At 38.5% G+C, this 72,089-nt stretch overlaps 2 protein-coding genes across 2 annotated transcripts; one reads left to right on the top strand and one right to left on the bottom strand.

Annotated features, from left to right (window-relative positions):
- The first annotated feature begins 37,781 nt into the window (after window positions 1–37,781).
- Window positions 37,782–57,401, top strand: LOC107758906 (exocyst complex component SEC8). Its single transcript, XM_016577057.2, has 27 exons — window positions 37,782–38,076; window positions 38,197–38,254; window positions 39,103–39,315; window positions 40,526–40,699; window positions 42,822–42,926; window positions 43,304–43,413; window positions 43,786–43,965; window positions 44,213–44,375; window positions 44,483–44,589; window positions 46,220–46,518; window positions 46,657–46,820; window positions 46,968–47,083; window positions 49,486–49,556; window positions 49,746–49,876; window positions 49,960–50,009; window positions 51,090–51,190; window positions 52,159–52,271; window positions 52,470–52,577; window positions 53,292–53,489; window positions 54,139–54,224; window positions 54,936–55,131; window positions 55,209–55,286; window positions 56,084–56,185; window positions 56,279–56,353; window positions 56,579–56,674; window positions 56,770–56,819; window positions 56,908–57,401. Exons 2-27 carry the CDS (start codon window positions 38,213–38,215, stop codon window positions 56,993–56,995), a joined length of 3,216 nt encoding a protein of 1,071 aa, XP_016432543.2. The 5' UTR covers window positions 37,782–38,076; window positions 38,197–38,212; the 3' UTR covers window positions 56,996–57,401.
- A 1,996-nt stretch (window positions 57,402–59,397) lies between these two features.
- LOC107759712 (anamorsin homolog) lies at window positions 59,398–66,344 on the bottom strand. Its single transcript, XM_016578009.2, has 8 exons — window positions 66,141–66,344; window positions 65,913–66,060; window positions 64,483–64,637; window positions 64,319–64,399; window positions 63,552–63,711; window positions 63,327–63,460; window positions 60,718–60,792; window positions 59,398–59,662 (listed from the first exon to the last, which is right to left on the bottom strand). The coding sequence occupies exons 1-8, from the start codon at window positions 66,141–66,143 to the stop codon at window positions 59,624–59,626; spliced, it is 795 nt and encodes a 264-aa protein (XP_016433495.1). The 5' UTR covers window positions 66,144–66,344; the 3' UTR covers window positions 59,398–59,623.
- Between the last annotated feature and the right edge of the window lie 5,745 nt (window positions 66,345–72,089).

Below are 72,089 nucleotides of genomic sequence, written 5' to 3'. Positions count from 1 at the left end.
CACAGTCAAACTAAGTCTAAGATACAACTTATTGCAATGGGAATATTTTCATCTAACAGCATACATATATGAGCTAGCATTCACTAACCTACATTGATATACTAAGCATGCAGGCTACTTCTATTGCCCAAACGAAAATGCAACTATTATATACTACACGACATTTAATACAACAATCCATGTATATATAAAAACAATCTGCAGGTCTTCTCTTTGGCATTCATGCTCAAATTTTCAAGTTACATTGGTGGTATTAATCATGTACCTGGTAAGGAAAGGAAAGGAAGAAGGAGAGTAATCAGTTGAGTAGTATGCAACAAGCAACAACAACAACAACCAAACAGCAACAACACAGCAGCAAACCAACAACCACAAATGTTCTCCACAGTCCACAGACAAACAACAACAGTTTCCAGAACAAAGAAAACCAACAGATGGTCGAGCCCCAAACAAACAATCCCAGAAAAGAGTAGTGAAGCAACAGAAATAACAGAGTATTCAATGCAGCAACACCAGCAGTTCGACAATCACAAGCAGCTCCACCAGGGCAAACAAACAGAACTTGGCCAAGACAGCTTGACCAATGTGAATTCCTCTGTAGTTTTCAGACAGTGTTGGGTTACAGTATTTCTGGGAATTTCCTTATATTTTCAGTTTCCTTTAACTCACAAGACCTCTCCTAAGACTAAATTTTTTCCAGCCCCTCTTAAGTTCTGAAATGGCCTATTTATAAGCCAAACAACCAGTGCAGTTTGATTGCCTGGATTCTGCCAATTTGCAGACTGCCCACACCTCTTAAATCCCATGCCTAAGCATCTTTTTGATGCCAGCCATTTGTTCCTCACGCCTGGCTTATTCTTTAATCAAAAGTTATGGGCTCATTTTAGTATTCATTTTAAACCACATACTCTTGTGCCTTGTTCCCCATTGGCATTAGTTTAATCCCAAATTAGTACCCTATTTGTCAGCTCATTTAAACTAATCATTTTTGTTCTTTTTAAACAGCCAAATTACCCCTGTTAATCCCTGGTTATTACTGTCTTGACCCTCTGCAGTAATGGGTCATTTTGAACTTTTCAAAAATTTAAAATCGAAGCTGCCCTAGACTGAATCTTTCAGTTGTTTTGTAATGCAGTTTATAGGCTAATTTCAGGCAATGTCGAGCATTCAGTCAGTGACATGATTCATTTAGTCATGTGAAATTATTAGCTTATTTGATCCATTAGTTATAGAGAACTAATCGACGACGTTTATCGAGTCGACTACACTGATTATAACAGGTAATAATCAGTCGTTCAAATAAACTGATACATACAGGGACCTAAAGGGCATCGGACAACTTTTGTTCAATTACTGGGAGCCTATATGAATTAAATCATTTGACGACTAATCTAATTGACGATCATGTATACCACAGAATACATTCAAAACACAAACAGAAAACAATTAGCCAAATAAAAGGGTCTTTGACAGAGATGGAAGAAATTAGAAAAAATAACAGATAATAACAAACAACCACAACAAAGCATGCTAACAATTCACTCAAAACTAAAACAAAGAAAAGAGAAAACTTACTGGAAAGGTTTAAAACCAACTGACCCAAGTCTGACTCAACTTCGACCATTTGAAGCCGAACAAACTTTAATCAGGGTGTTCTCACATGAGAACACCTTGATTAAGGTCTATTAGACCTCAAACTCCTGTCAAGACTGGCCGGATTCCAAGGCTACTCGTGTTCTAGGTTTTGGAACTTCAGATCTGGTTTTTTAGGAGTTGTGGGTAGATTCGGACCAAACCAAGCTTGGTTTGGTCACGAGGGAGGTCAGTGGGTTGTCTAATGTGAATCTGGGGTGGTTTGGCATAGATCGAGTTTTGTCTCGAATCTTCAAATCCAGATTCGAGACGATGGGAGGTGATTCGAGGTACATGGCTGGGGGATTCGTGCTCAGGGTGGTTGGATGTATCGGTGGTGTGAAGTGGGTGGTCACCGGCGTTCATGCCGCCGGGTTCTGGTGTTAGGGTTTGGGGGTTTCAGGGCTTGGGGAAGGAGATGACTGAAGGGGGGGTTCGGATAGGGGGCGTGGGGTGAAGGGCCAAGTTTATATACGGAAGGGGAAGAGAGATTGGAGCCGTTAGATCAAGTGATCTGAACGGCTTGGATCTATTGGTGGGTAACAGGACGGGGTCGTTTGGTATGGGAACGGGGTCGTTTTGGTTTAGGTGAGGGGTTGGGTTGAACCGGCTAAATAGGTCGGGTCATGAGGGAAGCCAGGGACCGTTGGATCAATGTAGACGAACGGCTCGGATCGACTTCGCCTACAACGACGTCGTTTGAGTCAGTGATTGGGCAGGCCTGGTTTGGACCGGATTTGTGCTGGTTTGGGCCTGTTTTTTTGTTTTATTTCCTGGGCCCAACCCGATTTTCATTCACTCTTTTCTTTTGTTTTTCTATTTTTTTTTAACAACAATGAAATAATAATAATAATAATAAAACAATGAAATTAAAACAAACAACAATGTAACATTTTAACACAATTATCACAAAAATATTTAAGTAAGTTAAATCACAACCTAGAACGAACGACGCACATATATATATATATATTTGAATTTCTTTTAATGACACATATTTTTTTGTATTTTGTTTGATAATGATTAAATGCAAAATGGACAGACCCACAAATGACTAACAACACCTGTCACGGAAAAATCGAAAAATTGTACAGCGAAGTCATTTGTCCCTATTTTTATTTTCTTTTGGAGCGATTGTTCGTGAAGCAAAAATCACGTGCTTACAGCTGCCCCTCTTTGCACGAAGACACGAAGGGTTTTCGCGCAAAGATAAAGCGATCGATTTTTTTCCAGTCCGAATACTCCGTGTGAAGCATTTATTTTTTTTTGAAAAAGATTTGACCGAACCTTTGCTTCAAAGGTTTCCTACATATCCTGGACTGAACAGGAATCAGGTCAATGTAGTTCGGGAAACTTTGGTAGTTGGGACTACCGTGTGACTGTAGTGCTTGCTGTTGTCGTGCGCTGTTGCCTGCCGCTGTAGGATGCTACCGCTCAACCGATCTCCTTGTTACATTGTTCTGAAAGGAAAACAAGAAGCTAAGCTAGACTATGGATCATGCGGTCTCATCTATCCTCAACTTGTTCTTGTTGCCTTGCTCTCCTGTCGGCTAACGCTTTCCTCCGATGCATTTATTTTGTGAACTTGGGGGATGATACTGGTCCTTCGCCTTTTCTGAGTTCCAGTTTTCACCACTTCGTTTGATCTGCTGGGAACATAGCCCTCTTCTTTAAGCCTTTCAATGGTTTCTTCAGTGGTATGGCTTTCCTCATCAAAATTGTTATGTTGGGCATGCTATAATGCTCCCAAACTGCTTCTTTTGAGGCGCGTACTTTCTTCTTTTTGAGTCGCGCGCTTGCCTTTGCAGCCTTCTGCTTCTTGGTGCTGGGGATTTTTGTTTCCTTCTTGGGGGTCTCTGTTGTAACCTTCCGCCTTCAGGTGGGGTTACTGATTCCAAAATCTATAGCTGAAATGTATTCCCGCATTATACTGGTGGGCGACCTAGAACTTAAATGTATTCCCGCATTATACTGGTGGGCGACCTAGAACTTAAATGTATTCCCGCATTATACTGGTGGGCGACCTAGAACTTAAATGTATTCTCGCATTATACTGGTGGGCGACCTAGAACTTACATGTATTCCCGCATTATACGGGTGGGCGACCTAGAACTTAAAAGTATTCCCGCATTATACTGGTGGGCGACCTAGAACTTAAAAGTATTCCCGCATTATACTGGTGGGCGACCTAGAACTTAAATGTATTCCCGCATTTTACTGGTGGGCGACCTAGAACTTAAATGTATTCCCGCATTATACTGGTGGGCGACCTAGAACTTAAATGTATTCCCGCATTATACTGGTGGGCGACCTAGAACTTAAAAGTATTCCCGCATTATACTGGTGGGCGACCTAGAACTTAAATGTATTCCCGCATTATACTGGTGGGCAACCTAGAACTTAAAAGTATTCCCGCATTATACTGGTGGGCGACCTAGAACTTAAAAGTATTCCCGCATTATACTGGTGGGCGACCTAGAACTTAAATGTATTCCCGCATTTTACTGGTGGGCGACCTAGAACTTAAAAGTATTCCCGCATTATACTGGTGGGCGACCTAGAACTTAAATGTATTCCCGCATTTTACTGGTGGGCGACCTAGAACTTAAATGTATTCCCGCATTATACTGGTGGGCGACCTAGAACTTAAAAGTATTCCCGCATTATACTGGTGGGCGACCTAGAACTTAAATGTATTCCCGCATTATACTGGTGGGAGACCTAGAACTTAAAAGTATTCCCGCATTATACTGGTGGGCGACCTAGAACTTAAATGTATTCCCGCATTATACTGGTGGGCGACCTAGAACTTAAATGTATTCCCGCATTATATTGGTGGGCGACCTAGAACTTAAATGTATTCCCGCATTATACTGGTGGGCGACCTAGAACTTAAAAGTATTCCCGCATTATACTGGTGGGCGACCTAGAACTTAAATGTATTCCCGCATTATACTGGTGGGCGACCTAGAACTTAAAAGTATTCCCGCATTATACTGGTGGGCGACCTAGAACTTAAATGTATTCCCGCATTATACTGGTGGGCGACCTAGAACTTAAATGTATTCCCGCATTATACTGGTGGGCGACCTAGAACTTAAATGTATTCCCGCATTATACTGGTGGGCGACCTAGAACTTAAATGTATTCCCGCATTATACAGGTGGGCGACCTAGAACTTAAATGTATTGAAATTGTTTCCCCGTTCTTCTGAGAAAATTTTCGACAATTGGCAGAAAATTTTCTGCCTCGGTTTTTTTGTGATTTCCCTGGCGTTGCGTCTTGCTGCCATCATCAATCCTTTGTTTTCCTGCAACAGACAAAAGGATTTAGTTAGTTTTAATCGTGGTGGTAGAAGGTGCCTTTCCGGCGGATGATTTTTCCTCTCTTCCCCTTTTCTTGCTCCATGTCCCCATAATTGGTTGGTGGACAAAATCGCTTGCTGAGGGTTTCTAGCCTGCTGGGGGCTGGTTTTCAATTTATCCCCTTTTCTGCTTTCTCTTTAAGCACATGCTGTGGAAGTCTGCTTCTACTCCCGAAACCACTCCCTTTAGGAGCTTACTTCCTTCAAAACTGCAAGGCCCGATCATTGCATTGCCTGGGGCCGGCCTTTAAGACTGTTTGGGTTATCCTGCATTGGATGAATTCCCCCTCGGTCTCTGGTAGTAAGCTTTGAAAAATCTTTTTCAAGACAAATTCTTAGGAAGAGAAATAAAAGATAGAAAAAGGAGAAATCTTTCTGGACCAATATTTGGTGGGAGAGAAAAAAAAACTCAGAAGAACTTATCTGGAGGACATGACTGGTCCCCGTGATCATGACGTGCACCATAGATTCCCGACCCAGTCTATTTGTATCAATCGATTTGCCCGATGGTCTGACTTGCTGGGGATGATAAATGAGTGTCCATTTCGTTGCGAATGTGGTAGCTTTTGTTGATCTGTCCTGTCGCCTCATAGTGCCCTTCGAGGGGTTTTCACTAATGAGACTCTCTCTTTTCTCTCATCTCCCGGCGCCTTATGGTGCCTGTGAAGGTTTTCACCAATAAGACTCTCTCATTTCATATCCCTCATCTTACATCGCCTCTCGGTGCCTGTGAAGGTTTTCACTGATAAGACTCTCTCATTTTATTTCTTTCGAGGAATCGGGGTGTTGTAGATACGACCCTCTCTTCTGGAGATTCCTTTGACCACCAATTCATTCCCAGTCTTACGGTCCTCTTCTTTGTTGGGGATCGGTGTATTATTCTCGGCCTTATTTGCCTGACTTGGCATCTCTTAGATATTGATCGGGAGGTCTTTTTGACGTCGATGTTGGTTTTGGTGTGGGGCTAAAGAAAGGCTATAAAAATGAAAAGTAATTTGATGGGTGATGTGCTACAACTTTTGGAATTAAACCTTTGTTGCAACTTAAAACATAACCTCTGCCCCAGTTTTCTTACTTGGGGAATTTATTTTTTTACACTTATGTCGAGCTACGTGCGTTACGCACACTGTGCCTATTATGCACACTATGTACATTATGCATCCTATATTCACTATGATGCACATCATGACCGAGCCGTGAGGCGCCTACGTATCCTCTTTGAGGAATCAGGTCAAACGTAGTTCCCAACGATTTTGTATTTCTTATGATTTTATCTTCTTTTTCTTTTCTTTTTTTCTTTTCTTTTTCTTTTCTTTTCTCTTTTTTTTCCTTCTTTTTTTTTCTTTTCATATCTTTTCCATTAGTGATTCCAAAGAGGGGTATGAAAGAATAACTTAAGGCTCAAAGGGGGAAGCAAGGGTTAAAAGTGTTTGGATAGAAGAAAGAATTGCCTCCGTCATCTCATTATCCAATAAATGCCAAATACAAACAAATGAACCAAAAATTGCCATAATTAAAGAAATTACGCATAATATCTCTTGACTGCATCTGAATTGATAGCCATGTCGACACATCTACCCTCGACATCTGTCAAACACAAAGCACCGTTGGACAATACTCTGGTCACGATATAAGGCCCTTGCCAATTTGGGGCGAATTTGCCTTTTGCCTCGACCTGATGTGGGAGGATCTTCTTCAATACCTGCTGCCCTACTTCAAACTTCCTGGGGCGCACCTTCTTATTATATGTTCTTGCCATTCTCTTCTGGTATAGCTGACCATGGCACACTGCTGCCAATCTTTTCTCATCTATCAGGCTCAACTGTTCCAATCGAGCTTTGACCCATTCTTCATCATCAATCCCGGCTTCAGCGACAATCCGGAGGGACGGAATTTCGACCTCTGCTGGTATTATGGCCTCGGTTCTGTACACCAACAAATAAGGAGTTGTGCCTATGGAAGTTCGGACGGTAGTGCGGTAACCCAACAAAGCAAAGGGTAATCTCTCGTGCCATTGTCTGGACCCTTCCACTATCTTTCGCAATATCTTCTTGATATTTTTATTGGCTGCTTCGACCGCTCCATTCGTCTTGGGACGATATGGGGTGGAATTGCGGTGTGTAATCTTGAATTGTTGGCATACCTCTCTCATCAGGCTGCTATTAAGATTCGCACCGTTATCCGTGATGATCACTTTTGGGATCCCAAATCTGCAGATGATATGGGAATGCACAAAATCCACCACTGCCTTTTTAGTTACTGACTTGAAGGTTTTAGCCTCAACCCATTTGGTGAAGTAATCAATGGTCACTAGAATGAATCTATGGCCGTTGGATGCTGCTGGTTCGATAGGTCCAATGACATCCATGCCCCATGCTATAAACGGCCAGGGTGCTGTCATCGTATGTAACTCTGTTGGCGGAGAATGGATCAGATCTCCATGTATCTGGCACTGATGGCATTTCCTTACGAAAGTGATACAGTCGTGTTCCATGGTGAGCCAATAACACCCTGTTCGAAGGATTTTCCTTGCCAATACATATCCGCTCATGTGTGGCCCACAAACTCCAGCATGTACCTCTGCCATAACCGTCGTGTCTTGACCGGCATCTATACATCTCAACAATCCTAAATCCGGGGTTCTTTTGTACAACACTCCTCCGCTGAGGAAGAAACCATTTGACAAACGCCGAAGGGTTCTTTTTTGGTCTCCAGTGGCCTGTTCTGGATATGTCCCCATTCTGAGGTATTCCTTGATATCATGAAACCAGGGTTCGCCATCTGGTTCCTCTTCTACGACGTTGCAATAAGCGTGTTGATCACGGACTTGGATGTGCAGAGGATCAACATACATTTTGTCAGGGTGGTGCAGCATTGATGCTAAGGTGGCCAAGGCATCCGCAACCTCATTGTGAACTCTCGGGATATGTTTGAACTTCACCGATCGAAATCGCTTGCTCAGATCATGCAAGCATTGTCGGTACGGTATGAGCTTTAAATCTCGTGTTTCCCATTCACCCTGAATTTGATGTACCAAGAGGCCCAAGTTTCCAAAGACCAAAATGTCTTGGATATCCATGTCTGCAGCTAAGCGCAGACCCAGAATGCAAGCTTCATACTCGGCCATATTATTGGTGCAATAGAAGCGTAGTTGAGCCGTAACAGGATAATGGCGTCCTGTTTCAGAAATGAGTACTGCTCCTATTCCAACCCCTTTTGCGTTTGCAGCTCCATCGAAGAAAAGCTTCCAACCCGGCTCCTCCGGTAATTCCAACTCATTTGTATGCATTACCTCTTCGTCGGGAAAATACGTTCTTAAAGGCTCGTATTTTTCATCAACAGGATTCTCTGCCAGATGATCGGCCAGCGCCTGGGCTTTCATGGCTGTCCTCGTCACATAGACGATATCAAACTCTGTGAGCAGAATTTGCCATTTTGCCAACCTTCCCGTGGGCATAGGTTTCTGAAAGATATACTTCAATGGGTCCAAACGGGATATGAGATAAGTAGTATACGAAGACAGGTAGTGCTTCAACTTCTGAGCTACCCAAGTTAGGGCGCAACATGTTTTCTCGAGTTGAGTGTACTTGACCTCATGTACTGTGAATTTCTTGCTAAGATAGTAGATGGCCTGCTCCTTCCTTCCTGTCTCATCATGTTGCCCCAACACACAACCAAATGAATTTTCCAGGACCGTCAGATAAAGAATTAAGGGCTTCCCTGGCTTAGGCGGGACCAATACGGGTGGACTAGACAGATACCTTTTGATTTGGTCGAAGGCCTCCTGACACTCTGCCGTCCAACCTACCGTAGCATCCTTTCTCAGCAGCCGGAATATGGGCTCGCAAGTTGTGGTGAGTTGAGCGATGAACCTGCTGATGTAATTGAGTCTACCCAGCAAACTCATTACCTCTGTTTTGTTCCTTGGCGGTGGTAAATCTCGGATAGATTCAATTTTGGATGGGTCTAACTCAATCCCCCGTCAACTGACGATGAATCCTAGCAGCTTTCCTGATGGAACCCCGAATGCGCATTTGGCTGGGTTAAGCTTGATATCATACCTCCGGAGTCTTTGGAAAAATCTCCTTAGGTCTGCTACATGGTCCTCCTGACGCCAAGATTTGATGATCACATCATCGACGTACACCTCGATTTATTTGTGTATCATGTCATGAAACACAGCAGTCATTGCTCGCATGTACGTTGCCTCGGCGTTCTTTAACCCGAATGGCATTACCCGATAACAGTAGGTTCCCCATGGCATAATAAACGATGTCTTTTCCGCATCCTCCTCGTCCATTAGGATCTGATGATAACCCGCATAGCAATCTACAAAGGATCCGATCTCGCACCCAGCGCAATTATCAATCAAGATATGGATGTTGGGCAATGGAAAATTGTCCTTGGGACTTGCTTTGTTGAGGTTGCGGTAGTCGACGCACACCCTGATTTTTCCATCCTTCTTTGGGACTGGTACCACATTGGCCAACCACTCGGGATATCGAGTGACCCGAATGACCTTCGCTTGCAACTACTTAATCACTTCTTCTTTGATCTTTACACTCATATCTGTTTTAAATTTCCTTAGTTTTTGCTTGACGGGAGGGTATGCCAGGTCAGTGGGCAATTTGTGAACCACTAAATTGGTGCTTAATCCAGGCATATCATCATATGACCATGCAAAAACATCTTTGAATTCCACGAGGGTTTTGACCAATTCTTCTCTGACATTCGGCTCAATGTGGATGCTAATTTTGGTCTCTTGGACATTATCAGCGTCTCCTAGATTCACAGCCTCAGTGTCATTTAGGTTAGGCTTGGGTTTCTCTTCAAATTGGCACAGTTCTCGGTTTATCTCTCCGAAGGCTTCACCTTCGTCACATTCAGATTCATCGTCACAAACGACCTCTTGCATCATTGAGTCGGATTCAGATTGATTTATTAGACTAGGTCGAAGATCCGCTGTGCATGCCATGTCATTAGAACCAGTAAAAAGAGAACTGTTCAGAAAGAAAAAGAACAAAACAAAATTAAAATGGGACAAAAGAAAAGAACTTAATTAAACTTGCGGGATAAAAGGGTTCACACTTTTACAAAAACGAAAGTAAAATTTGGATTACACCCTTGAATAATCCGAACAAACAAACAAAACATAAATCAAAGCCTACTACCAAGACTCCCCTCGGACAGGAAGAGGAGTAACTGTCCAATTGTTGGTCTTGGCCTCAGGCCCCACGCACTGTATCTCTGTTCCGCTAGAACCTTCTCCAGCTTCCACCATACTGACATCCGCGAACAGCCTTTCAAAATTCTGATTCAGGTCCTCATTGATACCGATCAATGGTCCTAGAATCTTTGGGACCGGTGACCCCTTGGCACTTGCTTTAACGAAAGACCTTGAGAGACGTGGCACCGGCTTAGGCAGAAACCAGACCCTCTTCTTCATTTTTCGCGCTTGCTTCCTATCTGCTGCGGTTGGTTTGAACCCCAATCCGAAAGTTTCCAGATTTTTAGGAAGGGAGACAGGTTGGACAATCCTTTGAAGCTCGACTCCCAGGCCTTTTCCTGGCACAAATCCATTACCCAGCATTTCTGAGACCATCATGACTGTCGCGGCAGCTACCCTAGGGTGCGGGATGATTTCTCCTTCAGAAATTTTGTTGGTCGACCCTGTATCGAAAATCTGGTAGATCCAAGGACCTTTGTCATCAGCGGTCTCTATGAAAGGTACAATGGCTCCGCCCGTGGTGCACGTTGTATCCTCGCCGTGTAACACGACCTCTTGTCTTTCCCACTCGAACTTCACCATCTGATGTAGGGTGGAGGGCACTGCTTTGGCTGCATGAATCCATGGTCGTCCTAACAGCAGGTTGTAAGATACTGTGGCGTCTAACACCTGGAATTCCATGGTAAACAGGACTGGACCAATGGTCAGTTCAAGTACAACATCCCCTACAGTGGCTGTTCTGTTTCCCTCAAACCCTCGGACACAGATCCTGTTCTTGTGGATCCTTCCGTGGTCGATCTTTAACTGGTTCAAGGTAGATAGTGGATAAATATTGGCACTTGAGCCGTTATCCACCAGTATCGAGTTACCACCGAGTCTTCACAATTTACAGCTAGCTACAAAGCTTTATTATGCTCCGTACCTTCCATTGGCAGGTCATCATCTGAGAACGTTACCCTGTTCACCTCGAAAATCTTGTTGGCAATGGTTTCTAGGTGGTTTACAGAAATCTCATTGGGTACATGAGCTTCGTTCAATATCTTCATCAGGGCCCGCCGATGCTCCTCGGAATGGATCAGTAATGACAACAGTGAGATCTGGGCCGGTGTTTTTCTCAGCTGTTCGACCACAGAATAGTCCTGTACTTTCATCTTCCTCAGGAACTCCTCAGCCTCTTCTTCGGACACAGGTTTCTTGGTTGTAGCTGGGTTGGTTCTGCTTAGTTCCATCGGAGCGAAACATCGACCTGATCGAGTCAGCCCTTGCGCTTCACAACTAACTTCTTCCACCTGTTTTCCTTTATACATCACCACCGCCTTTTCATATTTCCAAGGCACAGCCTTGCTATCAATCATCGGCAGCTGGACTACAGGCTTTATGGTGACCGGTTCTCAACATACCCCTTTCAACACAACTGCAGGTGTGGGCGGAATCCCTGATATTACCAACTTGTTTGGCTTGGGTTTGCTTGTAATGGCGGACGGGCTCTTTCCCAATATCACTACTGGCTTGACGTCTTCTCCCTGCGACTGTACCCTCGTTCCTCCACTGGTTGAGACTTCTTTCGGGGCGGCCTGGATCATCATCACTGTTTGTGAGGGTTTTCTCAACTCTCCTCCCTCATACACTAACTCAATCATGTGAGTCTCGTGGTGCACTGGCAGTGGGTTCTGGTTGATGTTAGGAGCCTCCGGTGTCTGGACCTCGATCTTATTGGTGTCAATAAGATCCTGTATGGCATGCCTCAATTTCCAGCACTTCTCGGTATCATGTCCGAGCATCCCTGAGCAGTATTCACAACTGATTGATCGATCCAAATTCTGAGGTGGGGGATTTGGTTCTCGAGTCTGGACAGGACTAACCAAACCCAATTGCCTCAGTTTGTGGAACAAAGTGGTGTAGGTTTCTCCCAACTCCGTGAAAGTTCTTTGTTTCCGCAACCTGTCATTCCTAGCATCTGGATTTCCCCGAAAGCCTGCCCCTGAAGGGTTTCTATATGCTCTCGGTGGAGGATAGGTGTTTTGTGGGGGTGCATATATGTTCTGGGGAGTCGGCGCGCGCCATTGCGGGCGAACCGGAGGCTGAGTGTATGCTTGAGCCTGGTGTACGGAACAATGTGGTTCTCGAGGTGGATAGAAATTTTGTGGTGGGTTGTATGGGTAGTTTGTCCTGTGAGGTTTGGGTTGGTTGTAGTGTGGCCTGCCAGCCCTGGACCAACTGCCTGCCTCGATCGTGGCAACCTCTTCTTTCTTTCTTCTCAGCGCACCTCCCGTGCCGTTCTGAATAGCCTGGGTTGTGGCCCTGAGTGCCGAGTAGTTCAAGATTTTGTCAGACCTCAGACCCTCTTCTATCATGACCCCTATCTTGACCACCTCGTTGAAAGATTTTCCAACTGTTGTCACCAAGTGACCAAAGTAGGTTGGATCCAATGTTTGCAAGAAATAGTCCACCATCTCTCCCTCTCTCATGGGAGGATCGACTCTAGCTGCTTGTTCTCTCCAGCGGAACCCGAACTCGCGAAAACTTTCCCCGGGTTTCTTCCCAGTTCTTAATAATGTGAGACGGTCAGGGACTATCTCGAGATTGTACTGGAAATGACCTGCGAAAGCTTGTGCTAGATCGTCTCAAGTATACCACCTACTGGAATCCTGCCTGGTATACCATTCTAGCGTAGATCCGCTCAGGCTTTGGCCGAAATAAGCTATTAGCAGCTCATCCTTGCCGCCTGCCCCTCTCATTTTGCTACAGAATCCCCGTAAATGTGCCATGGGATCACCGTGCCCTTCATATAGATCAAATTTAGGCATCTTGAACCCAGCCGGGAGTTGGACGTCTGGGAAAGGGCATAGATCTTTGTACGCTACGCTGACTTGGTTGCCCAGCCCGTGCAAGTTCCTGAAGGACTGCTCCAGGCTTTTGAACTTTCTCAATACTTCATCCTGTTCAGGGGCCTTAGCCGGCTTTTCAATCTCTGCCGGCACTTCCAAATGTGGATTGTAAGCCTGTGGTTCGGGGGCATGAAATGTAGGCTTAGGGGGATAGTACTGTGTATCGTGAGCCTGAAACAATGGCTCACTGGTCGTTCTTTGCAAAGGGGCTGATGTTGGTCCCACAAAAATGGGAATATTGGGTGTTGGGAGAGGTTGATGGGGTGGTGGATCTTGGGAATCATGAGGGCTTCTTTCTTGATGATAAAAGGGATTTGGGCGGCTTGTGGAAGGGCCAGAGTGAGGGTATTCCGGCGTGTGTCCCAGTGTTTCAGGGCTTTTTTGTGTTTTGGCTAGGGCTAGCTGCATTGCATTCATCTCTAGTCCCATCCTTTCAATCTTTTCCATCGCTTCTTTTAACAATTGGCCCATCGGCCTTTCTTCCTCATTACTATTCTCTGAAGTAGTCATGCTTGTTGCTACCGGTCCTTTGGATCTGGTTTGGTAAGAGTGTGTTGCCAGAATTCTTTAACAACTAACTGTCTTAATCAGACAACAACAAACTTTGTTAGCGTTTAGTGTTAACAAATTTGAACATAACACATAGAGGATGCAATGCTCCTAGGCAGTTAACCGTTTCTACATGCTTTGTTTCAAACAACATGCGTCATTCCGGCTTGCTCATTTGTCCCTTTTTTAAAGTATTTTGGAAACCCTGTATTTTATTTGTATTTTCTTTTCTTTCTTTATTAAAAGCGGTCGAATCTTATGGGGATTGCCTACGTATCACGTCCCCGCGCGAACCAGAACAGGCGTAGTTCTGCCTTAAAGTAAAGAAATACAAAATTCTTGTGAAATCATTAAATTCATTCTCAAAATTTTGCTATTACAAATTTCTTCAAACAAGGAATAGCAACAATACAGACTCCACGGTTCTTTGACCCTATTTGATTGAAACAACATATGGGAAAACATCAAAGCCTAAATAAACAAGACTCGACCAAAGGTTAATTTTCCAACTTAGGGACCCGCGAGGCATTATTCGGCCTTTTCGCGGTTCTAGGTGCGAGATCCCTTTCGAGCTGCTCCAACTCGTGCATGGTCTGTTTGACATAACCAATCACTGCTGAGAGAATGGTAACGCAGGTCATGTTCTCACACCGCCGACACCGTCTGATGATGGCATGGGTAATGGCCCTGATATTATCTCTGGTTTGTTACTTCTCTATGAGTAGGTGTCTTATCTGATCACTGCACGTCTTGAATACCTGTGAGTCCTGTATATGCTGATTCTTCAGCTGCCGCACTTCTGTCTTCATTTGGGCCAACAAGTCGTAACAGTATCTACTCTCCAATTGGAAATCCCTGGCCTGCTTAACTGCTTTAAACTCAAGTGTAGCCATCTCTCTCTTTATTTTGGCAACAGTCTTCTCGTGGTCACGTTTCAATTGGTTCAAGCATCGGCGATGCTTATCTACTCTTGTTCCCCACTGTGCCTTGAACTCTGCCATGACCTTTTCGGATTCTTCTAACCCGTCTCGCCATTCCGTGATTTCTCTTTTCAAACCCTTTATCAACTGCTGGTCTGATCGACTTCTAGGCTGCTCATCAAGAGACAATCTCAATTTTTGGATTTGGGCCTTAAGTTCTTCATTCTCTTGGATCAATCTATTCTTTTCGCTTCGATCCGCCGCGATTTGTACGCTGTTATCGAATTTCAGACTGTCCATTTGTAGCTTCAAATCACCAATCTCTGCCCGATAACCCTTCTCTTTTGCTAACCAGTTCCATTGCCCTTGGGATGATTCTACGAAATCTTTGAGATGCGGTCTCTTAGCCGGTCTTTCATAGGACAGGCTACCTCTAAACCAAGCGTGATATCCAGGGGCGACTTCCCCTTTTGCCGTATCAATCACACAAGTGTTTGCTGTCAGATGTTGGCACTCACTCCAGATTTGGTGAACTTCTTCTTCAGGGAAATGACCGTTCGGACTGATTTCAATCACTTGGGTACTCAAATCTTCATCTTTCGGTACCACTTGGTACCTCCCAAGTTGCCTCAAAACCTGATACGGTGCATAGGGTTGGATACTTTTCAGTCCCATCAGTAGAAAGTGAGGCCGGGTTGCCGGCATGTATATGATTTCCTCAATAGGTGACCATCCGAGCGTCCATTGGATTTGGCTGGCAGTGAGAGTTCGGAGAAATGAGGTCCATGATGTGACTCCCTCAGGTAAATTGAGCCCTTTGATTCTCGTGTAGAATTCTCCAATACAAGTTTTCTCGGGCGAACCATAACCCAAAAGCGAGGAGCGATGGCATAAATGATCGGTCATCCACATTTGCAACAGTAGGTTACATCCTTCGAAAAAGTCGCCCCTGGCTCGACAAGCAGTGAGAGCCCGGAAAATGTCAGCCATAATCATAGGCGCCAGAGTACTTTTATCTTGGGTAAGCAAAGTATTGACGACCCCGGTTACCTTTAGATCAATGTTTCCATCTTTCCTAGGGAACACTATAAGACCCAGAAAGGCTGTCAAAAAAGCCACTAGCCTGTGTTCGTCCCACTTTTGTCGGTTGCCTCTACTGCATAGTTTGAAATCCGGCTTATTGAACCCGCCCACGTGGCCGTATCTAGCATATATGAGGTGGAGACTGCAGAACCCTTTGGCAAGATCTGGATGGTGGAACGTTTGAGGTATTTTTAGGAAATCCAGAAACCGGTGTACCGTGACAGCTCTAGGTGCAATCAAGTATTTGAACCTAAAAGGGGCTTCATCACTTCCGATGTACCCTGCTATTTCTTCCAACGTCGGGGTGAGCTCGAAGTCCGAAAAATGGAACACGTTGTGTGCGGAATCCCAACAAGTGACCAATGATCTGATAATATCACCCCGGGGCTGAACGTTTAGTAGGTCCGGGAGACCTTTCAGATATTTCCTTACTTTGTCTTGCCCTTCTTTGCCTATGTCGTTCCACCATAACCGCAACTCAAAAGGGATCTTGGTCATTACTGAAAAAGGTTCGTTTTGTATCGTGCTCATCCTGCACATTTATTAGGGTAATTATGCCAAGTGAATAAAAAAAAACTTTATTTAGATCTTCTTGATTTTTTTTTAAAAAATTAGGGGTCTAAAAACTTTTCAAGACTTTTTGGCAAGACAAATATTTTTGCAACAAATAAAGACATATATTTATATATATATATTTTATTATTATTACTCGGATTTTCATAAAAATAATAAAAATATATATATATATATATTATATAAATGAATAAAAAACATTTTAAAAAAAAAAATAAGACTCTTTTTCATCTTCATTTTTACGACAAGACACACTATATATTTTTGAAAAACAAAATAGAACAACGACCCTTTTTTTTCTTTTTTTTTTCTTTTTTCTTTGCTTTTAATAAAACAAACTAATAAGACGTTTTTTTTTTCTTTCTCAAAATTTCGGCAGAGTTTTGACAGTATTTTGGCATTGGTTTTTTTCCCCCAAAAATAAACAATTAGCTCCTTGACCGCTATTTCTTCTTCTTTTTGTTTCCAATTTCACATTGTTCATAATATTCAAACACCGGTCAGTATGCGGGCGCGAGACAAACAAATGCACGGAAAACAAACAGGATGCATTAGGATGGTCCTTTCATATCAGGTTGCTAGTCCTAGACGGACCCAACCCCTGTGTTGAGCCCCCTAAGTCAAATGCAACGTGATGCAAATAAGCGTTCCTACTAGGGATCCGGCATGGAGTTTCGTTATACTAGGTTTATAACCTGGGTATATGTTCTAGACTGTGTACCCGAGCGGACAACTCGAGTCGAGGAGGGGCAACTTACCGGGAACCAAAAGGCCGTCCGGCTTCGTAACTTATCCGTCCTCTTCCTTATTTTGGGTATTGACACTAACAGAATAGGGAGCCTCGACCAGCGAGCTTCTCCCCGAAGGTAAGAAGAGAGAGGTTTCGGCACAGTTTATATACAGTTCAAATAATATCGAAGCGGTAAAAGCGACATTTAGCACATTAGGCTTAAATATGTAAAAATCAGATAGAACCAAATATAACAATTTATCTAAGCTCGAATTCTAACCCTGAACCAGAGATTCTGGGTTTACTCCCCAGCAGAGTCGCCAGAGCTATCACACCTCCTTTTTCCGCACCCGGGGGGGCGCAAGGGAGTTTTTTCCAATTAAAGGACAATCAAAACGGGATTGGTTTATTTATTTCAGAGTCGCCACTTGGGAGATTTAGGGTGTCCCAAGTCACCAATTTAATCCCGAATCAAGGAAAAGAATGACTCTATATTACAGTCTGCGTACCAGAAATCTGGATAAGGAATTCTGTTAACTTGGGAGAAGGTGTTAGGCATTCCCGAGTTCCGTGGTTATAGCACGGTCGCTCAACTGTTATATTCGGCTTGATTATCTGATTTTATACAAATATGAACTTGTGTGCAATTTTTATCTTTTAACCGCTTTGATCATTTACTATTATTTTTATCAAGAATTGCAACGTTGTGAAAATGTATCTCTGACCGCGTTACAATCAATGTACCCGTGATCGTCGATACACTTTGACTTTGTTGAGATTTAGATTTGGGTCACATAAATGTGCACCGAGTTTAGGAAGATACAATTATTAAATACGTGCCTAAAACGACTAAACGTATTGTTATTTTGGGGAAGGACGTAAAATTTACTAAGCGGCCTGTCCCGGATTCTATGTATTTTAATATATATGCATTCAGAGGGCCCCGCAGCTTATACATTTTTGTTTGTCGAGGCTCGTCTCATTCTATTTTTAAAAGGAATTTGCGACGTCATGGACATGCACCTCGAGCCACGTCACAATCAATGTGCCCGTGATTAGAAATACATTTCGAATCCGCCGAGAATTGGATTTGGGTCACATAAATGCGCACCCGAATTTAAGAAGGTGAAATTATTAAATACGCGCTTAAAGAGGCTATTGCGTTATTATTCCGGGAGGTCGTGAGATTTGCTAAACGACCCACCTTAGGGACTGAGTGCTTCAATATATATATATACATTTAACGAGGGCCCCGCAACTTGTGCATTTTTTTTTTTCTTTATTTTTGTCGAGGCTCATCTCGTCCTTATTTTAAAAGGATATCCTATAGCAACTACGTTTCTTGTCGCGTTTGTCTCTACTAATTGAAAGCAGTAGATAGCCCTAGTTAATTACATACTTGCAGGCTTATTTATAGCAGGATTCAAAATGCTTTTACAGAATAATAAAAAACGTGATTACGCCCATGGACAACTAATCGAACATTATGGGCCCAAACCCAACTCATGCGAGATGGGCCAGACTTAGGCCATTGTTTACCCGATACGGGCCTGCTTGGTCTATTTCGATCTGGGCTCGACCTTCATGAGGTTGAGGCCCTGAACTGGTTCTTTGTTTTAAAATTGAGTTTATCAATTTATATGCGACAATTTGACAGAAGGGAAAGAACTTAACTAGTAGTGGATAGTTTTCATACTTGGCCTACATTAGAGAATATACTACACAGTCAAACTAAGTCTAAGATACAACTTATTGCAATGGGAATATTTTCATCTAACAGCATACATATATGAGCTAGCATTCACTAACCTACATTGATATACTAAGCATGCAGGCTACTTCTATTTCCCAAACGAAAATGTAACTATTATATACTACACGACATTTAATACAACAATCCATGTATATATAAAAACAATCTGCAGGTCTTCTCTTTGGCATTCATGCTCAAATTTTCAAGTTACATTGGTGGTATTAATCGTGTACCTGGTAAGGAAAGGAAAGGAAGAAGGAGAGTAATCAGTTGAGTAGTATGCAACAAGCAACAGCAACAACAACCAAACAGCAACAACACAGCAGCAAACCAACAACCACAAATGTTCTCCACAGTCCACAGACAAACAGCAACAGTTTCCAGAACAAAGAAAACCAACAGATGGTCGAGCCCCAAACAAACAATCCCAGAAAAGAGTAGTGAAGCAACAGAAATAACAGAGTATTCAATGCAGCAACACCAGCAGTTCGACAATCACAAGCAGCTCCACCAGGGCAAACAAACAGAACTTGGCCAAGACAGCTTGACCAATGTGAATTCCTCTGTAGTTTTCAGACAGTGTTGGGTTACAGTATTTCTGGGAATTTCCTTATATTTTCAGTTTCCTTTAACTCACAAGACCTCTCCTAAGACTAAATTTTTTCCAGCCCCTCTTAAGTTCTGAAATGGCCTATTTATAAGCCAAACAACCAGTGCAGTTTGATTGCCTGGATTCTGCCAATTTGCAGACTGCCTACACCTCTTAAATCCCATACCTAAGCATCTTTTTGATGCCAGCCATTTGTTCCCCACGCCTGGCTTATTCTTTAATCAAAAGTTATGGGCTCATTTAAGTATTCATTTTAAACCCCATACTCTTGTGTCTTGTTCCCCATTGGCATTAGTTTAATCCCAAATTAGTACCCTATTTGTCAGCTCATTTAAACTAATCATTTTTGTTCTTTTCAAACAGCCAAATTACCCCTGTTAATCCCTGGTTATTACTGTCTTGACCCTCTGCAGTAATGGGTCATTTTGAACTTTTGAAAAATTTAAAATCGAAGTTGCCCTAGACTGAATCTTTCAGTTGTTTTGTAATGCAGTTTATAGGCTAATTTCAGGCAATGTCGAGCATTCAGTCAGTGACATGGTTCATTTAGTCATGTGAAATTATTAGCTTATTTGATCCATTAGTTATAGAGAACTAATCGACGACGTTTATCGAGTCGACTATACTAATTATAACAGGTAATAATCAGTCGTTCAAATAAACAAACACATACAGGGACCTAAAGGGCATCGGACAACTTTTGTTCAATTACTGGGAGCCTATATGAATTAAATCATTTGACGACTAATCTAATTGACGATCATGTATACCACAGAATACATTCAGAACACAAACAGAAAACAATTAGCCAAATAAAAGGGTCTTTGACAGATATGGAAGAAATTAGAAAAAATAACAGATAATAACAAACAACCACAACAAAGCATGCTAACAATTCACTCAAAACTAAAACAAAGAAAAGAGAAAACTTACTGGAAAGGTTTAAAACCAACTGACCCAAGTCTGACTCAACTTCGACCATTTGAAGCCGAACAAACTTTAATCAGGGTGTTCTCACATGAGAACACCTTGATTAAGGTCTATTAGACCTCAAACCCCTGTCAAGACTGGCCGGATTCCAAGGATACTCGTGTTCTAGGTTTTGGAACTTCAGATCTGGTTTTTTAGGAGTTGTGGGTAGATTCGGACCAAACCAAGCTTGGTTTGGTCACGAGGGAGGTCAGTGGGTTGTCTAATGTGAATCTGGGGTGGTTTGGCATAGATCGAGTTTTGTCTCGAATCTTCAAATCCAGATTCGAGACGATGGGAGGTGATTTGAGGTACATGGCTGGTGGATTCGTGCTCAGGGTGGTTGGATGTATCGGTGGTGTGAAGTGGGTGGTCACCGGCGTTCATGCCACCGGGTTCTGGTGAAAGGGATATCAGGGCGGCGTTAGGGTTTGGGGAAGGAGATGAGTGAAGCGGGGGTTCGGATAGGGGGCGTGGGGTGAAGGGCCAAGTTTATATACGGAAGGGGAAGAGAGATTGGAGCCGTTAGATCAAGTGATCTGAACGGCTTGGATCTATTGGTGGGTAACAGGACGGGGTCGTTTGGTATGGGAACGGGGTCGTTTTGGTTTAGGTGAGGGGTTGGGTTGAACCGGCTAAATAGGTCGGGTCATGAGGGAAGCCAGGGACCGTTGGATCAATGTAGACGAACGGCTCGGATCGACTTCGCCTACAACGACGTCGTTTGAGTCAGTGATTGGGCAGGCCTGGTTTGGACCGGATTTGTGCTGGTTTGGGCCTATTTTTTTGTTTTATTTCCTGGGCCCAACCCGATTTTCATTCACTCTTTTCTTTTGTTTTTCTATTTTTTTTTTAACAACAATGAAATTATAATAATAAAACAATAAAATTAAAACAAACAACAATGTAACATTTTAACACAATTATCACAAAAATATTTAAGTAAGTTAAATCACAACCTAGAACGAACGATGCACATATATATATATATATTTGAATTTCTTTTAATGACACATATTTTTTTGTATTTTGTTTGATAATGATTAAATGCAAAATGGACAGACCCACAAATGACTAACAACACCTGTCACGGAAAAATCGAAAAATTGTACAGCGAAGTCATTTGTCCCTATTTTTATTTTCTTTTGGAGCGATTGTTCGTGAAGCAAAAATCACGTGCTTACAACATGAATTAGGGATTGAGTGATTTGGTAATGGTCAGTATCATGAGAATTTCATATTGCGTTCCGGCGATAATAGAATGGACAACAGAAGAATATTCATGAGAAATTCAGAGAATGGTCATTCAGAAAGATGCTTCTTAAAACAACAATATGAGCAAAGTTAAGCTTAAGGGACTATATGTGCTAGTTACGCTAGGTGTCACCCTCGTGAGTAAGGAAATTTGTTATCCTTGGTACAAAAAGATTATCGCAAGGTGAGTAAGGGTCATCAATAATGTAAAAAGACGCCAAAGATGAAGAGATAAAACATCCATAGGTAGGTCATCGTAGCTCCAACCCTTAGTACTCCCCTAAAGGGGGGAATTTGGAGTGATGCGGCATTAAGTCAGAATTAAGTGATTCTAGTAATTAAGGAACATTAGAGGAAGAATGCGATAAAAAAATGAAAAACGCATGAGATTGCACTTATTCAAAGCCTACAGATATGCTACGATTCCAGAACATCATGCAAACAGAACATCAAGTAAAAAAAGTAAGGGTCTATGCCGGAGACGTTATTGATAAATAAGGAGCCAGTGCGAGAGGTAATGTAAGACAAAAGAAATAACCCAAGAATGATTACGTGGAATGCTGATATGAGAATGAGCCAATGAGTAGTTAGTAGTTGATTCGGGAAAAGCCTAGTTATGGCTAGAGAAGAGAATATAGACAAATCAACAGGTTGTGCAAGATAAACATAGTGAACCCCAATATGAGGCATGCAGTCCCTTCAGATATGATATCATAACCTTGAGAAGTATTAAGATAAAAGTTGGGATAGTAAAGGTATCGTATGAGGGTTACGTAGATAAAAGAGAGTGCCACTGGAAAAACAACCAAATTATCAGCTCAGAAGAGACCCTACGAGCACAAGGGCATGAAGGTAAGTAAGTAAGTATAATTACAAGTAAGAAAGAACATCAAAAATTCCACCGGATAAACGATGTAATAGGCTCGCAGCCTTACAAGAAGCAGAGGGTCCTCCCTAAGTACTACAATGAAAGACTAGCTGAGAAAATAAGGAAGAAGGCTTCAATCTAAGCACAGTGACCTGAAAAGGAAATAGTCTTATAACAACACTCTCACAACAACATTGTACGCACACCATAAGAACGTGGCACCTGCATGGCTAATGAACGGGAGGTAAAATTCAAAAGTAATATTTGAGATAGTTGCGCGAAAATTCCGGCATGCGTAGGAACTAAGATAAGCTAAGTATGCACACAACAAGGGGCAGAAAAAAACCAAAAAAAGAAATAGCTTATGTTTAAAGAAAGCTAAGATGAAACGAAAGGAATTATTCGATCAATGATCCAGAGTTAGTTACGAATGCACTTATGATTTCGGAGTGTTATCCATGCAGCATATAGGTTGGCAATCATATAGTCGTAGAAGACTCCGGTATAAGTTAAAAGAAAGAATTGAGCCCAAGTCATAGGCAAATGATTGAATTATTAAAAGATTGTATCATAGATATTCCATAGCGCCCATGAAAGGCCAAAGTAATAATTAACACCATGAGCCGCAGATCGGAAGATAGCTTAAGCCAATATAAAGGTTGATCAGAGGGAAGAGAAAACTAAAGAGTTACATCAACCAAGCAAATCAGGAATCTAATTATTGAGCCCAGAAAATTATAACCTCGTGATTGAGAGCATTGCAGAATTACTCTTAGATATTAGAGGTACAAGAGAGATAGTATAGTAGCCATATTCTATAATGACTCTATGATAGAGCCAGTTAGAAGAAGTACCAGCCTCATAAGAAGTCAGTATGAAGCTCCCACCAGATTGTATATTCACTAGAGGTGGAAGTATTATAATAGAGCTTCAAGTTGTAGATGTGAATTATACCTATGTGGAAGGGAGGTCATGAACGTGATAGAAGATATGAGGCGAGATTTAAGGTAAGGTAAAGGTGTCACGACCCAAACCTATGGAATGCAACGAGCACCCGGTACCTTACTCAACCGAGTACCAATATACATATCTTTTTTATCGTACTTTCATTGGCAAATGGGCCAAACGAGCTGTCGTGGGCTAACCAGAATAAACATAAGGGAATACTCAATATAAGACGACCCAACCTGATATAAAAACGTACATGTGACATATGGGCCTATAAGGCCAACATAATCATTTGTAAACTAAACATAGCCGACAAGGCCATACAAGTATTCGTATACATGACATCTGTCTACAAGCCACTAAGAGTACATAAGTATCATAAAGGTCAGTTGAGCTGATAGCCTACTTGGAGAACTCTCAACCTATCTATCGGGACCTGCGGGCATGAAATGTAGTATCCCCAAGCAAAAGGGACATCAGTACAAATAATGTACCGAGTATGTAAGGAATGAAGTCAATAAACAATAGACATAAGAGAAACATGGAGTAAAAGACCCAACATGTATATCTGAATAGCTCTATGAATCATTTAATATTATAATGTCATACACATGTGTATAAATGTCATACCATGCATGGATATATGCGTTCATAACATCATCAAGCCTATGAGGGCATCCCATTATATCATATCGGTCAATATGGGCAAATCATCAATGTATACCAGCTGATCAGGTGGTGGTATGTATATAACGTCATAACCTTTTCTCATATCCCATATACATATACTATATATATATATATATATATATATATATATATATATATATATATATATATATATATATATATAACGCCATCTAGTCATGGATCAATGTACATGAATGCAATGCGTGAGAAGTACGTCAATAAAATCTTTCGAAATGTCATAAGACCATTATGCCTCTAATTAATATCATAAAATCAACTTACGTATTTTCTGAGACCCCGAATAGATGATAGAATAATATGACACATGGGAATTCAAGATTATAGACATCTATAATATTTCTATAAATAGAGTTAGTTATGAAAGTTGTGTAGTTTCTCGTTTCGTTCGTGTCGTATAGATCATGCCAAAAAGAAGGAAGGGATTGCCTTAACATTCCTGAGTCAATTCTCTTGACAATACCTCTAACACACGTTAATTTCGTCAAAACATGTGACGGCAAGATCGGAGTAGGGAAAAATCTATATGAAATTCTTGGAAAGATTGCACCGTACTTCCTTAGAATCGCAAAATCTCGTTGCTATTATGCAATATAATTTCATATGAATTTTTTTGTATAGAATCGTTACCTTGCTGAATTTTTTGAATCCATCTCTTATTGAATTAGAGTTTTATACCTTAGTGGGTGTGGGTTCTACTAAGGTGATGACTAAGCCTTTAAGAATGACACATTATCAAGTGATTTTAAGAGTCACTTAGGTTATTTATGTTGCTGCCATGTTAATTCTTACCCATTCCCAACCAATTAACTACCAACATCTTAATTAATTGTTAATCTCCCACTAAAATCAATAATTACCGATTATCCATAGAATTAAGAAATTTCTCAAATTACTTAAAATATTACCCACTATTAACATACCTTATACACCTTACTATCATGGTCATGTGGTACCTTGTATGACACTAGTCCATAAATACCAGGTATTTTAGCTCGGGCTGCATTTTATCCCAAAATGTCAAACTTCGATGAAATTCATTTTCTTCGATTTGCTTACCCTCTCTCATTCATGAATTTACTCATCACTTGTTTGAAATAGCATAATGCTTATAATCTCAAAATAATCTCATTCCCAAACTTATGTCGATTAACTTACGACAAAACTTTAACGTACAAAAATACGAGATGTAACATCTCATTTCCGAGCTTTCATCAATTTACTTATGGCGTACTTCCATGTACGAAAATATGGAGTGTAACATCATCCCCCTCCCCCCGAAACATTCGTCCTCGAATGTTAACTGATGCACTTATCATTTTCATAACTTATGTCTTCTGAATACTTTAGTACTCTCCTTGCCATCTAGGAAATTGTTCTATGAATAATTCCAAAGTTCCGGGCATTTCCACCTTTAGGCCCGTTTCTCACACCATGACTTGTGGTCGGAATTCTTCCAATCTAGTAACTATGCTACTTTCTATCATGCAGCATGTGCGACTCTGACCTTTTATGTGCACTTATAGAAATCTTCTCTCATCTTTCTTCCAACATTTAGACAATTTCTAGGCCTCACTTTATGAACGTATACAGAGCTTCAAGATGTCCCTCTAGGCATCTATAAGTACACTAAAATTCTTTGTTCGTTACTTTGTTGAACTTACGAATATTTTTATATCTTATTTCATAGACCCAGTTATTCATTCGTAAGACTTTACTGCATCTAGGTAGGTCATACTATAATATAACTCTTACTTCGATTTATCATTACTAAGGTCTGCTACCAAACTCTAGCTTACTCTCGTTGCTTATCCTATATGTATAAATCTAAGTTATTTAATGCTTCCTCATTACTTATTCATCTTGAGAATAACGGCCTAATCTCATCTCATACTCTATAACTTCTATCCTTCCATATTGATCTATAATCTACCACTGATAACTTGAACCCTCTTATGTAACACTGTCGCTAGGGCTCCGTCTCATCAGGGAACATCTTAAATGATTAGACTGATCCACCTGGGGGCAATACCATGCTTCCATAACCGTATTTCATAGTATCCCAATGTGATTCACCTAATATGGGTAATTTAATCTTGTATAATTCATGAAATCTTCTTCAAATCATTACTCAATCGAAGGACCAAACGCCATCCTTTATCTTTCACAATTACACCCTCATTCTATTACCATGGCAGCATTCCATCTCGTCTATATGTTATTAGTCTTAGACTCATTTGAGTTCATACTAAGCTTTCTATAACTTAGAGAAACCATCAGCTTTCTTATTTTCATGAGCTTAATCCCAAGGACTTATCCATTCTTATCACCTTCTCACTCGCCCTTTCTTATCCTTACTCTTGTCTTCCTAAAACCTTGTCGCTTTACCATACTTTAGCTTTTGACCTATACATATCTATTTATACTACTCGCAACCTTCCTTCAGCTTGCTTGCATTATAGATTTCCTTGTGTTATTTTGGAACATCAAGCGAGACATCGCATCGTCTCTAACTCTTCTTTACTCTCTTGAGTAGATCTCTCGGTACCTGAAAACCATAGGCTGGAAGATATGACATTGTCGATGCCGCTACTGATACCGAATCCCACCGCTTTTAACCTTCTATCCGAAGTATGGACTATTCCCAACCTTCTGCATATGAGTATTTTGTATGTTGTTCACTTTTACCTTACTTACCTTAAAATCTCTCCAAATATCCTATTTTTTTTACGACCTCCCTTCCACATAGGTATAATTCATCCACAACTTGAAGCTCTCTTATAATACTTGCACCTCTGGTGCATACACAATCTAGTGAGAGCTTCATACTAACTTCTTATGAGGCTGGTACTCTTCTAACTGGCTTTATCATAGAGCCGCTATTGAATATGATTGTTGTATTGTCTCTCTTGTACCTCTAATATTAAGAGTGATTCTGCAATGTTCTCAATCACGATTTCTATAATTTTTCGGGTCTAATTATCGGACTTTTGATTTACTTAGTTGATGTAACTCTTTAGTTTCCTCTTCCCTCTGATCATCCTTTATGTAGGCTTAAGCTATCTTCCAATCTACGGCTCATGGTATTAGTTATTATTTTAACCTTTCATGGGCACTATAGAATATCCACAAAACAAGGCACAATTCTTTCTTTTAACTTATACCGGAGTCTTCTATGACTGTATGATTTTCAACATATATGTTGCATGGATAATACTTTAAAATCTTAAGTGCATTCATAACGTAACTAACTCTGGATCATTGATCGAATAATTTATTTCGTTTCTTCTCAGCTTTCTTCAAATGTAAGCCATTTCCTGGTCTTTCTGCCCCTTTGTTGTGTGCATACTTAGCTCATCTGAGTTCCCAAGCATGCCGGAAATTTTGTGCAACTCACATGATCTTGAATATTACCTTTTGATTTTATTTTTCTTCTTCCCATTCATTAGCCCTGATAGGTGCCACTTTCTTATGGAGTGATATCATGTTATTGTGAGACTGTTGTTACAAGACCATTTCCTCTTTAGCTCATTGTGCTTAAGTTGAAGCTTTCTTCATTATTTCCTTAGCTAGTCTTTCACTGTAGTACTTAGGGAGGACCCTCTGATTCTTGCAACGCTGTGAGCTTACATCATTTATTCGGAGGAATTTTTTATGTTTGTACTCAAATATAATTATCTGTAGTTACTTACTTTCATGCCTTGTGCTTGTAAGATTGCTTCTGAACTAATATTTTGACTGTCTTCCCAGTGGCACTCTCTTTTATTCACATAATACTCATACAATACCTTTAACTACCCCAACTCCTATCTGAATATTTCTCAAGTATTACAATGACATTACTGCGAGGCTGAATTCACTATATTGGGCTTTATTATGTCTATCTTGCACGATCTGCTGACTCGTCTGTAACCTCCTGTTCATCCGTAACTAGGCTCTTCCTGAATCACTTACTAATTCTTCGTTGGCCCATTCTCATATCAATATTTCGCGTAATCTTTCTTGGGTTATTTCCTTTGTCTTAACTTACCTCTTGCACTGGATCCTTATTTATCAATAACATTCCGGGCAGGAACCCTTACTTCCTCTCTTTGACATCGCATTTGCATAATGTTCTGGAATCGTAGCATATCTGTAGGATTTGAATAAGTGCAAATTTCATCCCTTTCTCATTTTATCGTGTTCCTTCTTTACCACTCCATAGTTACTATAACCACTTAATTTTGACTTAATATCACGTTACTCCATATTCCCCCCTTTAGGGGAGTACTGAGATCTAGATCTACGATGATCCAAGTAGAGATGTTTTAACTGTTCATCTTTGGCGTCTTTTCACATCATCAATGACCCTTACTCACCTTGTATTAATCCTTCTATACCAAGGATAACAAATTTCCTTACTCACGAGGGTGACACTTAGTGTAACTGGCACACACAGTCCCTTAAGCTTAACTTTGCTCACATTACTTGTTTTAGGGAAGCGTCTTTCTGAATGACCATTCTCTGAATTTCTCATTAATCTTCTTCTGTTTTCCATTCTATTATCGTCGGAACGCAATCCCTAAAATTCTCATTATGCCGACTATTATCAAATTACTCAGTCCCTAATTCATGTTTAGTTTATCTTGTTCACCAGCCCATACAAATTTCTATTACTCATGAGTCTAACTTTTCCTTTTGTTAATCACATTAGAGTTACAAATTTATTTCTCGAAATGAAGATATGACTTTATGGCCTATACTCCTTTGTTGTTTCAAGACCTGTCACCTCTCGTCTTTTTCCTTCACTTAACTGTAGACTCTATAATTATGTCGTTTTCATTTTTTTAATCTACCGTTGTCATCCATGTTGGCATCTTACTCATAATGCTTCATTGACTCTATTCTTATTTCCTTGCTAACATTTATGTCTATCACTTTATTCTGAAAACTTCAACAAGACATTCTTTTGCTTTTAGCTTCCCTTTCTCCATCCACTGGCTCTTCGGATTGCTTAACGTTTTTGTTCCACTATGGACGGGAGCCACACTTAGGTAATATTATCCTTTCAAGGCTTTCAGTGCCTATCTTTGTAGTACTCATATCTAGCTATATTATTTTAGAGTGCACAATCTAGATGTCTCACAAGGAGATTTATTAGCACTTTTGCAATATCCTTCGGAAACGTCAACTAACACAAACAATTCATTCACCATTTTGGGTTACTCTAACCCCAACCGGATCCTGATATCCCATCCTTCTCTTATACTACTTCCGTTAACTTCCATAGGACATAAATGAGATGGGTGTGGCTATTTGTACGTACCTCTGTTATTGTTGAAGGTAACTCAAAAGGCTCATATTCCTCTGCTAAATTTGTAAATACTGATAATCTTCATTAACTGAGTGTCTCGTACCCTTCTTCAACTTGCTTCTTTTACTTGGTGAGACTTGTATCTATCTTTTGAATCCATCATTGTCATTCACCATAAGGGTGGATAAATATTCTTACTTTAAGGCTCCTTATCAAGAGGCTTACACGTCTTAGTACACACATTATCTACTAAAGACCTAACATTTAAGTATCATAAAAAATCGAGTTCCTTTGATTTAACTCTTCCACAACCACTTGCAATCTCTTACCAACTGTCTTTTTAGATGCAGAAATCGTCGTATTATGAATAAGATAGAGTTTAGGAAATTGAGTTCTTACAACTGAGCTATACCATATGATATAGAGTAAGAAGAAAGAGTGATAGTCCTAAATGCCCCATAACCTCCTGCTTATAAGTGTGGTGCACGACACACCCATAAATAAAACTCTACTAGACACGGCTTGTAGACTCCCTAGGACAGAACTGCTCTGATACCACTTTTGTCACGACCCAAACCTATGGGCCGCACCGGACATCTGGTACCTTACTCAACCGAGTACCAATATACACTTCTTTCTTATCATACTCTCATTGGCAAATGGGCCAAACATGCTGTCATGGGCTAACCAGAATAAACATAAGGAATACTCAATATGAGACGACCCAACCTGATATAAAAACTTATACATATGACATACGGGCTTATAAGGCCAACATGATCCTTTGTAAACTAAACATAGCCGATAAGGCTATACAAGTATTCGTATACATGACATCTATCTACAAACTTCTAAGAGTACATAAGTATCATAAAGGTCGGGACTAAGCCCAACCATCCAATCATATGTGTCCTAATTATACTGACCAAATAAGCTACTCTGGAGCAAATGGAGTGCACCAACATCTTCCGTTGAGCTGATAGCCTACTTGGAGGACTTTCAACCTGTCTATCGGGACCTGCAGGCATGAAATGCAGCATCCCTAGGCAAAAGGGACGTCAGTACAAATAATGTACCGAGTATGAAAGAATGAAAATCAGTAAACAATAGACATGAGAGAAACATAGAGTAAAAAAACCCAACATGTATATCTAAATAGCTCTATGAATCATTTAATATTATAATGTCATGCATATGCGTATAAATATTATACCATGTATGGGTATATGCGTTCATAGCATCATCAAGCCTGTCAGGACATACCATCATATCATCTCGGCCACTGTGGGCAAATCATCAACGTATACCAACTAATCAGGTGGTGGTGTGTATATAACGTTGTAACCTTTTCCCATATCTCATATACATATATATGCGTATATAACACCATCTAGTCATGGGTCAATGTACATAAATGTAATGCATGAGAACATCAATAAAATCTTTCAGAGTGTTATAAGACCATTATGCCTCTAATTAATATCATAAAATCAACTTACATATTTTCGAAGACCCATGAATAGATGATATAATAATATGACACATAGGAATTCAAGAATATAGGCATCTCTAATACTTCTATGAATAGAGTCATTTATGAAAGTTGTTCATTTGTTCGTTTCGTTCGTGTCGTATAGATCATGCCAAAAAGAAAGAAGGGATAGCCTTAATATACCTGAGTCGATTCTCTTGACAATCCCTCTAACACATGTTAATTGCGACAAAATACGTGATAGTAAGATCGGAGTAGAAAAAAATCCGTATAAATTGATAGGGAAAGATTGCACCGTACTTCCTTAGAATCACAAAATCTCGTTGCTATTACGCAATATAATTTTGTATGAATATTTTTTGCATAGAGTCGTTAACCTTGCCGAATTTTTTGAATCCATCTCTTAATGAATTAGAGTCTTATACCTTAGTGGGTGTGGGGTCCACTAAGGTGATGACTAAGCCTTTAAGAATGACACATTATAAAGTGATTTTAGGAGTCACTTCAGTTATTTATGTTGTTGCCATGTTAGTTTTTATCCATTCCCAACCAATTAACTACCAACATCTTAATTAATTGCTAATCTCCCACTAAAATCAATAATTACACGATTATCCACATAATTAAGAATTATCTTAAATTACTTAAAATAATACTCACTTTTAACACACCTTATACACCTTACTATCATGGTCATGTGGTACCTTGTATGGCACTAGCCCTTAAATACCGAGTATTTTAGCTCGGGCCGTATTTTATCCCAAAATGCCAAACTTCGACGAAATTCAGTTTCTTCGATTTGCTTACCCTCTCTCCTTTCATGAATTTACTTATCACTTGTTTGAAATAGCATAATACTTATAATCTCAAAATAATCTCAAAATAATCTCATTCCTAAACTTAGGTCGATTAACTTACGACGAAACTTTAATGTACGAAAATGCGGGATGTAAAATCTCATTTTCGAGCTTTCATCAATTTACTTATGGCGTACTTCCACATATGAAAACATGGGGTGTAACAAAAGGTGAACAACGTACGAGATACTCAAATACAGAGGGTTTTGAATAGTCCATACTTCGGATAGAAGGCTAGAAGCACGAGGATTTATTATCCTGGAATGATAGCAACGTCGTCAGTAGCATATCTTCCAGCCTATGGTTTCTAGGTACCGAAAGATCCAGCCAAGAGAGTAAAGAAGAGTTAGAGACGATTTAATATCTCGCTTGATGTTTCAGAATAACACAATGATATCTATGGTTTAAGCAAGTTGAAGGAAGGTTGCGAGTAGCATAAATAGATATGTGTAGGTCGCAAGCTAAAGTATAGTAAAGCGACAAGGTTTTAGAAAGACATGGTGAGGATGCGAAAGGGAGAGTGAGAAGGTGACAAGAATGGATAAGTCCTCGGGATTAAGCCCATGAAAACAAGAGAGTTGATGGTTTCTCTAAATTATAAAAAGCTTAGTATAGCCTGAATGAGCTTAAAGGAGTCTAAGACTAGTAGCATTTAGAAGAGATGGAATGTTGTCCTCGAAGTAGAATGAGGGTGTAATTGTGACAGATAAAGGATGACGTTTGGGGCCTTCGATTGAGTAATTATTTCATGGATTGTACCGGATTAAAATACCCACCTAAGGTAAACCACATTAGGATGTTATGAAAACGATTATTGAAGTACAGTATTGCCCCTAAGTGGATCAGGAAAATCACTTCAAATATTCCTCGATGCAACATAAGCCCTAGTAGCAATATATTACGTAAGAAGTTTCAAGTTATTAATGGAAGATTGTAGATCAACATTGAGGTAAATTGATAATAGATGGATAAAAGATACAAAGTACGGGATGAGATTAGGCCATTAGTCTCAAGATGAACAACAATGAGTAAGCATTAAAAGACTTAGCTTTACGCATATAGGATAAGCAACGAGAGTAACCTGGAGTTTGGTGACCTCAGTAACAATAAATCGAAGTAAGAGTTATGGTATATTATGGCCTACTTAGATGTAGTAAAGCTAATGATACCCAGAGGGATAGCTTGACATAATTTTATATATATTCACAAAGTGAGGCCTAGAGATTGGCTAAGAGATGGAGGAAAGAGGAGAGAAGCATCACATAGGCGCACATACAAAGTGAGAGTCGTACAGGTTGCCTGATAGCAAATAGCAACAGTTACGAGATCAGAAGGATTCCGACTACAAGTAGAGGTGTGAGAAAGATGCTTAAAGAGGGGGGAATGCCTGGTCCTTTGGATCGATTCAACGAACATTTGCCTAAATGGAAAGGAGAATATTAAAGTATTCGCAAGAGCTATGAGTTATGGGAATGATAAGTGCATCAGTCGACATTCGAGGACGAATGTTCCAAAGGGAGGAATGATGTTATGCCTCGCAGTATTAAGTTGATATTACGCCCTGCAGTATTATATTACGATGATGTTACACCTTGTAGTATTATATGTGAAATTGTCGTAAGATAATTGACCTCAGTTCAAAGACAAAATTATTTAGAGATTATTAGTATTATGCTATTTCAAACAAATGAGGAGTAAATTCGTGAAGGTGAGAGGATATGGAAATCAAAGAAAATGAATTTTCGTCGAAATTTGACATTTTTTGGGATAAAATGTGGCCCGAGCTAAAATATCTGGTATTTATGGACTAGTGCTATATAAGGTACCACATGACCATGACAGTGATATGTATAAGATGTGCTAAAAGTGAGCAGTATCTTAAGTAATTTGAGATAATTCTTAATTATGTGGATAATTGGTTAATTATTAGATTAGTGGAAAATTACCAAGTTAATTAGGAAATTGGCAATTAATTAAGATTTTGGATAAACTGTTGAACATGTGACAACCATAAAAAGCCCAAAGAATTACTCTTTATTTATATGCTATGTAGCATATTTAGGAGAATTGGTGGCCACAAACCTCAAAGTTAAGGGATTACTATACATAAGTTTAAAGGAAAATATCTAACCTTGCAAAAACGTTACGGATGAAGCTCTCAGTTCCAAGAATATCTTTACTTCACTATAAGACTTCTAATTCACAAAGAAACGTGAATTAGAATTAAGCAAAGTAACGGATTTTGAGAAAAAATTTCATACAAAGTTACACTGCGTAATAGCAATACGATTTGCAATTCTAGGAGCGTACGGTACAATCTTTCTCAAGAACATCATACGGAAATTTTTTCCTACTTCGATCCGCCGTTATGTATTGTCGCAATTGACGTGTGTTGGAAGGATTGTCAAGAAAATCGGCTCAGGTATATTAAGGTTAAGCCCTCCCTTCATTTTGGCATGATCTCGTAACTACATATGTTTGATAACGAGGCATAAAAAGAACTTCATACTCCCGAATTTATATACATTATCCTAATCTCATAAGTTACAATATTCTCCCTTATTGGGACTTCATATTCAATTGAGTATTGTCTTCTTCTAGTCAAGAGAGCAAAGAGTTTATATATACGGTATTACAGTATTTTCATTACCATCGCGCTATAATCGATGGGCAGGCCTCTATTGGGCAACCTCTGATCAGATGGTAAGTTATATACCGAGCCTACTGTGGCTGAGCGCCTATGAGCGAGCCCAGTTGGCCGAGATACAGAGCCTAGTATTGTCGAGTGCCTATAAGGCCTATATATATATATATATATATATATATATATATATATATATATATATATATATTATATATCGAGCCTTATAAGGCTGGACAACTATTTTACTTACTATATTGAGAGAGTTGAGTCAGTATTAGCAAGTGAGCATATATTCAGATTATCTTTGACTCCCATTTACTTTTAATTATTATATTATCAGTTCAGTATCAGCTTTCAGTATATTGCCTTACATACTCGGTACATTATTTCGTACTGACGTCCCTTTTTTAGGGGGCGCTGCATTTCATGTGTGCAGGTTTAGACAGACATACGGGTAGACCTCCTCATTAAGTGTTGCCCGAGTTCAGCTTGATCGGTAAGCTCCATGCCCTTCGGAGTTGCCGAGTCTAGAGTTTTATGTACATCTTATGTATATATGTATATATGTTTTGAGTAGGTCTGGGCCATATTCCGATTACAGTATATCCATTAGTAGAGGTTTGTAGACATATCCTATCAGTTAGTACAGTATGTTGGGCTTGTAGGCCTTTAATGTATACTTTATTGGTTTGCCAATTGTAGTAGTTATGACGGCCTTGTCGGTCCAGCTTTATATTGATGTTTAGTCAGCATTCGCAATTGTCTTGCAATGTGGCCCATGGCCAAAGTATGATATTACATGTTCAGAGCACCTTAGTCACAAGTTGGTATGTAAGGATAGATGAGGAACCGGGCGCCGGTCTCGGCCCCAAGGTTTGGGGTGTGATAGCCCTGCTCCACTTTTGGAACCCAATTTCATTCGCGAGGCAGTTAGCTACTTCCCTTTTTTATCATGCAATTGCTAAAAAAGGTCAAAGAATTCCTCCAATACTGTGTGACAAAAAAGAAATGCTTAGTAAAAATTCTACAATGGAACATCTTGCACATATTTTCATCAATGTAATGCGTGCAAAAACCATGATGGGCGGCGGTAAAAACTTTTTTGAAGCCATTCCCAATAGATAGATTTCGATCAGATATACTGCAAAATTCATCACTGTCGTCAACAATGTGCAGCAGCTTTTCAGAAAAGTTGGACCAAGAATCATTGCACTCTTCATCGACTACACAAAAATAATTGAAAAATATGATTCTTTGTATCATGTGCCATAGCAGACAACAAACAGCCTCCATACCTGCTACTCAGAAATGTCTCATTAACAACAATAACCTTTCTCATACGCGTGAATCCCTTAATGAAAACTCCAATATATAAGGAAAAAAGATCTAAAATGTAATTTATCATCAACCATCAAATCAACAATACTTCCTTCATTATAGGACAACATAATATGGCGATAAGTTTCCAATAAAGTATACCCCTCTTCCTGAGTACCCCTGATAATAGTCTTAGCTATTTCACCTATCTTCCAGCTCCTCCAGTAAGTAAGATTTTGATTAAAAGTTGCAAAAATAGCATCTTTCAAATCTGACGGAGATGAGCTTTTGCCATTAACATATCGTTCTTGGTAATATGCACCCAAAGTCTTCGACGACGCATTAAGATGACAGCTTGATATGTGATGTACCCCGTATGTGTGCTCACCATGGTACTTGACAATATAAAACCTATCAGAACTCTAGTAATACAAAACCTATCAGAACTCTCATAATTTGAAGCACGTAACTTCCACGGGAAACTTACATCTCAACATGCCGCTGAAGTTAATTTTCTACTACTCTTTCTCATACGAAACGTAAAATGCATTTTCACATAAACAATCTCCAACTATTTCCTTAAATTCAATTTGTTGTCAAAACATTTCCCAAGGAAAAAATCTGTACCATCAGGGTGGCTGTGTCGTATAGCTAACGGGTCCACCAAGCCTTCATCTCCAGTTGCCCGACTTACAATATCTGGGAGCTCTTCCACTCTATCTCCATTTTCTAGACCATACAAGTTCATTTTATTGTCACAAAAATCATGCAAGTCATCACTAAATTCACTAAAGCCATCTTTCACCATTCTTTCCTCGTCTACTTCTAAAATTAATGGTTGTATTGGTGGTGGTAGTGCAACTCCAACATATGAACCTTGATGAGACCTTTTAACAGGAACTTCATCCCCTTCTTTAAACTCATTTTCAGCCATAAATATCTTCATACTATCATTTGTAACATAAAGGAGGTACGATTGCAAATCATTGTCATTCATAATGAAAGAAGGAGGAATCTTGTCCCTCTTTGGTGCAGAGCTAAGTATATATGTAATATTTAAATTTCTCTAGGAACATGTTAGTTTTCCATATTTAATAATAACATCAACAAATTCGCCAAATGTATAATTGCTAGGTATATAGATAGGTACTGTAACCTTTGTATAGGAATTTCAATGCCAACTAGTTGGCCCCTCAACCCATTCATCAGAATATAGACCGCATATTAATATATAATCTCCCATCAATCTATTGTGAACCAATGGTCTATTCTAATTTCTAACAGGGTCTATTGTACACCAGTGATCGAGCACTTTGCAGGAATTTTTTGCAAAAACCCAAATTAACAATGACGAAGAAGATGAGATGAAAACACTTACTAGATGAAGGAGGTACACAATATACCACCTAGAATGAATTATCAATCCAATGTACCGTCAATTTCTTCCCCAAATTTGTCACATCCGAAAAAACTCAATTTGTCGATTTCTTCAAAATAAATGGTAAATCAAAAGAATGAAACTTTGAGAGGAATGGAGAAGTAGGGAGATGACATCTATGTGTTGTGCAAGAAAAACAAGCTGCAATGGAGGAACCAGCCGTGGAAGATGGGAATTGGTGCGGCAGATGAGGCGGGAAGGGATGTGATTCTTTTAAAATCTGGTAATATTACTTTTTATATAAGTTGGGTCCAAAGTATAATAACTGAAGCTTTAGGGGATAAAGATTCAACTTGTCCCTTCATTTTTAATCTCACTTAACCATTAATTAAGCATGAAGATCAATCCTACAATAATTAAAATCTGAAGTTCACTTGGCCAATTCAAGTTTGAAAAGAGGTCATCTTGTCAACTATTCAAGTTACACCTTTGTTGTCAATAAAAAATAATTATATTTTTGTTAGCTAAATATTTAAAATTATATATATATATATATATATATATATATATATATATATATATTACCGGCTATTATTTTTTTAAAATGGCTATAATATCTAATTTTTCCAAAGCTTTTCTTTCCTTAACACAATCACTTGAGAAGGTCAACGTAGAAGAAAAGAAGGTAAGACTTTTTTCGTAGACCAGTCTATGCCAGAAGAGTACTTCGTTTAATTTTATAAAATATTAGTACTAGCAATAAACAGACGACATTAATTAAATTTAAAATTCTGACATCATCATCACCATCTCCATTCGCAATCTCCATCTCCATCTCCATTTTCAATTCTCCAGCTCCGCTCCGCTCCGCTCCGCTCTGGAGCTCTCCTCTTCCCCCACCCCCACACCTACCCAACCCACCGCCCCACCCAACACAGTCTTTCCAGTCACTCTTAATTGATGCAATTTAAGTCACGTACTATTTCTTAGATCCGAATAAATTTACAAATCCCTCTTCGGTACTCTCTCTTCTCTTACAAATGCAAACCTACTGATAATTTAGATTCATATTTTGAGCTATTTTTAATCTGTCTGTCTTATTATTTGATGCGATTTTTATTTTTTTGGTGATTTTGTAGTGTTAAGTATATTGAGATGGGAAAATTTGATCTACTGCCGATTCCTAAGGACAAATCGGTGAGTTTAACTCTTTCTTTTTCTCCTTAACTTTTCCTATTTATTGCCTTTTTTACAGCTGGGTTTTGGCCTTTTTGGGATATTTGATGAATTTCACTAGATATTTTTACTCTTTATGACATGCCTTGCCTCTTTACTTTTTCTGCTTTCCTTAATTAGCTTGGAATCTTTCTATTTTTGGTAACTTGTAATGAAAGTTGGAGGCTTAGAGCTCATTAGGGTATTTCTTTGATTATATGCTCTGAAAAGATAACACACTGGGTAATTTCTTGCCATCTGCTTAAGCCTTGGTGGGCAGAGTTACCCGGTACCTATGCTGGTGAGCGATACCGATAGAATTATCGAGGTGTACCCAAGCTTGTCGGACACCGCCATCATAACATAAAAAAGCTCACACGGTGTTTTTCTTTTCCCTTGTTTGAGTCTTGGGTTATTTCTGTAGCATTACTTTGATCATATGCTCTGAAAAGAAATAATCGATGTGTGCCCTAGCTGGCTCAGACACCACCGCCGTTAAAAAGGACAACTTATATGGGTTCTTTCTTTTCTCTTATTTGAATCTTGGGGTATTTCTGTACCATTTCTTTGATCATATGATCTGTTGTACAATCTTCCTATTTGGTAACTTTTGATGAAATTTATAGTAATTATGTTTTTATCTGTTATTTGAATCTTGCATTTTTTCTGAAGCATTTATTTTGATATAGGCTCTGTGATAAGTAGCTTGTGGTCTTCCTATTTCCGTAACTTGTAGTGTTAAATATATAGTAATTAGGTTTTATCTCTTATTAATATCTTGGGTTATATCTGTGGCATTTGTTTGATCATATGCTTTGTGGTAATTGCAGTACTTAAGGGAGGAACTTGCTAGGGTAGACGAGAACTGGGCTGCTGCTCGGTTTGATTCACTGCCTCATGTTGTTCGTATATTGACCTCGAAAGATCGTGAAGGTGATGTCCAGGTCTTAAAGGAGCAGAGTGAAATTATTGAGGAAGTTGTAGATGAAGTAGTGCATGCCTACCATGGTGGCTTCAATAAAGCTATTCAAAATTATTCTCAGGTGTCTTGTTACATCGTCTCTTGTTTATTTATTTCATTTTGAGGAAGTAGTGAATTTCCTAGATATGCAAATTTCTAGTTTCAAGCAAATATTTATGTAAGCGTACTATCCAAAAAAGAGATATTCATACTGAATGAGATGCTGATTTTTTGCTTTATCTTCCATGGATACGATATTATCCTCTATCAAGTTGGTAGTCAGTAAATACTGAACTTATGGTTCACAATGGTTGCAGATTGTTAATTAGCAGAGTACTGAATTACGATGAAGTAGATCGTAGATCATGCTCTTTGATGTCTCCGCCATGTTCAGAAGTTATTAATTGATATTCTCAATATATAGTAAGAAATTAGTGCTATATGAAAGAAGTAATCTCCTTTGCATGTGCATTGAGGAATTAAAAAAGATATGAACAGAAAGAAAGCTCACTAGTGCAGAGCAGATACATAAGATCCTGTCATCTTTACTTTCCTCATTTTTATGGTGATTACAATGACATGTGTAGATAATGGAATTAGTGTTGTTGAATAGGACTCCTACCCAGTGCATGAATCCTGCATATAGGGTTTCTTTTATCTTTTCCTTTTTGTCAATAGAAGTTACTCTTGTATCTAAAAAAATCTTAATGAAGAAAAAAATTGAACCAATGAGTTTGACATCAGCCCTTACTTTGCGCCCAAAATAGGAAAGAAAAATGAGAACACACTAACCAAAAAGCTTGTTTACTATGATTAGATAGTAATTTATCCATTTTACAATAGCATCTATTGATATACGAAAGCAGAGATACTTGTGTGTACAAGAAGTGCAGAATCCTAGAGTGTCCCAAAAAAATTATAACCAAAAAGCTTATAATAGATTGAATTCATAATATAAACTAACCTAATAATGTCGCTGTTGATTTCACAATTTATGAAATCAATCGAATTTATGTGTTAGGTCTTTCTGAAAGGGGCAAATATTTAAAGGTCTTATTAAAGTTATTCTCTATGGCAATAACGTGAAATGAAAATTGACTTGTATCTGGTGAAGTTGATGCTACTTCTGAAGTAAGCTCAGAAGAGGGCTTCTTTCAGCAGCCTGAAACTTGAGTTTATGTATGTAATTACTGTTAAGCAATTGCTGAAGTCTAGTTTTATGCTTCTCTTTTGCCTTTTCTTTTTTATCGACAGATATTCATCTTATTCTATTGCTCTGCTTTTACCTTCAGATTTTGCGGTTATTCAGTGAATCTACTCAAAGCATTGGTGTTTTAAAAGGTGACTTGGCGGAGGCTAAGAAGCTTCTTGGTGCCAGAAACAAGCAGTTGCATCAGTTGTGGTATCGCTCTGTTACATTGCGACATATTATCTCCTTGTTAGATCAAATAGAAGGCATAGCTAAGGTCAGTTGTCTTTATGCTTTTTATTTTTTTTATTAGTGCTGTTGTTGCTGTATTCTTGCTCCAGTCCCTGCCATATCTCTAATTAATTGCCGAGTTTAATTCAATACGTGCTGTCTATCTTAAGAATGGATAGGTGCATACTAGCAATGAAAAAGATGTTTAAACTACTTGATGTACTGGCGATAGGAGGTAAAATGATTAGAATGGTTCCCTGTAATTGGGGTTGTTTCCCAGTTCCAGTTCTGTTTCTTTTCTTGTGTTGAGCTGTAAAGTTTACTCGGTAATAAAAAAATTTAGTTGCCAAAAAAATAATGTTTAAACTACTACTTACCAAGAAAAATGCTTAAACTACTTTCTTTGAAAGATAATTTTGAGTCTTGTATCTGTGCATCCACTTAGAAGTAGAAAGCTATATATATTTTCTGAAACAGGTAAGGATTTTATAAATGACAACAACCAAGCACTAAGACAGTGCTTGTGATTACATGTTATTGGGTCCCTCCCCTCCATACAAAAACAAAAAGAAGGGATCTCATCTATACAGAAGAACCTAATCCTGTAGTAAATTGATGTAATCTAGCATGCTGTCTTCATCCTTTACATTTTGGGTGTTGCACCAAACAGCAAAAAACCATAGACATCTGAAGTTGGATATTACTTTGAATCAGTTGAAGGATTCAAAACATAGTTTTTCAAGGTCTTACTGAAGAGTAAATATAGTTTTAATTTGTCGATAAAGGAAACTACCAAATAGCTTGGGCCGTGGCTCTGGAGCTCTGTGCTATAAATATGAAGCTATAAAAGGACATTTTCAGCGCATCCAAGGGTGAGGCTCAGAGGTCATGAAGCTGGAATAAAGATCATAGCAGGCCATGGTTTGAATCCCAGTGGAGGCAGAAAAAGTTGGATGATTTCCTTCGATCAGCCTAAGTTTTTGTGGATAAAATTACCTGGTAGCTGAATAGGTGAGAGGATGTAGCACCCAGTGGGATAGTCGAGTCGCGTGCAAGGTGACCTATACATCACTGTTGTAAAAAAAGATAAAAAAGAAAATAGAAGAACCTCTCAGTAGGTAATTAACATGATTAAAATGGTCATATTGTTAAACTGTTCATGCTAGTATCCATGTAGTTCTGGATCAATGGTTTGGTTGTAAAAGCATAGTGGAATATAATTGTCATGTGTTTTAATCGCTGTGTTCAAGTAATTAATCCCAGAGAAACAGTACAGTATGTATCTAAAATACATCAATCGTATAAAATTATTCCGAAAAGGGAAAAACCATTAAATACACACAGGTCAATGCCCGAGATTCTATATGATAAGTAGCTCATCGCAGTTGGAAGTAGTGATACAATCTATCCTCTGTTTGGCACACGAATTCTTCAATGAAATTTCTCCCTTCCCTTTTTATGTCTTTTGGTCTCTCGCCTTCTGCATTAAAGAAAGGTAATTTACGTATTAATTTTTATTGACCTGATGCTTCTTATACCTGTGAGAAGATGTTTGACCAGAATTATATTCTCCTCCTAATCTGATAAAAGGAAAGGCTGGCTTTGGTATTGCTTAGCGGGTTAGTTAGTAAAAAGATGAGGCCCTATGGAGATTGCTGATTGGGCTATATGAGCTTGACAGGATAGTTAGGGGTGGTCTTTCCGTTCTACAGTTTAACTGTATTCTATATTATCATTAAGACTCACGAAGCCGAGAGGATTCTCTATTAGTTACTAGAAGGGTCAAGGGTGCCAGGTTGAGGATAAACTGTTGAACCATTCTTGTGGGGAGCAGCTCTCAGTCTCAATAATGAAAATATTTTGTAAATTTTTTCAAGTCCATGACTAATTGGACTTTAGTAAACTTCATCTGAGCACTTGCTCTTCCCAAATTGTGGTATGAATTTTTCATCTTGGACTTGCCTTATATTTGTATTATGCTCTTGGCTTCTCAAGTGTTTATGATGCTGCCACCTTCCCGGAGACGCCTGTGCAGCAATTTTGATCAAGAAGAGGCTGCACGTATTGATGACGCTATGCTGATTCTCAGATTCCTTCAGCGCTTTATTTTAGCATTCATTGCCCGTCTTCATTCTTGTTGATGCATTACCTTGTCTTTTCTGCCACAGGTTCCTGCTCGTATTGAAAAGCTGATTAATGAAAAGCAGTTCTACGCTGCCGTGCAGTTGCATGTTCAATCAGCTCTTATGCTTGAGCGAGAGGGCCTTCAAACGGTGGGCCAATTAAAACTTCATAGCTGATTCTACCTTCACATTTTCCTTGTGGCTGCTCGAAAAAAACGGTGGACAAAATTTTAACACACTGACTTTTTTTGTCTCACGTGGATCAAATTTCTGTACTTTGTTCATGATACCTAGTTTGAAATGTACGCTAAAACTGATTTTTGTTAAAAGAGGCAGCTTTTTGTTCTATAGGAATTGCATTGATATTACAAATGCTGCATCTCCTGTTGTCAACACTGCATAACCAATTTCAAGCTGATGAGCAAGTTTTTAGCACTAATCTCTTGTAGCATTGTTTGTTGGCAATCCTTGCTCAATGTTGAAAGGATGGCCCAGTGTACTTACTGTATATTGCTGGCGTCACACAGGTTGGTGCTTTACAAGATGTCAGATCTGAGTTGACAAAGCTACGAGGAGTTCTTTTCTATAAAGTTTTGGAGGATCTGCATGCCCATCTTTATAATAAGGGTGAATACAGGTACATATTATTTACCCCTGAGTCTATATAAACCTTCTAGTTTTTTGAGATTGTATACATGCCAAGTCTCTCATTTGTAGACATTATTTCTTTTTGATGGATGAATCTGAAGTTTGATATCCATATCTTGCTGTCTTTATCCACTTAAAATATTGAAGCTGAGGCTTCTTCTGGCAGTGTGACTTGATATTCTGTATGTTGACATAACTGGGTGGTTAACTAATTTCATTGTGCTTGGAATTAATTGAGCGCTGTTTTGGAGGCGATTCTTCTTGTACTTTGTTATCCTCAACTTTCTGTTAAAGAGGAGCCACATGCTTTTAATTTTAGATGTTTCTGTATGTTTGGTTAACATTGTCCTTCCTTTTGTAGCTCAACTCTCTTCAGTATCAGTGAAAGGGATGATGAAGTACCGACCACTGTTGCTGTACCATTGTCCATGAACAACTCGCAGCCTCTCTCTCGAAGAACTAGGTTGCTAAAAGGTGAAAATCAGTTCGGCTCATTTGGACCTGGGGATGGATCTCACAGAACTAGCTCTATTGATGGCAGGTAAGACAAAAAACTTAAATGATGTGGTTCTGTTGGTAATATCATCCTCAATATTGCTGCAGATGACCACATGTAATCTAGACCTACCTCTTCCATTGATTTCATCTTTAAGTGAACTTGACAGAATCCTCATTAAACGCCTTGCAGTGATAGTTTAACTTTATCAATCTTTTGGTAGATTCTCCATCTATTCTTCTTCTGGTGCAAATGATAGCTGCCGAGTCACTTTCTTCTGCCTTATTTGCAGCTCTGTAGCAGAAGGTCATGATGAGGATGGTGAAGATACTGTGTCAGATGGCTATCCTACCTCTTTAAGGATTAATGGCACTGATGGTGCTTCGAAGGATGTCAAAATGGTTTCTCATCAAATTCCGACATGGCTTTCAGAATCTACACCAGATGAATTTGTTGTAAGAAAGTTGCCAAACCCAACTAATTTGGGGTTGTGGCATAGTTGATAAAACTTCTGATATATATTCATAAGAGTGCTAATGATTCTGATATATTTCAAATGTAGGAAGCAATCCGGAAAACTGAAGCCCCGTTGCATGTGAAGTACTTGCAGACCATGGTGGAGTGCCTTTGCATGCTTGGGAAAGTTGCAGCAGCAGGAGCCATAATATGGTTAGTCCTCATATTCATACCTTTGGGCCAACTGGAAGCAAAGCTCTGAGTAGATCAGCTGAATTCTCTTCTTTTTTCGGGTAGAGATATGTTTTAGAATGACCTCATAGGCTGTGGGATTCAAATAGGTGCTAACCAAAAAGATAATCTGGCAATAGGGGAGGGGTGATTCTGCCATTGATGGTGGAGAAATGATCAAAGGAAGGTTGTAGAGCTTTGCTGGTCAGTTGAGATAGAGAAGCTCTTTTAAAACTTGTAAACGAACTGGCTAAGACCCAATTTCTCAATACTGCAAACCATGTCAACTGAAGGATGACATTCACGGTCTTATGGCAGCTTTGCACTTTTGGCACCTATTAGCAAATAAATGTATTCCTGATAATGCTTGAATACAATGCTAATGGAGGTTACCAGAACTAGGCAAATTACATACTTTACCCATTGATCTTGTCCCCAAATCCCTCTTACACACCTGTTAAATACAGGAATAATATTACACATCAAAACTTTTAACGTTGTATCAATTACACACCACTTCGGTGTTTGACCAGATATGCTTAAAGATTGCTATAACACGTGCTAATCAGCATCCGACACGAGTCATAAATCAAAAAAAAAAAAAACCTCTGCCCCCTACCCCCACTCCACCCCCTCTACTCATCTTCCCAAAAAAAAAATACAGAAAAGAAAAAACCCCACCCCCTCATCTCCCCAGCCCCATCATCTTCTCCACCACCTCCATACTACCACCAATTCTTCCACTACAAGCACCTTCTTCCCTAACTATAGATTCAACTCTTTGCTCGATTTTTAACAAGTTTTAACAACATCCATCACAAATCCTTATACAAATTTCAAATTCAATCTCAAGCCCAAAGCTTCAAACTTGTTAATGGTGTTTTTTGAATTTTATCAAAATTAATTTAAATTTTTATTCAACATAACCACGAATTCAAACTAATTTTCTAGGTCATGGAACACCAAAATCAACAAGACCCGTTTAAATTTTCAAGCTTTTTCAAGAGGTCAATAATGGTGATTTTTACAAGACCCAATAACTCCTCTTTTTTTTGTCTTTTTCTTTTTCTTCTTAGTCATGGGGGTTGGGAGAAGAAACATGAGGGGTAGACAAAACTAGGATGGAGGTTGAGGAAGAAGACGAAACGGGAGGGGGTGGGGGGAGGAAACACTGGTGTTTGGGGTTGGGGAAGGAGACATGGGTTATATTTTTTTCTTTAATTTGAAAAGAAAATAGTTAAAAAAGGGAAAAATAAAAAAATACTTAATTTCAGATGAATTTTGTAGTTTTTACGTGCCTCTTTTATGTGTAATACACGCGTGTGACACATAGCAAAAGAGGTGCGTAATTGACACACTTTTAAAAGTTTTGGTCTGTAATATTATCTAACAAGTGTGTAAGAGGGATTTGAGTACAAGGTCGATGGGTAAAGTATGTATTTGCCCCAGAACTATGATTCGAGACTATGATTTTATCTTTGCTCTAAATTATGATGATTTCACTTGTTTACTTTTCATGATTGAATTGGTTGACACTTATATTTTTTCTTTCTGTAAAGAGGTTATCTTTTTCGTGTGGTATTTGAATATTTAGTCTCTGACATTTCAACAGCCAAAGGTTGCGGCCTACAATTCATGAGATAATCACAACAAAGATCAAAGCTCATGCAGAAAATGCTCCACGGCCTGGCATTGGCCAGGCTGCCCAAACAGCCATTACAGGTCTTCACTATCTAAAAGGGCAGTTGGAGAGTTTTCAGTCATCGAAACAGAAGCATCAGAATGGGATATATCTCGCAGTGCTACTAGCAGTCAGCCCTGTTTCACCTGTCATGGCTCCTACAGGAACAGCACAGGCTGCTGCAAAGGAACTCCTTGATTCAATTCTTGATACTGTTGTTCACATATTTGGTAAGTGATAATAAGGTCTTGCAGATTTCTTCATCAGTTTTGCTTCTTCATTCCTTATTGATTTTGCTTCTAGTAATCTACATTCAGCTCCACAATCTCTTACTTTCGGTTTGTGATTGCAACTGGAACAATTTCCAGAGAACCATGTCATTGTTGGAGAACTTCTTGAGTCAAAGTGCTCGCAACAAGTTGACTTGAACACGCCTAAGTCCATGCCTACAGACATCAGTTGGAACCCTGATTCAGATGCATCTCGTGACACTGGAGGCTATAGTGTTGGCTTTTCATTGACCGTCTTACAGGTCAGCTTCTTCCATGTTAATCATTTGCATCCTGATGCCCAAAATCCCCTGAGTTGATTAGATTACAGATGTATGGTGTAGTAACAAAGCAGTGCCAACTCGATGATGGATGATACAAATATATTCACTAATGTTATTTGTAAACAGAGTGAATGCCAACAACTCATATGTGAGATCCTGCGAGCTACTCCAGAAGCTGCATCCGCAGATGCTGCTGTCCAAACAGCAAGACTTGCAAGCAAGGCCCCTTCAAAGGATAAGAGGCAAGTTAATGGACTGCTTATCACTGTTCTTGTCCTTTTGTTTGGGGTATATACTATGTTAAGGGGAGGGACTGGTTGAAATCATGCGCATTCATCGAGTCAAATCCGTTTTAACATATCTCTTGATGCTTGTAACCAAATTGGAAAGGCTAAGGGCTACTGACATATCTCTTTTTGTAACCAGCACATGACTAGCTCAGGATTTTTTTTTGGGGGGGTTTTGGGGGGGGGGGGGAGGGGGTTCTTCACTATTTTTTATCATTCCTCCGTGAAAACTATAATTGTTAATAAAATACCTGGGGCATTGTTAGGAAAAAGATATGGCCCAATTCTCTTAGTGGGGTAGAGTAGCTGGAAAGTGGCAACTACTCATAAATTTAAATCATTAATTTTTTTTTATCTGTTGATGGAAGAGGCACTTATTAGATGGAGATGACAGACTTACTTCCATAAACTATTGAATGAGGGAGACAGAAGGATTGTACTTGGTGACTTGGAGCACTCCAAGGATTATTGTGATTTTGGGTATTGTAGGGGTATTAAGGTTGAGGGGGCGTTGCATAAGATGAGCAAAGGTAGAGCAATTGGGCCAGACGAAATCCCGACAGAATTTTACTGGGTTGTTCCATGTCATTTTTAGGACAAAGACGATACCCAAAGAATGGAGGTGGAGTACGATGATACCGTTGTACACGAACAAAGATGATATCCAAAATTGCTACAACAATAAGGGTATCAGGCTGCTAAGTCACACTATGAAAGTTTATGAGAGAGTGGTGGAAGTCAGGGTGAGGAGTGTGTCTACTTTTGAGAGCCAATTCGGATTCATGTCGGGGCGATCGACTACGGAAGCTATTCATCTGGTGAGGAGATTGGCGGAACAATATAGAGAGAGGAAGGAAGACCTGCATATGGTGTTCATTGACCTAGAAAAAACATACGATAAAATTCCGAGGGAGGTTCTGTGGAGATGTTTGGAGGTTAGCGGTATTCTGGTAGTGTACATTAGAGTAATGATATATATGATGGTGCTAGGACTTGGGTTGTGGACTGCGGGAGGTGACTTAGAACGCTTCCAAGTTGTGATGGGTTTGCACCAGGATCGACGCTTAGCCCATTTTTATTTGCCTTTGCGATGGATATGCTGACGTGACACATTCAAAGGGAGGTGCCATGGTGCATGTTATTGCCTATGACATAGTGCTGATTGACGAGATGCGAGGTGGGGTTAATGCAAGGCTAGAGGTTTGGAGACGCACCCCGGAGTCTAAAGGTTTCAAGTTGAGCAGGACCAAAACATAATACTTGGAGTGTAAATTCAGTAACGGGACTCATGTAGTGGACGTGGATGTGAAACTTGATACTCAAGTCATCCCCGGGAGATATAAGATTAGGAATGAAATTATTCGACAAAGTGGGAGTGGCCCCCTATGAGGACAAAGATGCTGGAGTCGAGGCTGAGATGGTTCGGGCACGTAAAGAGGAGGAACGCTGATGCTCCTGTTAGGAGGTGTGAGAGGTTGGTCATGGCGTGTCTGAGAAGAGGTAGGGGTAGACCCAAAAAGTACTGGGGAGAGGTGATTTGGCAGAACTGCTGTTGCTTCAGCTTACTAAGGACATGACCCTTGATAGGACTATAGGAGGTTGTGAAGATTGAGATTTAGGGTAGAAGGTTAGTAGGTGGTCGTGAGTTTCCCGTCCATTATCAGTGGTATTAGTAGCACTCGTATTTTCATATTCTTAGAGCTCTATTTACACCATGTTGTTTTGTTCGCTTTAATTATCTTATTTTCCTGTTGTTACTGTTCGGTGCTACTTCTTCTTTTCCTCTTCCTCTTCATCTTCTTCTTTGCACCATCAAGTTTTTTGATATTGTATCGCACCATCAAGCTGCTTTTTCTCACTTTTTTAAGGGAGAAGCTCTTCGCCCTATGATTTTCACACAGTTGACATTGTTAGAATGTGATTGTTTTACGTAAAGACTAAAAACAAAACCTAGCCCACAAGCCATCTGAAGTTTTGTGCCTAAGATTTCTTCAAATGGTATTGAATTGCAGAACAGATGGTTCACTTTGGGCATTCTGTAGTTTTCCAGTGGAAATTCATATTTCACTTATGCCCGCAGAAATACATCCAATTTTAGCTGGTGGCAGCACTATGAAAAGAAGAAACGTAAAGTAATTGTTTTTTTGTTTGTGAGCTAAGTGGTGAAAATGCTTTCCCTCTTGCAATAAGATAGAGTAGTGGACTGTTGTGGAACTTGGATTATTGATGTCATCATATATTGTTCTCAACATTTCGTTTTCCATGGAAAAAAGGAACTAACTTTTGTTCTGTTAGCTATCGTATGTCAACTTTCTCTCTAGTGATCATGGACCATCTTTGATTCGTATTGGTTACAGGGATGGGTCAGAAGATGGTCTAACATTTGCATTTCGTTTCACAGATGCTACTGTATCCATTTCAAATCAAGGTATGTCAGGAGGTTTACCAAAACAACAAAGTTTCTTAGCTTTAGATTCGTTTTGTTGGGCATTGTACATGTCTATTTTCTTATTGATCTTCCTACTAAAATAATGAGAGGGTGAGAAAGCTTCTTATTGCACCTTCATCTCTTGTTTGGTTAGTTTAATGATTTGACTCCTTAACAATTTTCACTCAGGGGTTGATCTCATTAGGCAAGGATGGAGTAAGAGAGGCTCCAATGTGCTCCAAGAAGGTTATGGTACAGCAGCTATTCTACCTGAGCAGGGAATTTATTTAGCAGCCTCGATATACCGGCCTGTTCTTCAGGTTTGATCTAATCATAATGCTATAATCAGTCCAAGAGTACTGGAAAGGTCTACACTAATTTTACTCCAACATTCTGTGAACAGTTCACGGATAAAGTCGCTTCCATGCTGCCACAGAAGTACTCGCAACTTGGGTAAGCTGGATTCTTTTTTACCTTATCTTGTTTGATCTATCATGTTTTCAATATTTGTGTGAAATGTAAGGGTTATTGATGACAAGTAACCTTCTTTTCACATTGACCCCACCTTGAAGTGATTTGTCTACTAACCAGCAGAAGCACTTCCCCACCAAAGTAAATAGGAAATTAGGATTAATTTCATCTTGCTTTATTAATTCTACTGCTTTGGTATAGAGAAATCTATATTGCTAAAGAAACAGTTAATGATTTAGCATATTTCTGTTTTGGTGTTTACTTTTCTCATTTCCATGTTGCGCTTATAGTGTAACAAAATGTCCTAGAGTTATGGAAGGCAATTTTGTCTCTGTATGTTTGCGTGATTTTCCTTAAAAAGTTTGATGGAGTTATTATATTCACCGAGGACTGTTTGGTCTAAAAGCAAGTTATACGAGGATTAGTAATGTGGATTACAGTACTAGTTGTAATTTAGGAAATACTTATTATTGGATGTTTGGTTTAATTATATTAAAAAAATAGTATATAGTGTATATTTTAATTTTTTTTACAAAATAAAATATTATTGCTACATGAAGGGTTTTTTGTCATTTATAGTTTTAATCCATGTATTACTACCACACTTTGTGGGATTTTACTGGGTTATTGTTGTAGTAAACCATGTATTACTAATCTTGCGTTCCTATTCTACATTCTATCCCGCATAAAATAATATATAGATTCAGGTATAAGTTATGCGGGTATTATTTATGAGGACAACCTGTTTCATAAACTGTTTAATTGCCCCTATACCAACATCGGTTGCCAACAGTCTCTGGCACCTCCCAGATTTTAAAGTTGTATGGGACGTTGCAGCACATGCCTGTGAAAAAGCTGCTCCTAGGTGTTTGTAACAGGTTTTAGATGCTTATTAGCTTAATGCTAGTGGGTATCACATCTTCTACGTTTTTGTTTAGGAGCATTAAATGCACTTTCAACCATGTTATTTGTTCCAATAGAGGTTGCATCAGCAATATTGCAAATCTAAGTTTCATTATAATCTGACCCTCACCCTTAACTTTTACTTATAATTATAAGCAGGAATGATGGACTTCTGGCATTTGTGGAGAACTTTGTGAAGGATCACTTCTTACCAGCAATGTTTGTTGATTATCGGAAAGCTGTACAGCAGGCAATATCAAGCAAGTCTCTTAACAGGCTACATTCTCTGCTAGCTAATGAGAGTTATTGAAGTTGCAAAACAGTCGTCTGTTGTTAAAACACAAATAGGAACTTTAATGGTAAACAAGAAGAAGAAGAAAGCTTGCTCACATTAAATGGGAAAATAATCATGAAAGAATATTGCATTGCATGCTGTTATCAAAAAGAATATTGCTTGCTTGATTAAGAAATAGATTTGAAGATGTGGCATTGATGAGACAAGTTCCTAATTTCATTGTCTTTTTAAGCATCCAGCCAAATACCTTCAACGACACCTTTTTGATTGATTTTGTGACGAAAGTTTGATTGATGCGGATCTTTGTGTTTGATCTCAAAAGTTCCCAGGCCATCCACACATTACACTAGTGACATATTTCCTTAGCATCGATAACCTTTCTTGTCTATTGCTGCTTTTTTCTCGATAGTGGAGTTTTGCATCTATCTGTCCATGTACAACATATGAACAAGTAGTATTACTAAATGATATGCGTAATTATGCATCAACAATACTAGCTCTTGGCCTGTGTATTGGTAAGTTCAAACTTTATCCTACGTACCGCCAAAAGTACAATAAATGACAGATACTTGATAATTTTACTTATTAAACACCAACAAGTGTGGCTGGGGCTTTGGTCTAGTGGTAAGAGCACAAAACGTGATGTGCGGGTCGATTTGAACTATGCCACAAACAAAAGCCTGGTATTTAAGTGGAGAAAGGTAGAAGGGCGGGGCCCCATTATTCACTAAGTTTTGAACTGTGTGCTACTGGCCCTCTGTGATTTCTTGGTCATAAAAGAAACAGCTAGAGCAAATTTAGAGATGGAGTTTAAGGTGATGCTTAATATTCACAATTTTCCTCAAATGTACGAGAAATATAAAATCTGCTTTGACATTGTTGAATTGTGTAGATAGATACTATAAAGTTGTAAAACTTAAAGTTCTTTTGTAGGCCCAGCGGCATTTCGTCCGCGCGCACATGCTATCACATCTTATACCCCATTGGTTGAAAAAGGTCGACCTATCCTCCAAGGACTTTTGGCAATAGATTTCTTAGCAAAAGAGGTACTATATGTTCATTGCTTTTTCTGATAAATCTTGGATATTTGTCATTTCGTTATTTTTGAGCAGGAGTCAAATGCCTTAAAGTTAATCTGTTCTCTGCTGTTAGCAAGTACGAGCGATGGTTAACATCATAAATTGTTGTATACAAGTGAAGACATCATTGTTTTTGTCCTCTTATGATATTTTACATTCACACAGGTGCTTGGATGGGCACAAGCAATGCCAAAGTTTGCTGTTGCTCTTGTGAACTATGTTCAAACTTTTCTTGAAAGAACATATGAAAGATGTCGCACTTCATACATGGAGGTTTGAACAATTCTTTCTCCTTTGGTGGTTTTTAGTATAGGTAGAGAGGTGCTTGTATCACATATCTTGCATTGTTATTACTTGCCATCAGTACTCTCTTAGTTTGTTATCATGACATATCTTGTACTGTTATTACTTGCTACTTGCTACCAATATTCCTGTCATCTTCTCTTTTGCATTCTTGGATTTAGTTTTCTAAATATCTTGTATTATTATTATTTTCTATCCGTGCTTCTTCCATTTTTTCTTAGCCGAAGGTCTATCAGAAACATTCTCTTTGCCCTTCCTGGGTAGGGATAAGGCTGCGTACATACTACCCTCCCCAGACTCCACTTGTGGGATTACACTGGGTGGTGGTGGTTGTTGTTGTAGAGAGATGCTAATCAATATTTCTTGTTCCGAAGAGGATCGTCTATAGAATGGGAGGATTAATTCTCTACTGTTCTTTAATCAGAATAACTCTATATATTCAGATGAGAAAAAAATTTCTTTTCAAGATACAAGTAGTCAAAAGTCTTCCAAACAAATCAGAGAGTTTCCTTAGGAGCATACCCTTAATTCTTATATCATCATGTTTATTATCTTTTTCCTCATAAAAGGTAAACCTTCCCTTTGTGGGGCATAGTTAAAAGATGGAGTAGAGTATTATTAGGTTGCCTCAATTTCCTCATTCCATCTTTATTCACTTGACCATCCTATATCTTATTTATTCAGGCAGTTCTTGAGAAGCAAAGTTATATGCTCATTGGCAGACATGACATTGAAAATCTGATGCGACGCGATCCAGCCACTACATGTTTACCCTGTTCAATTGGTGAGCTAAATGCAGAAAATGGTGCTGCCTATGCTGAAAATTTGGAGGTTGAAATGGAAATCAGTGACACGTTATTGAATTTGCGGCCAATCAGACAGGTACCTTCTTGAGCAGTTTTTTTTTTTTTTTGGGAGGGGGGAGGGGTTTACATTTAATAGTTGATGATTCTTGGGCTGTTACAAGATGCACTGCATATTTTCCGTCTTTGTAGCACGTTTCTGTCATCAACTGGTTTACCGCCATTTCATGCTTATTGTCTACTAAATGACTCCGAAGAGTGTTACTTGATCAATGAACTACAAGGAAAGCAATAGGATATTCACAGTAAAAATTTAACATTATTACTCATGTTTTAAAACAAATGCTGCTGGAAAATGCCTGTGTAAAAAAGCTTTAGATTAAATGGGAGATACTTACCGACACCGTGGCTACATAGATAATAGCTAAAGAGGGCTAAGACTTGGTCCAGAATGATCAGTATCAGACCTATTAGAAATGCAATGCTTTTGTTCTAATTGGAATGAAGAAGAAGAGGAAGATGAATGCTAATGTGAAAAGAGGTGGAATTACTACTTGCTGCATTACCCCATAAATGAGATGAATGTGAAAATAATGGAGCAATAGATGATAGCATAGAGCTGACATTGATTCAGAAAACTTGTCAAGCTAAATAAGCTGATTTAAATTTTCTCTGTGCAGTGTCAGAAGATTTTGAGATGATAAGCTAGTTTCGATTCCTTTTTGCAGGAAAACTTGATTCGTGATGATAACAAGTTAATTTTACTGGCATCTTTAAGTGATTCATTGGAATATGTTGCTGATTCAATTGAAAGGCAAGTTCTTAAATCTTTTTGCAGTATTGTCCTTCGTTTTATAATGTTTACTTGAGATTGGAGAACATAGAGTTTTTCATGTGTTCTCACATAGTTAGGGAGAGGACTGGACAGACAAGCATTTATGAATAACTGCACTCATGACATAGATAGGCAAAAATATGTCTGTTCATTTGGTTATGGTACACTAATTTAGTTAGACCGCACAATACCTGCCGCATATTTGCCTATCATTTGTCATTACCAATCAGCAGTGACAACTCTTTGGCGTCTTACTTTGATACTCCTAACCGACATCTCATCTTTTCAAATTTATTTTTATGTTTTTATCAATTTTGGACCCGTCCGTTTAGAGTTTTAATTCGTAGAATGATCTATAATTTTTAATTTGACCACACGTCTTATTTGTGTGACAATAGGAAGGATTTCTCTTACTGAAAGGAAGAAAAAGGTTTTCTAGAGAAGAGGAAAAAGAAAAGTTGTCTTGAAAACATAGACACATCTGAGATACTGGTACCCTTAAAATTGCTGCGTCTGCCTCCTCTTCCCCTCACAAGCTCTTTCCCCTCCCCAAGGTTGTTGGCTAAATGCATCATTTTTCATTTAGGGGAAGCTTTGACATTGATTGTTGATTGAATATAATGAAATTTTCTGTTTGAACTTGGAATACCTTTTTATTGCTAGTAAGCCTAGTTCTGATGCAAATTACAGGCTTGGGAAGATTTGCCCTAGCACATCAAATCAGGTAGAAGAAAATGTGAAGCAGAAAGCTCCAAAGCATTCTAGAACAAGCAGTATACCTCCTAAGGATTTGACATCTTTCGCTGAAGAATATAAGAAACTTGCAATTGATTGCCTCAAGGTTCTTCGTGTGGAGATGCAATTGGAGACTATTTTTCATCTGCAGGTTTGTGGCATGTGTGGTGAATTCCATTAACTTTGTGGAAGAGGTTACAACCAACAGTGGTGAACAACTCTTTACAGGAAATGACGAGCAAGGAATACCTGGATGATCAAGATGCAGAGGAGCCGGATGATTATATAATTTCGTTAACTAACCTGGTAAATATTTCTTCGGTCTTTGCTTATTATAATTTTCCTACCATTTCCTCGTAAAGATCTCTTTCCTTACCCTTTACAAAGTCTCCTTGTGCTAGTATTTTGTTGTGGTCTATCACATGATAGCTAAACTTGTATGTTGATTTTCTCTTGGAAGGGTAGCACAACAATATCATGTTTCTTGTATTTTATTTTGTATCCCGACATCATTACAGGGTTTCATACCTCCTCGGTGCCCCATTGGTGATATTAATTCTAAAGAAATATACGGAAATTTATTAGAAAATCACTTAGAAGATAAAGTTTTATAACAATGTGTGAAACATTCTAAGCACTTGACGAGTAACTTAGGCTTCGGGGACCAGCTTAGTTGGTATGAACTTAGAGAACTTGAGTATATAAAAATGGTACTGCCATTTGGCCAATTGACTTATAACTTTCCTTCTGGAATGGCCTCATGTGGTCTTTAGAACAAATACGTAAAAGTCGTTCAGAGATGTGGATGGCATGGACTGGAGAGGAGGAAAATCATCTCGCTGTGTTTGTTGTGTAGCTTTCTCCAGAAGATTTGAGAAACCATTGAAGCTAGATGACAAACGCTTATATTTTTGCTTTTGCATATTACTCGTTCAGGGTTAATTCATTGGTTTTCTTTCTTCCAATTGCATCTTTTTGGGTTTGTTATCGACCGATTGAATTTTTTTGTCCTATTCTATTTAATTCTTCACTCTTATTAGATAAAAGTTGAAGAACCTACACTTTTAGTATATCTATGTTTTACTCTGGTTTCTGTAATCCAGATAACACGCCGGGATGAGGAAATGGCACCCTTCATTGCAGGATCAAGGCGGAACTACATATTCGGTGGTATATGTAGTGTTGCTTCAAATGCATCAATCAAGGTCTGCATAGAGCTGTTCTGTTGAAAAAATTCTAATACTCAACTGAATTTCTTACCACCTCCCACCTTATTCTTCTCTTTTATCACCTCTTAGGCTTTGGCTGATTTGAAATCTATCAACCTGTTTGGAGTTCAGCAAATATGCCGTAATTCCATTGCACTGGAACAGGTGGTTTCTCTTTCCTTGAAAGGATTTCTTTATATTGCTTCCATTTATTGAGCTAAATGCAATTCAATTAATTTGATCTCTGAATTAACACCTCAAGGAAACCAATGTGCTATTATCTGTCTACTCAATGATTCTACTTAATTTTCGTTTTTCCTTCTAGCTCCAATGCTTGCGTTATTATTTTCCCCCACAGCATAGCTAATAGTTTTCTTCCAAGTGGTGTAGGCTCTGGCTGCTATTCCTTCGATAGACGGTGAGGCTGTGCAGTTGAGATTAGATCGTGTTAGAACGTACTATGAGCTGTTGAACATGCCATTTGAGGTAATTAAGTCTGGAAGTTCACGTCGTTTAATTTTATGTCATGCTTCTGATATTTAGTTGTATCATGTGTGTAACCATTGAATTCCTTTTCTCAGGCCCTACTTGCATTTATCGCGGAGCATGAGAACCTGTTTACATTTGCAGAGTAAGTATATTGATGTTAGTGCGGTTAATAGATGTGACAATTGGGCTACAAGTGGTGATAAGAATGACATTCAATATCTTCTCTTCAGGTACTCTGATCTTCTAAAGGTCCAGGTCCCGGGTAGGGAAATTCCAGCTGATGCACAAGATCGTGTAGCTGAAATTTTGCCCCGCTAGTTCAAATTGAAGTGCAGCAAGAACCCTGCGTTTATTGGAATTTGCTGAACAACAGTGTTTGCAGATTGATTTTTTTCCGTTGCAGAGCTTTGTGAAGTGCAGGCATATGTATAGATTGTCGGCTATGATAGTGGGTGCTTAAACTGGAGTTGGAACTAAATTGCATGGAAGAAGCATAACCATAGTGCACCTTCAGATGGACGATAAATGTTCATGGTTTTGGTCAGGTCTGATAGACTTATTGTTGTTATTATTCTTTTTGTAGTCATATTCTTTAGTGTCTTGCATCATTTTTGGCAAGCTTTTATTTTCTTCTTGTTCATATGAAGGGCTTTTCTTTAGTTTGGATGAAATGGATCATGTCTGTAAAATACTGTATTGAGTAATAAAAGATCTTTGCTTCAAACGCTGATCTTTGCATATTAACCCTTTGGCTATTAAAGGAAATTGACACTTAAATTTTTTCAGAGGGTAAGTTTAGTGGTGCAACTCAGGGAGTGGAAGGAGATGTGAGGTTGGATTCACAAGTCATCCCTAGGAGGGAAAGTTTTAAGTACCTTGGGTCTATTATACAGGGGATGTGGAGATTGACGAAGATGTTACACATCGTATTGGGGCGGGATGGAGGGAATGGAGACTTGCTTCCGGTGTTTTGTGTGACAAGAAGGTACCACAAAAACTTAAAGGTATGTGTTATAGAGCGGTGATCAGACTGGCTATTTTGTATGGGGTTGAGTGTTGGCCAGTCAAAAGCTCTCATGTCCAAAAGATGATGGTAGCAGAGATGAGGATGTTGAGCTGGATGTGCGGACATACTAGGTTAGATAGGATTAGGAAATTGAGTTATTTAGGACAAGATGGGTGTGACCCTTATTGAGGACAAGATGCGGGAAGCAAGACGCCCAGGTAAAGAGGTGTGGGGTTGACATTGGGGGGCATTAGGAGAGGTAGAGGTAGGCCAAAGAAGAGTTGGGGTGAGGTGATTATGCATGACATGGCACAACTACAACTGACCGAGGACATGCCCTTGATAGGAAGGTGTGGAGGTCGAGGATTAGGGTAGTAGGTTAGGTAGTCTAGATTATTCATACCGGTAGTATTAGTACGTACTCTCGTGTTTGATTGGTATTATGTTTCTTTGACTACCTGTCATTTTTTGCATTTCGATCATTTTACTATCTTGTTATTTATGTTGTTTTTACATGGCTTTTCGGTGTTGTCCCGTCTTGTTTTTCTTTTTATTATCATGTTGCTTATGCTTTCCTGGGCTGAGGGTCTATTGGAAACATGCATCTCTACCTCTACAAGGTAGGGGTAAGGTCTGTGTCCACACCACCCTCCCCAGACCCCACTATGTGAGATTATACTGGGTATATTGCGAAAAAGACAATAAATTTCTTAAACTCTTTCATAAGCTACACGGCTTAATTAGAAGAAACTCCATTTTTTTAGCGTATCTTCCTATTAGCAAAAATCTCAATTTTCTTCATGTTTTTGACGTTCATTTGCTCGAAAATTTTCATGTTGGTTTGCTGCCATCCAAGTATGTTTAGTTTAATAGTGACCTTGTTGGCTTTTAGCATGTATTTACAATCTTTTATAATAGCCCTAAGAATTTTCCAGTTTCATTTTGAAAATGTTTTATGATTTTGCATACCAAATAGTGCGAAGTGATTTCCAATTCTTCAACTGTCCAATTCAAGGTATTCTCTACATAAATTGATGTCGATGAATCAAAATTAATTCAATCCAACAACAACAAAAAGTTACAACTCGAAGCCTCACTTCTAGGCTTTTTTCCGCTTTAGCCTTGGGGTCCCTATTCGCTCGGCGTAAAATGTTCAAAGAAATTTCATTCTGAATAGAGTTCTCTTACCTAAACCAACGTGTCTGTCGGAGATAGCCTCACTACCCCCTTGGGTAAGGGTAACATCTACATACACACAACCCTCCCTAAACCCCACTAGTGAGATTTAACTAAATGGTTGTTGTTGTTACCTAAACCAACGGGGAAGCGTTGCTCAAGGAAGTTATCAGTCTCATTCAAAAGGTGGATTATTTGCCTTTAAGAAAGTAAAATAAAATTTACTCTATTGACTACCCCTTTCTGACATTTTAACTTTCACGTCCAGTCGTTTAGTAAATTGCATTCAAGCATAATGGAACATTTATCTTTATAAGTCTCCGTACTAAGCACTAGAAAACGAGCATGGACCATCCGCTATCAAACTCAAGAACACATGCAATCTGGTGAAATTTCGAAAACTATTGGTTGCGTTAAAAATAGAGGGATAAGGCTACCCAAAGTTATTTAAAAATAAAAAATAAAAAAAATACTGTCACGCAGAATGGAGCAACAAACACCAAATGATCATATACACAAGATACCAGAGCAAGGGGTGTGAGAGAGAGAGGGACCTTTATATTCTGTCATATAAATCCAAGTCTCTTCTAAAAGCTCTTAGAAGTCTTACAGGAGTTCACAGTCCACTCCACTGCTATTTCCCTCACTTCTTCAAGAATCCATATTACACATTCACTTATTTCACCTCAACCAAAATGAACAAACTAATTTTGAACTAATTATAACTATTTCTGCAATCTCATATCGATTATTATCATCTGCAATTAGATGTCAGCATCAAGAAAATTCCCAGAAAGCGTAACCTGCCAAAGCAGTGAGAGAGGTGTCATACTCAATTGGAATTTATCACACATCACAATGCAAACAAGAATATAATAATGAAATCAACCAGAGACTAGGGCTCCCCAGGAATCATTATTATGCTCAGTGAAGAACAACATCAAGTGCAACAGCCATAACTGATCGCGTTGGACTAAATGGTTTCCCATTTCACAAAAAACAAAAACAAAAAAATCAAGCAACCAAATCATCAGTAGCATCAGTCAGATGCCCAAGGCCCCAACTATGTGCAATAAACAAATCTGGTTGTGACAATAAGATTCGCTCTCCTCCAGGATAATTAGACAATCTGGCTTTGATTTTTTAAATCCTTCTTTTTTATAATGTATATTGGAATTTTATTCAAAACTCAATACCAAGAGAACTTTTTAAATCCTCAAAAGAACTTTTTCTTTACATGGTAGTGACGACGATGAGACATAAGTTATTATTCTTAACCACCAACAAGCAAAACCCAATGAGATTTAACAACCGGTATCACTTCAAAGCCTTACATAAATATAGTCCTATATTTAGGATCCACCATCGGTTTTAAACAGGTCAACTGGGTCTGTTCATATTTTAAGAGAGCCACACGTGAGATCCAATCAAAGCAAAGTAACACAAATCAGAACTTCTAGAATTTTTTATTTTTTTTTACGAAGAAAGAATACTTTAGATGCCAATCATAAACCAGTTCATATTACCCTCCTCTTATTCAGGATTTTAACAAAGAGCAGAATCACAACTTCGTTGCTTGTAATCTAAATGCATTATTTCCATAAGCAAATGATTGGTGAGATAAAAGCTTCAAAGAGGCAATCAGATTTTGGTCACTAATCAAAAGGTTTCACTTTCATGTTCACCATAAATACTGGCATCATTACAATAAAATGCCAGTACACATCATCTTCATGTATACTGCAATCTTTTTCCTTAGGTAAGTAAGGAATATATAAATGTATATTTATTCCTGCATAATGAAACCTAGAGAAGGAAATAGAAAAATAGAGGGGAATAACTTGTTCTTGCCATGTACCTTTTCGCCTAGTTTGAACGGAGGAAGACCCTTATAAGGACACGTACTGCAACGGAAAGCATCACCTAGACCACACTGTCAACATAGAAGACATGTCCCAGAAAAAACAATTAACAAGAAGACTAATTGCAAGACTCAAAGGCTGATCAATGAAGGTAATAATCAAAAGAAAGAAACCAACTAGTTGTCCAGCTGTCTGCTAAATCACACTATAACACCAATCAACAACCAAATATACAAGTATATCGGTAGATGCCAGTGCACTTGAAAACAGATTTTCAGTTTTCTGCAGAAACTACTCAACTTAAGTACTCCCTCCTATACACTCAAATTAGATGTACTAGCTTGACGACTAGTAAAGACACTAGCGTATGCACCTATTCAAAAATTTATTAGAAATTCAGAGTTGAATTGAGATAGTGAAAGGCAACTATCAGTATATATAGACAGTAAAGTTCATAGAAAACCGCACAAAAATGAGCAGATTCTTTACTTTTGTATAGCCACCGAACAATTTTTTAAAAGGCTAAAAGTTAACACCATTCTGAATACTTTGAAAGAAGAATTTTTTCATTCAAACAACAACAACAGCAACAACAACGACCAAGTAAAATCCCACCAGGTGGGGTCTGGGGAGGGTACTAGGGTAGAGTGTACGCAGACCTTACCTCTACCCCGAAGGAGTAGAGAGGTTGTTTCCGGGAGACCCTCGGTTCAAAAGGCGAACAGAGATGATAGATCCTTACTAGCAGCAGCAACCAAAGAGATAATATAATATCAACATTGTAAGAGACGGAAAATAGGCGGAAAGGCTATAACAAATACCGTTACCAGTAAAGCAATACTATAAAAATGGGAAAAGTTTCTGGAATGGCAAGGATTTATAATCCACGAATTAAAACGATTAGGGATATTGGGATCTTTCGTTTCTGATCATACAGGTATTTGCTGCATTTTAATTGGAACGTCCTGGTTATCCTCCATGAGCAAGAAGACAGTGCCCTGTCCTCAGAGCGATAAAAGCACAAAAGATGGCATATTCCAAAAGAAACTTGCCAAAAGTTTTATCTCTACCAAAAGTCACCAATTTCAAAAGCATGCTTCAAGGTTGTATCACTTCAACAATACTGAACAACAAAAACGACTGGTGGATAAACTTGGCCGACCCCAGTTAAGAGCTTCGGTTCTGCTTTGCCAAAATTTATTAACGCTCAAGAACTGCATCACTCGCAGAAATTTCAAACATGAAAAGTACTCTTATCTAAGAAACTTTGGCCGTGGAGGCTGCAGCAGTAAAGTTAATTACAAAATCAAACACATTGACTGATTAGAATAGAAGCCAAAGTTAGGAAATGCAATCTTCAGTTCTTCACAACCTTTTTTCCATATATAAACAGCTGTCTCCACATCATTATTTACTAAAATTGACGTTTCAGCGGACCTGCTTAATTATCATCACAAACTGCTGCTTGCTTCATAAAATGATCCTCAACAACTACTACAATTACACCTCGGTCCCAAATAAGTTTGGATCGGTTATATGAATTTCATTTTCCACGTTACTCTATTTAAACTAATATCATGCCAACTTCATAAGATAATCCTGTTGCTAAAAGTAGTTTGTTTGCAAAGTTTTCGACATTCTCCGGTGTTATTTACTGAGAGCTATAGGTTGATTAGGTGCCAAGAGCGTATGGAAGTAAATCAGCTCCAATTCATGTGCTGTGGCCTGGTTATAAATACACAGGAACCACAGAAGCACCAATAGATATGAGCTGCCGAAACTTGAAATCAACAGAGTTAATAAAAAGCCAAAGCCCCATAATATTTCATGATCAAAATTGTTTCCTTTCAAGTCACAACATCAGGATATGGGAGGACAAATCATCAAGGTAACTAATCAAATTAAGTCTTAAGCACCCAAAATGATTAATGAAAAGGAAGATAGAAATAAGAAAATTTCTGGACCTTCCAAAAATATTCGACGGTTGTTGAGGGGGTCCCTCAATTTTCAGTATTACAGAAAGGTTTCAGCGTGGAATTTCTTGTGGGCTCACTTAGCCTTACTCACATAAAATATGGAGAGAAGGCCCTTTGAGTCTAGATCATGGTCAGTAGCTCCATCAGGTCGTAGTGAAATTATCTCACGATAATACAAATGAACCATACAAAAACAAAGGAGAACCTACTCAAGCTGTCAGTGTTTCCTTTTCTGTCAAAAATCTGAAATAGAATTTCTCATGGATCATTCTAGACAAGGATGACACGGTTTGTTATCTTATTTAATCAGTATTCCTATCAAATTTGTTTCATCAACTCTATTTGGTTTTAGTTATTATATGAGGAATCACTGTCAGAAATAATACCAGCATAAGATTTTCATGTAAGTCATTATTTTCTAATTAATTATTCAATAATCGCTTAGTTCAGATATTATAATCAGTTTCTATTATGAAAACCAAACACAACCTTACCATTCATGGCCAAAAGAATCACATAGAGGCAATAGTATCGTAGAGCTGTTGAAGCTTCTCCATCACTCCACAGTAGTTTTGGAAGACGAGAGTAATCAACTAGTATAACAGAAATCAATATAGAAGGAGACATACACTGCCACAGGCTGACTGAGGATTGTTCAGCTGCTCCGCCGTTGGTCCAAGTTGCACCTTTGTTTCAGCTTCAGCCCTTCCGCACGTACAAGTTTTGCATGCTTTCCTTGTCTTTCCAACTTCACAATCACCAACTGCACCACCAAGTGTACATCAAATTGAATTCAAAAACTAATGGAGAAACTGATAATGTCAGAGTGAGGCAATCCTGGTGCACGTTATTACCACTTGGCAATTGAGGTTTCTTCAGATCTTCTTCACTGAGAAGGCTATCCTCATCAATGAGATCTGAATCATCATCAATCTGAACTTTCGGCAAACTTTTTGTGACTTTCTTGATAGAGAAGGATGAACCAAACTTCCATGAAGGTTTCTTTGCTGTTATCTGTTCAGAGATTAAATTCACCGCACAATTTATTTGAGTCAAGATCAATAACTTCAAGTTTTGTTTACAACAACTACGTCTCAATCTCAAGCAAGTAGGAGAGTCGGGTGTTTGTCTATCCTCTTTGGTCCAAATCATTCCATCGCAATTATTTATCTTTAAAACAAACATGGGTTCTCTAAAGCTAAGAGTCTCTAAATTTCACATGTATCCATATAACACCATCATACATATATAGCCAAACTGAAGGACTCCTAAAAAACTGGACTTAATTTAAGTGTTCCTATAATGACTAACTTCAAGGGTCCCTTCAATAACTTCAACATATGAGATTGGTGCGACGATCAGTTGAAAACTGAATAAACTTCAAATTTTATCTAAATGCCTAGACTTGCAAATTTGATGTCGCACAAATAATAATGAAGCAATGAGCGTCATCATGCCATGAAATAGGTGTTATGCCAATTTAAATTCATCATATAAAAGGTGTTATGAGAATTTAAAATGGAAGAAGGAACTTAATAGTTCTCTGATAAAAGAATCATTGTATTGAAGGGGGTGGAGGAAGACAGGAAGCTAAATAAAGGCACATGGATATAATACTAACCACGAAGGACTGGCCAGCTTCAGATGACTGTGCATCAGAAAATCCAGCTAACAATAATGTGCGCTCATGGGTAGAGTTTGCCTGCAATTCAGATGGAAAGGACAATTCACACATGCATACAAATTTTCCACGAAAAAATACGCACAAAGGAAGGATTCAGTAACCTTCGAGATTAACTGAGAACTTAGACTAAGTAGGACTGTTCCACCTGGCTTCAACACTCTTGAAATGTCCCCACACAACTTATCACTAGGAAACTCGAGGGACCTACAGATGAGAGCAACAATATCCATAGAAGCAGACTTCACTGATGTCAGGCCTGCAATAACCAGAGGTTAACACAGGGAAAAGATTCAATATCACAAGAATCTAGGGCCACGAGGCAAGCACTTACAAAAGAGGGGTATTAAACACTTAAGCAGAGAGCACAGAAAAGGAAAAGGAAAAAGAACAATAAAAGAAAGAAGACAAGCTCCCTTTCTATCCTAACCCAGTTGGAAATTTATTATCTGCAGATGGTTTCCCACACCTACACCCCTCTCCGTCTTTTCCTTTTGATCAGTAAAGTATTGGAACTGTATTGGATCAGGGCGATCTATCTGTCTCGTTTCTCTCTTACATACCAATTTCATGTTTTCATCACATCATTAAGGTGAAGAAGAGCTTTTTCCCTTTGTCTCGGAGTTAATAATCTAATATATGAAATAAACAAGGGCTTTGAATGCTATAAAACTAAGTAAAGAAAACCCAGCACAAGAAAATCCATATAGTCCCTCTTTATCTTTTTGGTCTACATCACAAAAACAGACACAATTCTTACAGTATAATATTGCAATTCCAACACACTGATTAGTCTCTGGACAAAAGGACATCTTAATAATTGGCACCACAATCTATTATGGTGTACTAGTTTGCCCTCAAATCCCATACAACACAAACACTAGTCCTCAGACTTGTCAAACACGAAAAGCTTAGAAATGCGTCGAGATTAACACAAAACCCAATTTTCATTATCAAATTAAAAAGATAATCTTCAAAACGCTATAGAAGCATAGCATTAGCAAAGAGAGGCACTACTGGAGAAATTTTATATATATATAAACATAACCATAAAAACTAAACATAAGTTATTTGGACAAGACAAAAGGCCAGCCCAACTGCTTGAGAGTTGAGAATGTGATTGGAGGCTCCTTATCATTATGCCATTATAAAACCATAAGAAATTATGGTGTTGTGTTGCCCTTTAATGGCATCTATAAACCTGGCCACTTTATAGAAAATTCCTACCTTATCTCTTTCATCATCAAATCCCAAAAACAAATTTGAAATGAAAATCTTCTGCATATAAAACCTCCGATAAACATAGCAACAAACTTCTTCTTTTGATAGGTATGAACATAGTGATAAATAAATTAAATAAATAAACATAGCAAAGGACTTAGAAAAAAGAATCCAAGAACATAGTAAAAACCACATAGACTAGCAAACAGTTTCATCAAAATGAGTCACTCGTAGTCACAGCATAAGCAGAGCAGAGAAGTATCAGTTCAGCCGACACAAGGGAGATTTTATTTTTTTTTTTGAGAAAATTTACTCTGGGATGAAGCTTGAGTAATAATATTAGGGTTCAAATTCTCAATCCCCTCTTTCCTTACGATGCTGATTGCACTGGATACCACACTAACTGGTACCATAACATCCTCAGCAAGCACCAGTACATCACCGCCTCCAATTTGGCCGACCTACAATAGAAGAAAATCCAATCCAAATTCAAAAGAAAAAAAAAAAGCAAACATATTCAAAATAAGAAACAAGAACCTACCATAGTGGTGAAGAAAAATTTAAATGGAATCGAAATTCGGCAGCGACGGACAGCTGCTTTTTTCCAATTGATATACAAACAGTTGGGCGCGAAGCTTTCTTCGTGAAAAACGCGCGGCGGTGGAAGTAGAGAAAGGAGTTGCCCCAGTTGAGAATTTGACCAAAATCATCCCTGTTCTTTCACCCCAACTTTCACTACGTCCTTATAATATTTCACTTAAGCTAAAATATCCTTTAAGTTTCCCAAAAGTTCTAAAAAATTAACAGATTATTGTTATAAAACAAAAGCAATGCAGTAAAATGTATATAAGAAAAAATAGAAAGAAGGAAGAAGTGTTTTCTTCTTTTACTTTGGTGTATTTTTCCATTACAATTACATGGCCTTTTATAGGCATAAAAAGTAAAGATGATGGACATAAAGTAGGAAATTTAATCTTTAAATTATTCACAACATAGGCACCCAATGTAGCATCCAATGTAGTATCCAAAGTAGTATCCAATATACAAACTATTCATAACACTCCCTCTTGGATGTCCATGTAAGATAATGTGCCTCATTAAAAACTTACAAAAAAATATTGGGATGTACATAGTTATTTATAATATGCATTGTTTGCTGCCTCATTAAAAACCTTACCAGGAAAACTTAGTGGGACAAAACCTTAGTTAAGGAAAAGAGTGCAGCGTGTAGTTACTCCCCCTGATGAAAAATTACTTAATGTCTCGAAGACGACGCATTCCAATCTTATATATCAGCTTTTCAAATATTGAGGTTGATAACGCCTTAGTGAACAGATCAGCCAAATTATCACTTGAACGAACTTGTTGTACATTTATTTCACCATTCTTCTGAAGATCATGAGTGAAAAAGAATTTCGGTGAAATGTGTTTTGTTCTATCTCATTTAATATATCCTCCTTTCAATTGAGCTATGCATGCAGCATTGTCTTCATACAATATTGTTGGAATATTCTCTTTCGAAGAAAGACCACATGTTTGCTGAATGTGTTGAGTTATAGATCTTAACCAAACGCATTCTCGACTTGCTTCGTGAATGGCTATTATCTCTGCATGATTTGAAGAAGTAGCAACCATAGTTTGTTTTGTTGAACACCATGATATGGTTGTACCTCCACTTGTAAATAAATAGCATGTCTGAGATCGACCTTTGTGTAGATCAGACAAATATCCTGCATCTGCATAACCAATCAATGATGGCTTGGATTCATTTGAATAAAATAAACTCATATCAATAGTCCCTTGGAGGTATCTGAATATATGTTTAATACCATTCCAGTGTCTTTGTGCTGGCGAAGTACTAAATCTTGCCAATAAGCTTACTGAGAAAGCTATATCTGGTCGGGAATTATTGGCAAGATACATTAATGCCACAATTGCACTAAGATATGATACTTCGGCACCAAGAAGCTCTTCATCATTTTCATGAGGTCGGAATGGATCTTTCTTTATATCAGGTGATCTCACAACCATCGAGGTACTCAATGGATGTGTTTTATTCATATAGAATCGCTTTAAAATCTTTTCGTTGTATGTTGATTGATGGACAAATATTCCATCTTTCATATACTCAATTTGTAGACCAAGACAAAATTTTGTCTTTCCAAGATCTTTCATTTCAAATTCTTTCTTTAAACAGTCTACTATTTTTGGAAGCTCCCTAAGAGTTCCAATGATATTTAAATCATCAACATACACGACGATTATAACAAATTCAGATCAAGACCTTTTTATAAAGACACAAGGACAAATTGGATCATTCTTGTACCCTTCTTTCAACAGGTATTCACTCAGGCGATTGTACCACATACGACCTGATTGTTTCAATCCGTATAAAGATTTCTGAAGCTTTATTGAACAAGTTTCTCGAAAACTTTTATATGCTTCTGACACTTTAAATCCCTCAGGTACTTTCATAAAAATTTCGTTGTCTAATGATCCATACAAATAGGCTGTAACAACATCCATTAGATGCATATCAAGTTTTTCTTGCACTGCCATATTTATGAGATACCCGAAGGTGATAACATCCACTACAGGAGAATATGTCTCCATATAATCAATTCCAGGCCTTTGGGAAAACCCTTGTGCCACAAGTCGAGCTTTATATCTAACGACTTCATTTTTATCATTCCGTTTTCGCACAAAAACCCATTTATACCCTACTGGCTTTATGCTTTCAGGTGTTCGAACCATGGGTCCGAAGACTTCACGTTTTCCAAGTGAAGTTAACTCTGCATGGATAACGTCTTTCTATTTTGGCCAATCATTTCTCTGTCTACATTCATTGACAGATTTTGGTTCAAGATCCTCATCTTGTTGCATTATTTCAACAGCAACATTATAAGCAAAAATGTTACCGATAACAATATTATTTCGGTTCCATCTTTTCCCGGTTGAGACATAACTTATTGATATATCTTCATTTTCATTATTTTCAGGTACCTGAACCTCTCCTAATGTCTTATCATTTGCTATGTCTTGGGGCTCTTCTTGAGCTACTACCTCTGTGTTATGTTCACTTTGATCACTTGCTCCTTTTCTTCTTGGAGGATTTTTATCTTTAGAACCGATTGGTCTACCACGTTTCAAGCATGGCTTAGACTCATTTGCTTTAATTAATTGTCATGCCGGGATATCAACTCGAATTGGAGCATTAACAGCTGGAATATGTGACTTAGTCACCCTTGGTAGGTCAGTGAATGCATCTGGCAATTGATTTGCAATATTTTGTAAATGAATAATCTTTTGAACCTCTTGTTCACATTGATTTGTTTGAGGATCTAAATGAGACAGTGATAATGCATTCCAGTCTATCTTCTTTTTCAGCTGCTTATTTTCTTCCCCTAATGTTGGATATACTGATTCATCAAAATGGCAATCAGAAAATCTTACCGTAAATAAATCTCCAGTCATCGGCTCTAGATATTTTATAATAGAAGGAGATTCATATCCAACATATATCCCCAACCTTCTTTGAGGACCTATCTTTGTGTGTTGTGGTGGAGCAATTGGAACATATATCGCACAACCAAAGATCCTAAGATGGGAAATATTTGGCTCCTTACCAAAAGCCAATTGTAATGGGGGAGACTTTATGATAACTTGGGGGCCTTATCCGCACAAGTGCTGCTGCGTGCAATATAGCATGACCCCATATTGAAATGGGAAGTTTTGTTCTCATAAGCATTGGTCTAGCAATTAATTGAAGGCGTTTGATCAATGATTCTGCTAGACCATTTTGTGTATGAACATGAGCAACCGGATGCTCAATTGTTATCCCAGTTGAAATACAATAATCATTAAAGGCTTGGGATGTAAACTCACCAGCATTATCAAGATGAATTGTCTTAATTGCATAATCTGGAAATTGTGCTCTTAGCTTTATTATTTTAGCCAACAATCTCGCAAATGTCATATTGCGAGTTGATAGTAAGCACACATGTGACCATCTTGTAGATGCATCTACCAAAACCATATAATATTTGAATGGTCCACATGGGGGGTGAATGGGCCCACATATATCACCCTGTATACGTTCCAGAAATGCAGGGGATTCCATCCTAACTTTAATAGTTGATGGTCTAATAATTAATTTTCCTTGAGAACATACAACACAAGAGAATTCCTTAAATTTCTCAATTATTTTACGCATCATATTAGAACCAGGATGGCCCAACCGGTCATGCCAAATAATAAAATTATCTTGATTAGTAAACTTCTCGTTTACTATGACATGTGTTTCAATCCTGCTAATATTTGTGTAGTATAAGCCGGAGGAAAGAGCAGGTAACATTTCAAGCACATATTTCTTACCGGGCATTATTGTAGTAATATAAATATATTCAATCTTTTCATCATTTGTAGTCTCAATATGATAGCCATTTTGGCGAATATCTTTGAAACTTAATAAGTTTCTTTGAGATTTACTACAATATAGTGCTTCATCAATAGCCAAATTTGTTCCTCCTGGTAGTAATAAATTGGCTCTTCCAGAACCTTCAATTAATCTTGTACTACCGGATATTGTATTAACATTCGCTTCTTTCATTACCAAATAAGAGAAATATCTCTTATCTTTTAAAATAGTGTGTGTTGTAGCACTATCCATAAGACATATATCATCTTTATTAATCTTGAGTCCAACTGAAGATTGAGGAATTTTTATATTCTTCATAAAAAAAACAAATAATACATCATAAGAAATATGAAAGACAAGCGAAAAAAAAAACATTAAGAAATACATTAGGAATGTAGAAACTAGCAACACATGATGCATTAGGAAAATACACTCAAGAAAAATAAACTAGTTGCAAACATAAAAATAACAACTTTTATAGCTTCATTCCCCAGTAAGATGATTAGTTCTTCAGTCAATATCCTCAAAGAAGCCTCCAACTTCTAAATGAGTAATATTTGTTAGGCCTTCAAAATCATCATCTTTATATGCAAGATGTGCCTTAGAATCATATTTATTTGAGGGACCTGCTTCATCATCATTATTTTGAAAGGTCAAGTGTGCTTCCACATTATTTTCTTTTTTCTTGAGGGAGACTTGATAAAGTTTGACAAAATGTTCTGGCATACGACAGATGCGTGCCCAATGACCTCTCATACCACATCGGTGACACATACTAGCTTTACTTTTTGAATGATTAATTTGAGAACCCTTATTGTTCTCCAATTTATTTCCACCATAATGACGATAATTGTTTCGCCTCCTGCCACGTCCATTTTTACGACCATGTCCACGACCACGGTAATTATTTTATTTTCTTTCAAACTTATCATATGTTGCTACATCATTCACTTCCGGAAATGGAGCTGACCCGGTGGGACGGGCTTCATGATTTTTCATTAATAGAGTATTATTCTGCTCAGCCAAAGTAGGCATGTGATTAACTCAGAATATTTCTTAAAACCTTTTTCACGGTATTATTGTTGTAGCACCACATTTGAAGTGTGAAAAGTAGAAAATGTTTTTTCCAATAAGTCCTCATATGTGATAGTGTTTCCACATAATTTTAATAGAGAACTTACTTTAAAGATAGCAGAATTATACTCACTTACGGTTTTAAAGTATTGCAACCTTAAATGTATCCACTCATACCGAGCTTTCGGTAATACCGTAAGTTTTAGGTGGTCATATTGATCCTTCAAATTAATCCGTAATTCAAGTGGATCCTTTACAGTTAAAGTATTCAATTTTTAACCCTTCATGTAGATGATGACGAAGGAAAATCATGGCCTTCGCTTTATCCTGATTTGATGCTTCATTTCCTTGTATAATAGTATTTCCAAGACCTTTAGTGTCAAGGTGAATTTCAGCATCAAGAACCCATGATAAATAGTTCCTTCCGGTGATGTCAAGTGCCACAAATTCAAGTTTTGATAAATTTGACATAGTGAAAACTATCATAAAAGATGAATAAGTTAGAAAAATAATTATAATAATAAACAATTAATGAAAACAAAACGATTAAGGTAAAAGAAATGAAAATAGAGCTATAGCATGTTAACAATCTACTATTTCATTTTATTCTCGCCATAAAGTAGAAATTACATACTTGTTTCATTTCACTTTATATTATTGATATATATGGTGTTAATAGAATTGAACGTGACTAACATTATTTATATGTTCCAATAAATATAAAGTAATTAAAAAATTATTGCTTGTCAATTCATTTCTCACAGTTCTTCAAAATGTCTTAAAGATATATTTTGATCCAGGGAGTCCATGACATTAGTGCATAGCTAGTTTGATGACTTTGAGGTCCTCTAAGAGTTGAGCACGGAAGGAAATAGTTATTTAATCACTGCAATGTACTTAAACTATTTAAGATACCCAAGCGCACAAGTAATCTGCAAACGGTGAGCATATGATATGTACTGCCATAAATAAGATGATTATAATGATACATACCTTAAT

Source organism: Nicotiana tabacum, chromosome 11, assembly GCF_000715075.1.
Source record: "Nicotiana tabacum cultivar K326 chromosome 11, ASM71507v2, whole genome shotgun sequence".
Lineage (NCBI taxonomy): Eukaryota > Viridiplantae > Streptophyta > Magnoliopsida > Solanales > Solanaceae > Nicotiana > Nicotiana tabacum.
This window is presented reverse-complemented; position numbering and strand designations above follow the sequence as displayed.

Coding starts and splice junctions, on each gene's coding strand:
- LOC107758906 (XM_016577057.2), top strand. CDS start 38,213: ATGGGAAAATTTGATCTACTGCCGATTCCTAAGGACAAATCG. Junction 50,010..51,089: donor CAGAAGTACTCGCAACTTGG/GTAAGCTGGATT, acceptor AATTATAAGCAG/GAATGATGGACTTCTGGCAT. Junction 54,225..54,935: donor GTTGCTGATTCAATTGAAAG/GCAAGTTCTTAA, acceptor TGCAAATTACAG/GCTTGGGAAGATTTGCCCTA.
- LOC107759712 (XM_016578009.2), bottom strand. Junction 63,461..63,551: donor GAAACCTCAATTGCCAAGTG/GTAATAACGTGC, acceptor TTGGTGGTGCAG/TTGGTGATTGTGAAGTTGGA. Junction 59,663..60,717: donor CGTTCAAACTAGGCGAAAAG/GTACATGGCAAG, acceptor CTGCTTTGGCAG/GTTACGCTTTCTGGGAATTT.